Below are 72,089 nucleotides of genomic sequence, written 5' to 3'. Positions count from 1 at the left end.
AATTATTTTTATATTTTAACGTAAGAATATTAAGTTTACTTTTTATTTTTAAAAGGTGATATAAGTTGCAGGTTTAATCTAAATCTCCTAGTCGTAAAAAGATTGTCAAGATTCTCTTTTGAGGACGAAATTTATATTTGTTTATATATTAATCTAACCCAAATAAGAAAGCATAATATATTATTAGGTTCTATTCATTGTTCAAAAACACTTTTCGTATATTTTTGTCCTTTTGAAAATAACTATCTCATTCCGTCCAGTATATATAATAGGTGATGGGAGTATTGTTTATCAATTCCAAAAGATTAAAGGAGTTAATTGAGATTTACAACAACAACAACAACAACAACAACAATCACCCAGTAAAATCTCATAAGTAGGGTCTGGGTAGAGTAAAGTCTACGTGGACTTTACCCCTATCTTGAAGAGGTAAAGAGGTTGTTTCCAAAAGACCCTCGGCTCAAGAAGACGAAAATAAACAATAGATCAGTGACAACAACAAAAAACAGAAAAATAATATCAACATCGTAAGAGACAGAAAATAGATGAAAAAGCAATAACAATTACCAGTAATAATGCCATAAAACTATGGGGAAATAAAAATAGTGTCGAAACTACATAAATCAACTATCGGCCTAGCCCCGCCTCCGGTACAAAGAAGAAAAACGCTCGACTCCCTCCTAACCAATAACCCTAATGCTCGACCTTCACACCTTCCTATTAAGAACCATGTCCGCGGAAATTTGAAGTTGCGTCATATCCTGTCTGATCACCTCGCCCCAATACTTCTTAGGACGTCCTCTACCTCTTCTCATACCTGCCAATGCCAACCGCTTACACCTTCTAGTTAATCGAGATTTACTAGAAAAAATATAAAAACTTATGTAATTATCACATAGCTGATCTTTCTTGAGATGATCCTAAAAATTAGAGTTTGTTATTTCAGGCTGCAATACCAATGGGCAAAACTTACATCTATACTTAAAATATGTATCTTTACATATATTGTCACTTGGATTTACTCTTTAGTTTTCTTAGTTGGTATACATAAATTATACACGGTTATGCACAATTTGAGTTTTATATGAAGTTATATATATATATATATATATATATATATATATACATATACATAATAGTTTTAATTTTTTTAAAAACTAGTCTTTAGGGGACGCGCGTTGCGCGTGTACTTCGTCTTAATGAGTATAAATTTTATAAAGAATTACATAAATTTTATATTAAAAATTATGTTCGATTTTAGTAAATGAAAAATTAAAGAAAAAGATATAAGTTTTTAGAAATAATGATTACTGATCTTATTAATTTAGTTACTAAATAAAGTAAGAAACTCTGCCCTAAAGAAGTCTGATATTTTCCAATAAATATGTGATATTTTTCCTATTTTCAATTTGTACATGAATGTATTTTTATTTTAGGACTCCTCTCTCTCTTTATATATATTATACTAGTCTTAGGATACGTGCGTTGCGCATGTATTTATATATATATATATTTTAATGTAAGGCATTCAATTAACAAAAGTTCTAATTACCAACAGGTCTACGTAAGTATTGTTATCTTTTAATGACTATTCCATTCAATTGGTTTATATATGTAAAGGTAACTTGCATAAAAGTGGAGATATTTATGTCAGTGATCGATTTTATGTATTTATTCTCTACGTTTGTGTTTAATTGAAGTAATAAAATCTGAATAGATTTTAGAGTTTTAAAGATTAAGAATTTGTACATAGTTCAAATAAGGAAGGGTTTGGTAAACAAAATATAGTAGATTTTAAATACCTAAAAATTAAGAAAATAATTAAATGACTATTTTTTTTTTTGGTAATTAAAATTTCATTTCTCAACAAATATGTACATACTATACTCGAGCTTAATCTGGACATACATTCCAGATTTTAGCTCCACTTCTGCCTTCATTAACTACAATTACAAGAACATATTAATCTAACTACTACCTATAGACTGAACCTTACATACTAGGATAGTAGTTGAGTTCCCGTAATCTTTTTTGTATCATGTGTTTACTTTCTCCTCTCCCATGCATATCCTGCGTAATTGCTCTGCGTAGTTGAGTTCCCGTAATCTTTTTTGTATCATGTGTTTACTTTCTCCTCTCCCATGCATATCCTGCGTAATTGCTCTGCTTAGAGTGACTTCTGATCTTTGAACTTTTTTGAAAATCCTACCATTTCTCTCTTGCCATATGTAATACAGTGTTCCTACCAGCACAAGTTATAGCTTAGCTGTTGTGCTCCTCCCTCTGTAGTACTTCCCTGCCCATTCAAGCTCGTTTCCCCACATCATTTGTTGTCTCTGAATCCCTTGACATTGCAGCATTGCTGTCCATATTATTGATGCATAGGTACATTTAAAAAACAGATGATCCACTGTTTCCTCCTCACTGTTACATAAAGAACATGTTACATCTTCCACATAGCCCAAACCTCTCATCTTGTCTTTTGTCATTAATCTTCTGTGTGCAGCTAGGTAGACTATGAAGTTCCATTTTGGTACTCCGACACTGCTGTGCACCAGTTTCCTCCATGGCACTCTATCAAATTCACCCCTCAGTTACCCATACATATTCTTGATATAAAAGTTGTTCATCTCCTCTACATCACTACAAGAAAATATGGAATTTATAACAATGTTTTAGCAACAACTGAAATATTGTTGGTAAAAATGGATAAATGGCAACAATTCCACAAATTTGTTGCTATAGAATAAAAAATTTTGCAACAAATTTTTATTGTTGGCAACCGTATTAATTTTGTTGTCATATTCTATGGTTCAGATAATAAAATTTAAATTTTAAAAATATTCTAGCAACAATTATGGTATTGTTGCCGAATTTAATAAATGGCAACAACTGATTTTAGTTGTTGCAAAAAATAGAACTTTTAAGATAATATATAAACTTAAAATATAAACAGAATTTGCAACAACAAAATCTTTTTGTTGGCAATACATAATATTTTATCAAGAAGGTTCGTGGGTTGTGGGTTGTGGCCTAAAACTTTCCAGTTTTCCGCCAAAATTAAACGCGGCAAACTTTTTCCCTTTTAATAACTTTTCTCAAATTTTTAGCGCACTCTCTAGTAACCAATCTGGCTAGGGTTTTTTTTATCTGCTATTCTTGAACGAGCTCCTTCTCTGCTTCATCCTCCTTGCTGCGTCGTATTACTGCTGATCGGAAAAGAATCGGTAAGAACCCTATTCAAATTGCTTTATCGATTGGTGGTTCACCGAATAATGAAAATACCGTTTTCAAAAAGAAACTTTTCATAAAGTTTTTCTTTTAGCATTGTCCAATTTCTTGTTCTTGATATGAATGGATCTTTTCTGTTGTTACTTGTAGCATTATGGATCTTTTCTGTTGCCTTTCATATGAATTATGGATCTTTTCTGTTACCTTTCATATGAATGTGAAACAATATTTTCTCGAAGTTAATAGATTATATTGAAGGTCAATAGATTTACACTTCAAGTTTTAATACTAATTTTGTGAGAAGTTTATCAATTACTTGATGTTATTTCTGGTGTTGGTCTGGTTCATAAGTTTTCTTTATGTCCCCTGTCTAATTTTTGGTTCTTGAATATTTTATTCATGTCTATTGCTATTCATCTATGCTGATTATGTCATGGTTGCTGGATATCACAATTGTTCAATAATTTGGCAGGTGATTACTAATCTTCAATAGATATATGTATTCCACGAATGGTTCTACCCTTTCTTTTCTACCCAAAATACTCTGAAAGTTAATTTCAAAAATTTCATCAAAACAATAAGGTGGAATATTGAAGCCACTATATATGTATCCATTTAAAGTGTCCTTCATTTAGTACTAACATCTTGTGAAGTTTTAATAAAAAATTGTAGATTTCTTTATTTGGACTTTAGAATATTTAATATATTATTTCTCATTCTATCCTTAGACGAGGGTCTATCGGAAACAACCTCTCTACCTATTGAAGGTAGGGGTAAGGTTTGCGTATACACTACCCTTCCAAACCCCACTTGTGGAAATACACTAGGTTTATTGTTGTTGTTGTTGTTGTTGTGTATTGCTATTATTGAATCCGACGTAAAGTAAATTCTGGATTACTCATCAAAAGCGTGGAGTATTTCTAGTTACACTGGTTGTAGTATGAGTAATTTGCAATTATAGATGCTTTCAACTTCGAAAAAATGTATTGTTTTACTAAGTATTTATATTATTCTATTTTTTGAGAAAAGAATTTTTTTAGAAAATAAGTATTTCATTCCCTTACACTCTGTTAATTCCTGAGAAAGTGTGAAAGAGAAAAACTGTCCAACCATAGCTGAATCGAATCACGTTGGTGCTCCTATGCGATTTTTTAAGAAGGGCATATACTCTGTCTAGACATTAATACTTCCGTGATTCCCACAATAAACAAGAGTCTCAAAGTAAAAATTTTGTTTGCCTAATATGCATAGCTCAAAGTGGAACTTTTGTTTGCCTAATTTTGTCCACTAATTCTAATTATTTGGCTTTTCAGTTCAACTCAAAGCCTTATGTTTCTAAGTAATTTTCTAATCAATTTTTTTCCGATACAACAGATAATAAAAAATAGAGAGAAAGACAATCATATAGTTTTACTTTTATATTTTATTATAGGCAAGTACATGATGGATAAGAGCTGGATATTCATTAAGAATAGGGCGTTACCTCAATACTTGAATGGTGTAGAACAATTTCTAAACTTCGCATTTTCTAATTCTAATGTTGGTGTAAGAATCCAATGTTCGTGTATTAGGTGTAACAATATTTTTTGGAAAACGCGAGAAGAAGTAAAGACAGATTTACTTAGACGGGGAATAGATTCAACATATGATAGGTGGATTTATCATGGTGAGTCGGATTCATCTTCAGATGATGGAACAAATGTTGGTACAGATTCAGATATAGGAAATGATGATGCTTCCACTTTTGAAATGTTGCATGACTTGTATCGTGGTATTCCCTCTCATAGTCATGAGTTTGATAAGAACAGTGAGTCTAGTTCTGAAGAGTCTAATACAGAAGATAAAATTTTCTATAGATTATTAAAAGATGCAGAGCAAAAATTATATCCTGATTGTGAAAAATTCTCCAAACTCTCGTTTGTAATGCGTTTTTTTCAAATGAAGTGTCTACATGGCTGGAGTAATACCTCATTTGACTCTTTATTGAAACTATTGAGTGATGTTTTACCCAAAGGAAATATGCTTCCGAATTCTATCTATGAAGTTCAAAAGATAATTAAAGGTTTGGGTTTAGATTATGTGAAGATAGATGCATGTGTTAATAATTGCATTTTATATAGAAAGGAATATGCGGATCTTGAGCAATGCCCTAAATGTGGTGAGAAAAGATGGATGGTAAGAAAAGGAGAACATACTGATGAAGAGGTTGCTTCAGAAAATTCGAATAAGAGAAATAAAGGAATTTCTAGAAAGATTCTTAGATATTTTCCTATCATACCAAGATTACAACGATTGTTTATGATAAAACGTACCGCTGAAGATATGAGATGGCATAAAAATAAGAAAGTCGATGATGGAATTTTACGACATCCAGCTGACTCCTTGGCGTGGAAAAATTTTGATGAAAAATATCCAAGTTTTGCTTCAGATCCACGTAATGTAAGGCTTGGGCTTGCTTCAGATGGCTTTAATCCTTTTGGTTCAATGAGTAATGCTTATAGTATGTGGCCGGTAGTGTTGATCCCATATAATCTCCCCCCATGGCTATGCATGAAACAATCAAATCTTTTGTTGTCTTTGCTTATTCCTGACCAAAAGGACCTGGTATGGATATTGATGTGTATCTTCAACCTTTGGTAGATGATTTGAAAACCTTGTGGGAGAGTGGAATTGAGACTTATGATGCTTTTATGAAACAAATTTTTTTCTTACGTGCGTCTTTATTGTGGACAATTAATGACTTTCCAGCTTATGGTATTTTATCCGGTTGGAGCACTAAAGGTAAATTAGCTTGTCTGATTTGTTATATACATACTTGTTCTATTTACTTGAAATAAGGTCGCAAGCAATGCTATATGGGTCATCGTAGGTTCTTGGAAATAAATCATCCCTATCGTCGAAATAAAAGTTCTTTTGATAACACAAAGGAAGAAAGACTTGCACCACAAGCTTTGAGTGGAGATGATGTGCTTGCACAACTTAATACATCCTCACAAATGTTAGTTGACGGCATCACAAGAAAAAGAAAACGAGATACAATAAGATATGACAATTGGAAGAAAAAAAGTATATTCTTTGAACCCATATTGGAGGACTTTATTGTTAAGACATAATTTGGATGTGATGCATATAGAAAAAAATATCAGTGAAAGTGTGATAGGAACGTTATTAGATATTGAAGGAAAAACAAAGGACACATTAAAATCTCGGTTGGACTTACAAGAGATGAAAATAAAAAAAACCCTTCATCCAATAAAAAGTGGTAATAAGTACATACTTCCTCCAGCAAGCTATACAATGTCTAAAACTGAGAAGATTCAATTTTGTCAGCTCATTAAAGAAGTCAAGTTTCCCGATGCTTATGCTTCTAACATTAGTCGTTGTGTCAATGTTAAGGAAGCAAGAATTTTCGGACTTAAAAGTCATGACCACCATGTTTTTTTTCAACGCATTTTTCCACTTATCATCAAAGGGATTTTGCCAAAGGATGCATGTGATCTATTAGTTGAACTGTCATTATTCTTTAGCGATTTGTGCGATAAAAAGAGTTGTATGTGGAGAAGTTATATCAACTAGATAAAAGTATACGGGTGACAATTTGTAAATTAGAACGTGTGTTTTTGCCAACGTTCTTTGATGTTATGGTTCATTTGGCAATTCATTTGGCAATGGAGGCTAAGTTGGGTGGTCCCGTTCAATTTCGATGGATGTATTACATTGAAAGGTTGGATTCGTATTCCTCTAAACTATTCCTTTAGTTTCTCTTCTAGTTAAAATTTGTTGCAGAACTGATCTATTTTTACGTCATAGATTTTTGCGCACCTTGAAAGGTTATGTACGAAATAAAGCTCGCGCGGAAGGATCAATTGCCGAGGGATATCTTGTTGAGGAGTGCATGATATTCTGTTCCAAATATTTGACTGATATGGAGACAAAGCAAAATCGTCCGGATAGAAATTTTGATTCTTCTAATATCGAACCAAATGGTTTATCTGTATTTAATTGTCGTGGTAAGCCTTTAGTAGGGGGTGATTGGATAAACTTGAGCACTCATGAAATCAATCAAGCTCATTTTTATATCCTCCAAAATTGTGATGAAGTCAGACCTTGGATTGAGTAAGATACCTTTCAGTTAGTTTACATCCTTTTATTTTTATGGAAATCTCAACAACTATGTTTTAATATTATTTATTTTGATTTTATTAAATGCTCACATTCCATAGGCAACACTTAGAAATATTAAGGAACGAGAATACTAGAAATGTTTTCAAGAGGCACAAGGAGGAATTTCCTTTGTGGTTTGAGAAAAAGGTAAATTATATCATTTAATGCTTGTTTATTTTTATTTAGGATAATTTGTAAATTATATTTTTTAAATAGTATTAATGTTTGTGAGTTTGTAATTGAAATATTATAGGTGGTACAGTTAAAAGAAAATGGTGATGGCCGAATTACCAGTGGATTACTAGCTTTGGCAAGACGTCCAGATCCTCGTGCTTATTGCCATAATGGATATATCATGAATGGGTTTAGGTTTCGAACAATGAAATCTGAGCTAGGTTTGAAAACTCAAAATAGTGGTGTAGTTGTGAAAAGTGATGAACATACAGGAAATGTTGATTATTATGGAAAGATAAGAAAGATTTTAGAGATACAATATTTGGATAATAATTCAGTCATATTATTCCAATGTGACTGGTTTGAAGTTCCTACTCAAGGTCGTAGTCAAAGTAGAGGTTATAAAAGGGATGAATATGGATTCATATGTGTAAATGTGACACGAGTCCATTATACAAATGATCCATTCATTTTAGGCTCACAAGCACAATCTGTGTATTATGTTAAACACGATCAAAATGAGAATTGGCATGCTGTGGTAAGAGTAAGACCACAGAATTTGTTTGATTTACCCGAACAAGAAGATGAAACGGAGTCGTATCAACTGATTGACTTGATTGAAAGAGGAGAAGTAGATCTTCAAATAGAGCCCGACAATGATGTTATTAAAATACAAAGAGAAGACATTGATGGAGTGAGTGTAGATGCCCCTTCTCTAAGTAATGAGGAAGAAGTAGACTTAGAAGCTTTTGATGAATCTAATCATGAAAATGGATATGACTTCAATGCAGATGAAGAATATCTTTCTGATGAGTTTGATGAAATTGAGGATGATGACTGGTTGTAATTTTCAACTAGTCTTTAAGATAATTTTGCCTATTTCAATCGCTTTCTTCACAGAAATATTTCCATCACCTTGCCGAAATGGTTAATTTTTTTTCTATTTCTGTCATTTCTTTATAATTTTTGCTTTCAATTGATTTGTTTCTCTCGGTTTCTGAAAATATATTGTCTCTTTCTTAGTATTTTACTTCTGTCACTTGTACATTCGACTAGTCCAATAATACAATTTTTTTAAATATGTTGCAGCATATCATGATGACGGATGTGCATGTTTCTAACAATGATGAAACTGTTGATGTAATCTCAAACCCGCCACCGGGTAAGTTAATTTATTTGTTAAAATTCTGCCCTATAAAAGCTCTAGCTTGTATATGTTATGTTTACTATACATCTAAATATTTCCTTATATAGCTGAAGGCAAAAAGAGAAAAGGAAGAGGGAAGACAACAGGACTTTCAATCCAAAAGAAACGCAAAGATAGTGACAATGGAAAGCTAAAGGTGATTATTCCACCAGATCGAACTGTAGCAGTAGGTCCTGGAGCTAATGATTTCATTACTGAGCTCTCTGTTAAAGTTATGCATAATGCTAGGCATGATGTCAAGAATTGGAAGGAAGTTCCTGATATAGCAAAAGATAGGATTGTTGCTCATATGCTGGTAATTCACTCTGTTCCCTTAGAATTTTCTTGTTGGTTTAGTAAACATAAGAAAACTCTCAGTGTAAGTATACAAATATAGAGAAGATGACTTTGAAACAGTCCTCGATTCATTGGCAGACAATCACAACTCTATTTTAAGTAAGCTCACTTAAGTTTATTTTGAATTCAGGACACCTTCCAACTTCCAGACACACAACACAATCGAGATACTATCCTTAAAACAGCTAATAATTTATATAGATATCGTCGTAGTAGGCTCCATGATCATTTCAAAAAATATGTTACAAGTTGTTCAAGACTTATGGATGACATCACGGTAAGAAAACTCTGTCTAACTCTTGTAAAAGTAAATTCCTTGATTGATATTGTTCGCTGTCATATTTGAATTCTTCTCAATTCAGAAAGAAAAGTTGCTTGATCTTGGACCTTTGAAAGGTGATGTGCTTGTTCTTAGGCTTTATAGTTTTCTGTTGCAATTCTTTTGGTTCTCAGTCATATCATATCAAAATGAAAAGTTGTTTGATCTTGGGCTTTTAAAAGATTCTAGACTAAAGTTATATACAGAGAATATCTTATAATTTGGAGAAACAAAGTAAAAGAAAATAAAGAAGCCAGATCTAATGTGATTTTGTGGCGATATGCAAAATCTATAGTACATAGTTAGCGCTCTTCTACTATATTCTGGTCTCACGATGAAGCTTCTCAGTTTTCTGATTCTAGCAAAGTAGTGTACATCAAGAAGGTCTAATACCACCACTGTTAACTAGTCTACTAGCTTATGGGTAGTCAAAACATGCAGACAAGCTTAACTAATGACGAAGTATATTACTAGAAACTGAACATATGTCTGAAGATAGCATTCCCACTCCCACCCATGGCCATGAAGTCAAGGAGCATCTATGGATACTAATAGTTTCTCTACTGGTGAGCACAATTGTATAATATCTGTCAAGAAAGGTTGCTATAAAGGATAGCATCCTCAGTCAAAATTTGTTTATTTAAGAGTAAATACCGGATTACAGTGTGGGCTTGAAGAACATTTTCCTCTCTTCTAAATCGGTTATATGCTTGTAAAAATGAATCAACTACTACTACTATGTGGTTAACCTAACAAGATTCTCTTAAATAACCATCAGCCAGACAATGGATTCACTCATTCTTGTTCATTTCTCTGTCTTATTCTCTCTTTTGATCCATACTTGTGTACTTTATAGTTTTTATTTATAAAAGATATAATTATAATTTATATTCTTTTGTAGGATGAGCATGAGTAAACCAATATAGATGGCGATATGGTTCATGGATGTACAAGCTACTAGAAGAAAATTTACTTATGGAGTTGTTATTTGATTAGAAATTATGACTCTGGAGATGTTCTTGTTCTTTTTTCAAGTAAAAACATATGTTTTAGTGGTAGGTTTTGAAAGTATGTAAACACATTGTGCTTCAGGTGTATTGACTTTTCCAAATATATATCATATATTAATTTTTATATATACATTTGTGATGTTTTAAAAGATTTAAAATGTGAATTGTTTATGTAGCAACTACATATTTGTTGTTGTTAGTTGTACAACAAAAAATGTAATATTGTTGGCAAAAAGTGATTTTATGGCCACAACAATACTTGTTGCTAAAAGCCTTTATAACAGATTATTAACTACCCTCCCGCCAATTTTTTTGCCACAAGTAATATTGTTGCGAAAAAATAATATTTTATCGCAACAATAATTGTTGTTGCTAAATATTTTCATAAGCCACAATTGTGTGACCAAAAAATAATTTATTGCAACAACTTTCTTTGTTGCGTTACGGCAACTTTTCGCAACAATATCTTTTGTTGTTGCAAAAACTTTTTCCATCAGCATTTATTGCAACGACATGCAACAACTTTTCTGTTTTTGCCAAAAGTACTTTTTGCAACAATATTCAATATATGGCAACAAAAAATTTTGTGGCAAATTTCATACTTTCTTGTAGTGCATCCTCCTCTGTATAGCCAGCTTCCTCAAAGTATTGTTTGGCTTTAAGTATCTTCTGCACTATCCAAGAGGCTTATTTTGGTACAGTGTCCCACAATGTATTCTGCTTCTTATAATACACATGTATCCACTGCACCCACAATCTATCCTTCTTCTTGCACAGGTTCCAAAGGAGTTTACATATGGCTGCCTTATTCCATTCCTCTATAGCTAGCAGATTAAGTGTCACGATCCGGATTTTCCACCCTCGGGGGTCGTGATGGCGCCTACTAATGAGAGCTAGGCAAGCCAACCCTTAACTACCTTTTTCATTAATAATTTGTTTTTCAATTACTAGCAATAACATGAAAAACAGCGGAATTAAATAAATAAGCAGAAGTCAACAAATTTTATAACTCAAGACTACGTCTATTATAACTTTCAAAACCTCAATATCCAAAACCTGGTGTCACAGTGTCACAGACTCTCTAAGAGTGACTACAAACAAGGCTTGAAGAAAATACAATAAACTGTTTCTGAACGAAAGAAAATGAAACAGGGAATAGAGATAGAGGGATACGCCAGGGCTCGCGAACGCCTGCAGGTCTACCTTGGGTCTCCGGGTGGACAGAAGGAAGCCCTCCAACTACTGTCCGTAAGCTGCTTCGGGATCTGCACACAGTGCAGAGTGTAGTATCAGTACAACCGACCTCATGTACTGGTAAGTGTCTATCCTAACCTCGGCGAAGCAGTGACGAGGCTAGAACTAGACTACCAAATAAACTTGTGCAATTTAAATATATACAGCGGAAAGTAAAATGCATAAATAACTAGTAAATATGGGAAGAGGGAAAACATGTTGTGGGGGAAATAACGGTTCCGAATAGAAAGCATCAATTGAGGAAAGTAATAACATAACTAGAATATCATCAAGAATCAGAAATCAACAATTTGCACGGCATCACCCTTCGTGTTTTTACTCTCGTACTCACCAAATCAATCATATAATAACAATGTGCACGGCATCACCCTTCGTGCTTTACACTCTTTCCTCACAATAGCAAACAATGCACGACATCACCCTTCGTATTTTTACTCTCATTCCTTACCATATACAATGATATCCGGTACGGAATGGTACATCGTACGGCAGGGTATCACCCTTTGTGCTTTACACTCTTTCCTCACCATAGCAAACAATGCACGGCATCACCCTTCGTGATTTAACACTCTTCCTCACCCAAACAACAATCACAAACAAAGGGCAAGGGAGTAAACAAATAAAAATAGAAATCCCCGCAAGGGAACACAATTAAACAGTTAAATCCCTGCAAGGGAACAATATCAATAATCTCAGCATCCCGGCAAGGGAGATAATCAACAAAGCAACAAACATCCCGGCAAGGGAGTAATTTAATAACTCTTTCTCTTTCTTTCACTTTTACTTCTTAACTCACTTTACCACTTGAGCTAACGCTCCAAAGGATTTAATCATTTCATATACTTTCACACTTGATAATATAACTCGATCCAATGCTCCTCGAAGTTCAAAGGTCACAATTTCTTTCACAAGCTTTTCACAACATATAGAAATCATCACTAAGGCATGAAAAACACAACAAAATCAGGATATTCACAATGTAAAGACTCACGGTCATGCTAGACACCAACGTATAGATACTCGTCACCACGCCTATACGTCGTACTCAACATTTATCACATAGCAAATAGGACTCAACTCCTAATCCCTCAAGCTAAGGTTAGACCAAACACTTACCTCAAACTTTCACGGCCAAGTCAATCCTCAATTACCTTTTTTACTCTCGAATTCGGCTCCAAATCGATTGTATCTATACATGAATGACTTCATAACATCAACAAATGCTAAACAATTCGAACCCATTGCCTAATTATAGCTTTTCCATCATTCTTTCCAAAAACCAAAAATCGACCCCGGACCCGCTTGGTCAAAACACGAGGTTCGGACCAAAATCAAATCACCCATTCATCCACGAGCCCGAATATATAATTATTTCCAGAATTTGACCCCAAAACGAGGTCTAAATCACAATTAATTAAAAAGCCCTAACTCTACCCAATTCCCTAATTTCTACCCTTAATTACATGTTTTAGGCCTAGAAATTCAATAGATGTTGATTAAAATGGAAGAAAATAAGTTAAAGATTACTAACCCAAGAGTTTATGGTGAAAGGATGCTTCAAAAGTCGCCCCAGAACTTTGGAGAAGAAAGAGTTTGTGAAATTTTGGTGAAATCCCGTAATGGGTTCAGTTTTGGGACTTTAAAATAACTGGGCAAAATCCTTCTTCGCGTTCGCGATAAGCTCAACGTGTTCGCGATGAGTCAGGTCTGAAGACCTTCGCGTTCGGAACACTGGGCTCGCGTTCGCGATGCTTTAACACCTCAAGCCCTCACGTTCGCGGCCCGGTGGTCGCGTTCGCATCGAACAAACTGGTGGCCCCTCCCCTGAACCCTACGCGTTCGCGAGTGGAAGGACGCGTTCGCGAAGGGTCTCCCCCCTGAGCTTCGCGTTCGCGTCTCAATCTCCACGTTCGCGAAGAAGAAACTGGGCACCTGGGATCTTTGCCTTACGCATTCGCGAGTGAGACCACGTGAACGCGAAGAACAAAATCCCTGGGCACAACAGCAGAAAATCTGCAACACTTCTAAAGCCAAAAACCATTTCGAAACACTCCCGAGCCCTCGGGGCTCCTAACCAAACACAGGCACTAACTCAACAACATCATACGAACTTATCTGTGCGATCAAATCGCCTAAATAACCTCAAAATCAATGAATCAAACCTCAAAATCAAGAATTTTTCCTCAAACTTCATCAAGTTTCCAATTTAGAAATTTAAGTCCGAAATACGTCAAACGACGTCCGATTTCAACCAAATTTTACAGGAATAACTTAAAACATATATAAGACCTGTACCGGGTGCCGGAACTAAAATACGGGTCCGAATACCATTGCTTTCTAATCAGATTTCATTTCCAATTTCCTTAAACATTTTTCAGAAAACAATTTTTACTTAAAAATTCATTTCTCGGGCTTGGGACCTCGAAATTCGATTTCGGACATACGCCCACATCCCATATTTTCCTACGGACCCTCCAGGACCGTCAAATCACGTGTCCGAGTCCGTTTGCCCAAAATGTTGACCAAAGTCAAACTTATCATTTTAACATCAAAACTTAGCATTTTTCACAAAATTTCATATTTAAGCATTCCGGCTACGCGCCCGGACTACACACCAAATCGAGGTAACTCTAAATGAGGTTTTCAAGGCCTCAGAAGCACAGAATGGATAAGAAAATAGGTGATGACCCTTTGGGTCGTCACATTCTCCATCTCTAAAACAATCGTTCGTCCTCGAACGGACAGAAGTAGGAAGTACCTGAGTCAGGGAATAAATGAGGATAACGGCTCTACATATCGGACTCGAACTCCCAGGTCGATGCCTCAGGAGGCTGACCTCTCCACTGAACATGAACAGAAGGGAAACTCTTGTATCTCAACTGACGAACCTACTTGTCTAGAATAGCTACCAGCTCATCCTCATAGGACAGGTCCTTGTCCAACTGGAACGTGCTGAAATCTAACACGTGGGATGGATCGCCGTGATACTTCCGAAGCATGGACACATGGAACACTGGATGCACGGCTGACAAGCTCGGCGGCAATGCAAGTCTATAAACCACCTCTTCCACTCTATCAAGAATCTCAAACGGGCCAATGAACCTAGGGCTACGCTTGCCCTTCTTCCCAAATCTCATCACGCCCTTCATAGGCGAGACTCGGATCAATACCCGCTCACCAACCATAAAAGCCACATCTCGAACCTTACGATCTGCATAGCTCTTTTGCCTGGCCTGAGCTGTACGAAGCCTATCCTGAATGATCCTGACCTTGTCCAAGGCCTCCTGAACCAGATCCGTACCCAACAACCGAGCCTCTCCCGGCTCAAACCATCCAACCGGAGATCGACACCGCCTACCATATAAAGCCTCATAAGGATCCATCTAGATACTCGACTGGTAGCTGTTGTTGTAGGCAAACTCTGCTAAAGGCAAGAACTGATCCCATGAACCTCCAAAGTCAATAACACAAGCTCGGAGCATATCTTCCAATATCTGAATAGTCCGCTCGGACTGCCCGTCCGTCTGAGGATGAAATGTTGTACTCAACTCAACCTGGGTGACTAACTCTCGCTGAACTGCTCTCCAGAAATGCGAAGTGAACTGTGTACCTCGGTCCAAAATGATAGATACCGGCACACCATGAAGGCAAATAATCTCCCAGATATAGATCTCAGCTAACCTCTCAGATGAATAGGAGACTGCCATAGGAATGAAATGCGTTGACTTGGTCAGCCTATCAACAATGACCCAAACTGCGCCGAACTTCTTCTGAGTCAGCGGAAGTCCAGTAACAAAGTCCATAGTTATCCGCTCTCACTTCCACTCGGGAAGCTCAATCCTCTGAAACAATCCACCAGGCCTCTGATGCTCATACTTAAACTACTGACAATTCAAACACTGAGCCACATGTGCAACAATATCATTCTTCATTCTACGCCACCAATAATGCTGCCGCAAATCCTGATACATCTTCGCGATGCCTGGATGGATAGAGTACCGAGAACTATGGGCCTCCTCTAAAATCAACTCCCAAAGCCCATCCACATTAGGCTCACAAACTCGACCCTGCAATCTCAAAACTCCATCAGCATCTAAGCTAACCTGCTTGTCACCTCCACACTGCACCGTGTCTCTAAGGACACACAAATGAGGATCATCAAACCGTTGATCATGGATATGCTCCAATAACGAAGAACGAGCGATCGTGCAAGCTAATACTCGACTAGGCTCAGAAATATCCAACCTCACAAATCGATTGGCCAAAGCCTAAACATCCAAAGCAAGCGGTCTCCCACCGACTGGAATATAAGCAAGACTGCCCATACTGACTGACTTTCTACTCAAAGCATCATCCACCACATTGGCCTTTCCCGGGTGAGATAAGATAGTGATATCATAATCCTTCAACAACTCCAACCACCTCCTCTGCCTCAAATTCAACTCCTTTTTCTTGAACAAATACTGAAGACTCTTGTGATCAGTGAACACCTCACATGCCATACCATACAGATAATGCCTCCAAATCTTCAGTGCGTGAACAATGTCTACCAACTCTAAATCATGCACCGGATAGTTCTTCTCATGAATCTTCAACTGCCGTGAAGCATAGGCAATGACCTTGCCATCCTGCATCAACACTGCACTAAGCCCAATGCGAGATGCATCACAATAAACGGTATAAGGCCCTAAACCTGTGGGCAAAACTAATACCGGTACCATAGTCAGAGCTGTCTTGAGCCTCTGAAAGCTCGCCTCACACTCGTCCGACCATCTGAACTGGGCACTCTTCTGGGTCAACCTAGTCATCGGGGCTGCGATAGATGAGAACCCCTCCACGAACCGACGATAGTAGCCTACCAATCCCAAGAAACTCCGAATCTCTGTAGCTGATGCTGGTCTAGGTCAGTTCTTAACTACCTCAATCTTCTTCGGGTCAACCTGAATACCCTCTACTAATACGACATGACCCAGGAATGCAACTGAACTCAACCAGAACTCACACTTCGAGAACTTTGCATATAGCTGACTATCCTTCAGAGTCTGAATAACCACTCTGAGATGCTACTCGTGCTCTTCCTGGCTGCGGGAATATATCAGAATATCATCAATGAAGACTATCACGAACGAGTCCAAATAAGGCCTGAACACTCGGTTCATCAAATCTATAAAAGCTGCTGGGGCATTTGTCAACCCGGATGACATAACCAAGAACTCATAATACTCGTACCAAGTGCGGAATGTTGTCTTAGGGACATCGGATGCCCTAATCCTCAACTGATGGTAGCCAGATCTCAAGTCAATCTTTGCAAATACCTTGGCACCCTGAAGCTGATCGAACAAATCATCAATCATCGGCAGTGGATACTTATTCTTGATTGTAACATTGTTCAATGCTGGTAATCTATGCACATTCTCATCGAACCATCCTTTTTCTTAACGAACAACACCGGCGCACCCCAAGGCGAAACACTGGGTCTAATAAAACCCTTCTCAAGCAAGTTCTGCAACTGCTCCTTCAACTCTTTTAACTCAGGCGGGGCCATACGGTATGGCGGGATAGAGATGGGCTGGGTGCCCGGGGCCAAATCAATGCAAAAGTAAATATCCCTGTCGGGTGGCATACCCAGCAGGTCTGAAGGGAAAACATCAGGAAACTCACGAACAACGGGCACAGAATCAATAGAAGGGACCTCAGCACTAGAATCACGAACATATGCCAAATAGGCCAAACACCCCTTCTCGACCATACGTCGAGCCTTCACATACGAAATAACACTACGGGTAGAATGATCAGGAGTCCCCCTCTACTCTAAATGGGGAAAATACGGTAAGGCTAAGGTCACATTCTTGGCATGACAATCCAAGATAGCGTGGTAAGGTGATAACCAGTCCATCCCTAATATAACATCAAAATCGACCATGTTTAGAAGCAACAAATCCACGCGAGTCTCAAGACCCCCAATCACCACAATACAAGAACGATGGACTCGATTGACCACAATAGAATCACCCACCAGTGTAGACACATAAACAGGAATACTCAATGAATCACTAGGCATGACCAGGTACGTTGCAAAATAAGATGACACATACGAATACGTAGACCCTGGATCAAATAGCACTGAAGCATCTCTATCACAAACCAAAATGGTACCTGTAATGACTGCATCTAAAGCCTCAGCCTTGGGCCTAGCTGGAAGGGCGTAACTGTCACGCCCCAAAACCCGAAGAGCGCGACCGGCGCTCAACCGAGTAAATTCGACTGAGCAAGCCTATTAGATTTTATTCTACCCAAACTAGTTCGTGAATAAATAGGAGATGAACTCCATTAATCATACTTTTGTAAAAAAAATCATTAACAACTTCCACTTTGTTTTCATTAGCCATTTCAACCATAATATCCAAAATATGACAATTTTTATAAATATGAAGGAAAATATATTTGCCGAATACCAATATTTCTAATACCAAACACCACCCACAACCTGTCTACGGAGCCTCTAATTACAACTGAAGAGTAATATAGAAATGCTAGTAACAAGGCTCCGGCTATACCTCAAATACATCGTACAAGATAAATAGATGAAACAGGACCCCGAAATAAAGTGGGGCTCACCAAATCAGCTGAAAGGAAGATGCGTCACTAGCTGCGACCAACACTGCCTGCTATGGGACCACCTACATCTATTTAAAGATATAGCGCCCCCGGCAAAAGGGACGTTAGTGCCATTGAATAGCACTAGTATGTATAACTAAACACCATCTAGTTAGAAAGAACTTTCATACAAGTATAAAGAGGAAATCATAAAGATAACAAAGTTTCAAATAAGCACCATGTCAACACAGCAAGTCACAATCAACAATACCCAAATAACCAATTGAAACATAACGAATTTTCAAGTAAGAAAATAGTATATGTATATATATATATATATATATATATGTGTGTGTGTGTGGTTGGGAGATCACTAGCACCGATTTTACCACCGTTTTTATTAGCACGGAGTCTGATCACGCCCGATCGGCTAGGCCATCTCCCCACGGAACAATGTGGTTTGACATTATGATACGAAAGAAAGTTGTCATAAGAATAGTACTGCCATGTGCGCAACATGGAGTCTGATCTCCACCCGATCAGCTAGGCCGCCTCCCCACATATACCGTGTGGGTTGGCTTTTTCTTTTTCAATTCACATGTATTAGTTTCATCCCACTTTGGGGGAAATAGTCACAATTTTACCAATATTTCAATTTCATTCCAAATCACACTCCACTCCTACACCGGCACGTGTAAATTCGGGTGTGGGCCTTATGACCCACCCTTCCTCGGTCTTGCTAATGATACTCCCAAAAATATTTTTGGCTCAATTTAATATTGCACACAGTTGTGATATGAATACAAGTAAACGAACATAGCATAAATGCAACCATGCTTACCTCAATATCCTTCACATTTTATAGATTCCAATTAGTATTTCCAGTCACCAACAACAACAATATTTCCTTGGCTCATTTGGCCATTCACAAGATTCTTTATTCCTGGCACGGTGGCCGTATTTCATATTTCACATGTTTCACATCGATATCAATTTTAACAACAAGCCATTCGATCCAAGATGCCAAGTGCACATGAGAGGAATCATGAATCATGGGCATATACAATATTTTAGAAATCATACACCTCAAGTTTATTAACAATGGAACTTTAAACATAACGGATTCTTCCAAAAAGGAGGAGATACACCAAACCACAATAAAACACACATCAAAGACATAAACAAGCAACTACACCAATTGTTCTTAAATTATTCTTTTCCAATCATGACAATATACAATTTCAACATCTAAGTATGTAACAACTCGGATCACATTGGATGTACTTATAAGGCAAAACATTATCTCGAACAACCGCATATGGCATAAATTGTGTACAAAGCCTTTAAGACACTTTATTATTGAAGTCATTTATGGAAAGCAGAGTCAAGACTCATTTCATAATCTGTTTCATACTTTCTCATGCCATAGGCATCACCAGGTACAATTATAATTCACATTCTCGGCACATTGGCCATACTCTATTTCCCAATGTCATTTATTTCAAACACCTTTATACATAGAGGATTTCACATAGTTTGGCATAATATATGCAGCTCCAATCTCAATTTAAGGTCTTAGCATTTCAATACATGATTTCATATTTCTTGCACCCTTTTTAAGTCATCAAGAATAACACATTGATCATATTAGAATGCATCTTTCACAAATATAGGGTCACAACACCAATTCATGTGAATTATCAATCAAAGCAAGAATCCAAAGTTGAGTCTTACCACATTTACACAAACATCAATAGAGCTCAATTTCTAAAAGACGGGGTTTTAGCCATACATACCTCAAGAGCTTTTCCTTAAGTTACTACAATGTTCCGGAAATTCTAGCAATGCCTATCTACTTCGAGACATAACAAAATTGAACACAAATTAGGAGGATATTCATAATTCTAGCTCATTTGAGCATTTTATCAAACACCATATGAGCGTTAAATCTTTATGGTCCTTTTATAGAGGATTTCATCAATCCACAACCCATACTTTACTATTTTTAGCTCAACCATTTCCTACACCTTTTGACAACACATGCAAACAAGATAAAAACTCCAATACCCACAAACTTTCTTGATAAATACCCACCCTTAGCTAAAATTCGAAATTAAGGGTTAGGGTGTAGGATCCTACCTCTTTGATGAAGGACTTAAAGGATTTCTTGTTGGATTTCAAAGATTGAACAAGATTTTTGATGAACAAGGCACTTGAGCTTCTTCCTCTCTCTAGAATTGCTCTTCCCTCTCTCTAAAAGCTCCAGAAAATCCCAAAATAACAAACCCCAAAACGAGTTAAATGAAATGGGGTTTGGGTCTTAAAAACCCATTTTTGCACTATCGCGCCGCATGGGGCGCCACGAGGTATGGGGCGGCTGTGCAAAATGTGGCTGGAGCTGAAATTTCGGACCATTCTGGAATTCCTACAGGCGCGGCGCACCGAGCGCTGCATGGGGCACCGCGGTAGTGTAAAATTATGCGCTGTTTTGGTAATTTGGTCATAACTTTGTGTAGGAATGCCCGAATGATGAACGGTTTGAAGCGTTGGAAACTAGACTCAATGACCTTTCATATGATAGGTTGTTAATCACATAAAACCTTATAAATATTTTGATATGTTTGTCCAAATTAGGGACTTGTGCGAACTCATTTGGAATCTTAGCCTATTACGAAATTTTCCAATTTGACTTAGACTTGGGCCCTTCCTTGGACCCCAAATTACTTAACATAAGACTTATACACATATTTACCAAATCCAATTGATGTACACCAAGTTAATAACACATAAAATATTATAATAAGCCTACATGGCACCACAAAATCCTAGGTTGCTTAGCAAAATTTTCTGGGGCCTTATAGTAACATCGGGGTTGGGCCCCACCACCCTGAACTACCTCTCTGGGATGGCCTGCTACTGGCTGGCCTCTACCTCTGGCGGCCTGAGCTCTACCTCTAGGACCTCTACCTCCACCTCTAGCACCTGTACCCCCACCTCTAACTGGCTGGGCGGGCTGTGGAACACCTGGTGTCTGTACCATAGTACGAGAACCCTGATGCTGAGAGCTACCCGGTGCTCGAGGGCAAAACCTGGCAATGTGACCCGGATCACCACAAGTGTAACAAGCCCTCGGCTGCTGAGACTGTTGGCCCTGTCGACCTGAATGACCACCTCAGAAACTCTGAAGCGGTGATGCACTAATGGGAACTGGTGGTGCACTATAAGGCTGCTGATCAGAATAATACGTCTGAGAACCACGGCCACCTAAAGTACCATGTGAGACCTGGAGAGCTGATTGAAAGGGCCTAGGAGGATGGCCTCTACCATATGAATCTCTACCTTCAGACGAGGTACCACTGAATGTGCCCGAATGACGGGGCCTCTTATCCAACCCATGACCACCTCTCTGTGACAGAACCATCTCAACTCTGCGGGCCACATTGGCCGCCTCCTGAAAGGTGATCTCACTCCTGGCCTCCTTGGCCATCTGAAGACGAATCGGCTGAATAAGACCATCAATAAACCTCCTCACTCTCTCTCTCTCTCGGTAGGAAGTATGACAAGAGCATGGCGAGCTAGATCGATGAACCTGGTCTCATACTGGGTGACCATCATGGAACCCTGCTGGAGGCACTCAAACTGCCTTCGATAGGCCTCTCTCTAAGTAACGGGGAGAAACTTCTCCAGAAACAACACTGTAAACTGCTCCCATGTCAAAGATGGCAATCCGGCTGGCCTGGCTAAGCAATAATCTCTCCACCAAGTCTTGGCGGATCCAGATAGACGAAAGGTAGCAAAATCAACTCCATTAGTCTCAACGATCCCTATGTTCTAAAGAACCTCGTGACAACTATCCAGATAATCCTAGGGATCCTCAATAGATGCTCTACTGAATGTAGAAGTGAAGAGCTTGGTGAACCTATCCAACCTCCACAAAGCATCGGCGGACATAGTCGCTCCATCGCCGGTCTGAGCTACTACACCTGGCTGAACTGCTCCAGCTGGCGGAACCGCTGTAATTTGAATCTGGGGAGCCACCTGCTCCGGAGTGCGAGTAACAAGTGTCTGAGCCCTCCTCCAGCCTGAGAAGTGACTGGTGCTAAAGCAAACCTGCTCGGGTGACACTCTCCATGAGGCCTACCAATCAGACCAGAGCGTCATAAAGAACTAGGGTGGCAATGAACCCTTCCGGGACCTGAGCTGGGCCCACCAGAACTGCTGGGGCTAGGACCTCCTCCTCAAAATCAACCTGAGGCTCCGCCACTGGTGCTGCTGCTCGGGGCTGAGCTCTGCCTCTACCTCAGCCTCTAGCACGGCCTCGGCCTCGCCCTTTGCCCCTAGTGAAAGCTACTGCTGGGGGCTCGGGCTGCTGAGCGGTAGATGAGGAAGCGTGTGTTCACGCCATCTGCGAAAGGATAGAGTAGAAATCCAATTAGCATTGAGAAAAAAATCTGCATGACAAGAAAGAATAAATGTGAAATCTTTCCTAACTCTGTAGCCTCTGGGGATAAATACAGACGTCTCCGTACCGACCCTCAGACTTTACTAAGCTTGTCTGTGAACTGAGAGACCTATGTAACCTAGAGCTCTGATGAGAGCTAGGCAAGCCAACACTTAACTACCGTTTTCATTAACAAATTATTATTTTTTAAAATTACCAGCGATAACATGAAAAATAGCGGAATTAAATAAATAAGCGGAAATCAACAATTTTTATAACTTAAGACTACGTCTATTACAACTTTCAAAACCTCAATACCCAAAACCTGGTGTCACAGTGTCACAGACTGTCTAAGAGTCACTACAAACAAGGCCTGAAGAAAATACAATAAACTGTTTCTGAATGAAAGAAAATGAAACAGGGAATAGAGATAGAGGGAGACGCCAGGGCCCACGAACGCCTGCAGGTCTACCTTAGATCTCCGGGTGGAATAAAGGAAGCCCTCCAACTACTGTCTGTAAGCTGCTCCGGGATCTGCACACAGTGTAAAGTGTAGTATCAGCACAACCGACCCCATGTGCTGGTAATTGTCTAGCCTAACCTCGGCAAAGTAGTGATGAGGCTAGGACCAGACTACCAAATAAACCTGTGCAATTTAAATATATACAGCGAAAAGGAAAATGCAGAAATAACCAGTAAATGTGGGAAGGGGAAAAACATGTTGTGGGGGGAAATAACGGTTCCGAATAGAAAGCATCAAGTAAGGAAAGTAACAACATAACTAGAATATCATCAAGAATCAGAAATCAACAATTTGCACGGCATCACCCTTCGTGCTTTTACTCTCGTCCTCACCAAATCAATCATATAATAACAATGTGCACGGCATCACCCTTCGTGCTTTATACTCTTTCCTTACAATAGCAAACAATGCACGGCATCACCCTTCGTTCTTTTACTCTCTTTCCTCACCATATAATCAATGATAATCAGTACGGAATGGTACATCATACGGCACGACATCACCCTTTGTGCTTTACACTCTTTCCTCACCATAGCAAACAATGCACGGCATCACCCTTCGTGCTTTAACACTCTTCCTCACCCAGACAACAATCACAAACAAAGAGGCAAGGGAGTAAACAAATAATAATAGAAATCCCCGCAAGGGAACACAATTAAACAGTTAAATCCCGGCAAGGGAACAATATTAATAATCTCATCATCCCGGCAAGGGAGATAATCAACCAAGCAACAAACATCCCGGCAAGGGAGCAATTTAATAACTATTTCTCTTTCTTTCACTTTTACATCTTAACTCACTTTACCACTTGAGCCAACGCTTCAAAGGGTTCAATCATTTCATATACTTTCACACTTGGTAATATAACTCGAGTCAATGCTCCTCGAAGTTCAAAGGTCACAATTTCTTTCACAAGCTTTTCACAACATATAGAAATCATCACTAAGGCATGAAAAACACAACAAAATCAGGATATTCACAATGTAAAGACTCACGGTCATGCTAGACACCAACGTATAGATACTCGTCACCATGCCTATACGTCGTACTCAATAATTATCACATAGTAAATAAGACACAACTCTTAATCCCTCAAGCTAAGGTTAGACCAAACATTTACCTCAAACTTCCACAGCCAAGTCAATCCTCAATTACCGTTTTTCCTCTCGAATTCGGCTCTAAATCGATTGTATCTATACATGAATGACTTCATAACATCAATAAATGCTAAACAATTCGAATCCATTGCCTAATTATAGCTTTTCCATCATTCTTTCCAAAAACCCAAAAATCGACCCCGGACCCGCTTGGTCAAAACACGAGGTTCGGACCAAAATCAAATCACTCATTCATCCACGAGCCCGAATATATAATTATTTTTAGAATTTGACCCCAAAACGAGGTCTAAATCACAATTAATTAAAAAGCCCTAACTCTACCCAATTCCCTAATTTCTACCCTTAATTACATGTTTTAGGCCTAGAAATTCAATATATGTTGATGAAAATTGAAGGAAATAAGTTAAAGATTACTAACCCAAGAGTTTATGGTGAAAGGATGCTTCAAAAGTCGCCCTAGAACTTTGGAGAAGAAAGAGTTTGTGAAATTTTGGTGAAATCCCGTAATGGGTTCTGTTTTGGGACTTTAAAATAACTGAGAAAAATCCTTCTTCATGTTCGCGATAAGCTCAATGCGTTCGCGATGAGTCAGGTCTGAAGACCTTCGCTTTCGCGACACTGGGCTCGCGTTCGCGATGCTTTAGCACCTCGAGCCCTCGCGTTCGCGGGCTAGTGTCCACGTTCGCGTAGAACAAACTGGTGGCCCCTCCCCTGAACCCTACGCGTTCGCGAGTGGAAGGACGCATTCGCGAAGGGTCTCCCCCCTGAGCTTTGCGTTCGCGTCTCAACCTCCGCGTTCGCGAAGAAGAAACTGGGCACCTGGGATCTTTGCCTTACGCGTTCGCGAGTGAGACCACTTGAACGCGAAGAACAAAATCCCTGGGCACAATAGCAGAAAATCTGCAACACTTCTAAAGCCAAAAACCATTCCGAAAGACTCCCGAGTCCTCGGGGCTCCTAACCAAATACAGGCACTAACTCAACAACATCATACGAACTTATCCGTGTGATCAAATCGCCTAAATAACCTCAAAATCAATTAATCAAACCTCAAAATCAAGAATTTTTCCTCAAACTTCATCAAGTTTCCAATTTAGAAATTTAAGTCTGAAATACGTCAAATGACGTCCGATTTCAACCAAATTTTACAGGAAGAACTTAAAACATATATAAGACCTGTACCGGGCGCCGGAACCAAAATACGGGCCTGATACCATCGCTTTCTAATCAGATTTCTTTTCCAATTTCCTTAAACATTTTCAGAAAATAATGTTTACTTAAAAATTTATTTCTCGGGTTTGGGACCTCGGAATTCGATTCCGGACATACGCCCACGTCCCATATTTTCCTACGGATCTTCCGGGACCGTCAAATCACAGGTCCGGATCTGTTTACCCAAAATGTTGACCAAAGTCAAACTTATTCATTTTAACATCAAAACTTAGGATTTTTTACAAAATTTCATATTTAAGCTTCCCGGCTACGTGCTCGGACTGCGCACGCAAATTGAGGCGACTCTAAAATAGATTTTCAAGGCCTCGGAAGCACAGAATAGATAAGAAAACAGGTGATGACCCTTTGGGTCGTCACATTAAATCCACCGACTGCTTTAGGTTTGCACAAGTTGTCCCACGACAATAATGCTTTCCTTGATACTTCTACCCCCCCCCCGCCAGTCCAAAGGAATGTTCTGCATACTCTTTCAATAAGTTGAATAAGTTTCTTTGGTAACACAAACACCTGAGACCAGTATACTTGAATAAAGAATAGCACACTCTTGATTAGTTGAATTCTCCCTGCATAAGAAAGGAATTTTGTTGTCCAGGATTGGATTCTCCCTAGCATCTTCTCAAGTAGAGGCTGGCACTGTATTAATGATAACCTCTTAGAGCTTAGAGGTACCCCCAAGTACCTAACTGGTAGATTTCCCTTGACAAACCCCAAGTCTTGTAATATCCTCTGTTGTTGTTCATCATGCACTCCACCAAATAATATGGAACTTTTATCAGCATTTGCCTCTAGGCCTGATGCCTTTGAGAATTGTTGAGATTAAATAACTATTTTGTCTAGTGTAGACTCTATTTTCAAAGGATAAAAAAGGCGAACGACATTTCGCTAAGGGCCTTTGTGCTTTTAATATACTAGTCTTAAGGTACGCGCTTTGCGCGTGTACCTATATTAATGAGTATATAATATTAAAAAAATATACTAATATTTTTAATAATATTTTGAACTATAAAATAAAAATATAACTTCCTGAAAATGATAAATATTGATTGAAAGAAGACTTTCTACTTAGTAAGTAACCATTTCTAATTGCTTTTAATAGATTTTAAAGTCCTACAAAATAGGACTTTCTACCTCAAGGAAAGAACACTTTTTCATATTTTTAGAATACACGCTTCGTGCATCTATCCATAGTATATATTTGGCATGCAACTGCTATTTGTTATTGTGAAAGTATTTATTGAATTTGATGTTGAGTTAAAAAATATCATTATTGTAAAATTTAGGTTATTTATATCGAAACATAGTACTATTTATTAGAATATATATTTATATTTTGGTACATTAATTTTATAGAAGGTGCATATGATTAAAGGATAATGGATATTCTATTGTATCTTCAAAGATCAATCATATTTTTTGTTGAGAAACAATCATAATTTTTCATGTAAAGTGTTTTTCTATTTCTTCTTTTTACTAAGATAACTAAATTACATAAATTTATGAGTTTAATTTCTATGATCGATTATAAATCTAGAATTGAGAATAAGAAAGATTGGAGAATTGCTGATCAACTTTATTGACTTTAGGTATAATTTTTATTTTGTCTTTCTCTAAATTTTGTATTTTATTTTTACTAAATTAGAATTAATTGGTTATATTTCTCTGCCAAAGAGTAATTCAAACATATAACAAGTAATAACTACTTTTTACTTATACTCTGTGGAATATTTTATTTTTGGTATTATTTTTTTTTATAAATTATTATGTTACATAATTCAAAAAATAAAAAAATTGCATTAATATTTAACAAAGAATTTAATGCAAAAACTTTAGTTGATATAATACTTCTAAATATTAGGAGAAAACTTAAATTCTGAAGAAAAAAAAAGTCTTGTTTACTGATAAGACATCCAATGTCAAAAAAATTAATAGTTTTGTTAACTTGTTTGAATTAGAAATTAATAAGGTTAACAATCAACTTTTGGTCTTAATTTAATAATAAACTCTGAATATTAAAATAGAAATTGAAAGTGCATTTCTTTAATCGTGCCTATTCAATTTCAAATTACAAATATTGACTACAATATTTGTAAGTAGAGATATGTTGACTTTGAATTTCTAAATACAAAAACTTTTACTTGTTTCAAATAAGGAAAAAATATTAACCAAATTTTAGTTAAAATTAAAGTCTTAAGTATTTAGGAGATAATTAAATGGCTATTCCTAAATATTAGGGAATTCAATGATGATTCCTAAATATTAGGAAATTAATATAAATGATTGTTTTGTCTACTATGAACTCTATTTTTAAAGGACAGAAAAAGCAAATTATATTTTGTTAAGGGCCTTTGTGCTTTTAATATATAAGATAAGATAAGATTTAGGCATGAAACATTTATGTTACCTAGTAGGGAGCATATAGTACTTTTAAAAAAAAGTAAGTAACAGAAAAGTAATTTGTGTAAAACTATTGCCGTACTAAATGGACAAAAAATCTACTATATGTCTATCTGACAAAGCTTTCAAATTGAGTTTAAATAGTGCTAGTTTTAGTAGCGGTATAAATCATATCAAATTATGATTTGGATTATTTGAATTATGTGCAAATAATTTTAAAATTAAACTTTCTATATGAAAATTATAAATAACTATTAGATATTAATTAAGAAGCGGGACATGAAACCATTTCTCAAATCTCATAGTGGATAACTTGTTTTCTTTTTTTATACTGTAATAACCCAACCCCTTGATGGCCGCACTTGTATTTTGTTTTACGGTCAATATTAAAGAATACTCAACATATAACATTGTGATATGTCTTGTTTGAGCATGTTAAATAATATTATTTTGGAAAAATTCTTACTACCACTTTATTTTTTATCTCAAATTCAAATAAGTCTTATCCTTCTACATTTTTAGACATAATTTTTCTCTTTTTTTGTTCTTTGCTTATAGTTATTGCATTTATTACTTGATATTGTTATACTGTAATGTGAACATTTATTAGCTTATAAATTAACTTAATGTCTTACTTATTACCCTATTAATAATCATTAATAAATGTAAATTTTTATTTTTAAAATTTAATGTATTTATACTATCATCCTCTTACTCAGAACTCTTTCATCATTCAAATCTATCAATAATATTTTTTTACCATTATTTAATAATTTAATTTATATATTTTTTAACAAACTTACAATATAAGTATCATTGTACTATCTCTATTTTCCTCTTTATACATTCTCTTCCCTACTAAGAAATTTTAATTAGCTTTTACACAAATATTTGACTCAAACTCAAAATAATATCACGTCTTATTTTAAAATAATAATTTGAATTAGTCTAAAAATTAATACATAAGTTCCTTTATAATGTTTCAAATCTATTGAATTTTCTTTTAATTGACAAGAGGGTTTGCTCTGATGGTAAACAACCTCCACTTCCAACCAAGAGGTTGTGAGTTCGAGTCTCCCAAGAGCAAGATGGGAAGTTCTTGGAGGGAAGAATGCCGGGAGTCTATTTGGAAACAGCCTCTCTACCCCAGGGTAGGGGTAAGGTTTGCGTACACACTACCATCCCCAGACCCCACTAAATGGGATTATACTGGGTGGTTGTTGTTGTTGTTGTGAATTTTCTTATAATTATTTTTGTATTACGTGCAATTAAATTTGCTTTCTCTTTTAGTTTCAAGATTCTAATTTAGCTTTTAATTTTTATTAATAAAATTACCTACATGAGATATTTATTTAATATGTTTAAATATTTAATTTGGTATCAAATTTTTATTTTTCTTTATCTAGCAAGACTTCAATTTTGTGATTATCCATATTTTAAGTGTTCTTATCATAAGTTTAAGAACTTTCTATGTCAAGGTTAAATAGTTTTTATTTTTATTTTTAATATAATTTTTTTAAATTTTAATTATTTTTCTTATTTCTGCTATAATGTTATCTAATATGTAATATTATCACATTTTCATGTAATTTTTTTCATTAACTTTACACTATATTTAATATTCTTATCCACTGCTATTTTTTAATATAATATAGATAGATATGTAATTTTTTATATTAAATTAAATATTTAATTTATTTCTAAACTATTGTTTGAAATTTTTAACTTAGTTAAATTTATTAATAATATTTTTGAGTTTGTATACTTGCATTGTTTTATTTTTTAAAGTAATTCTTAGTATAAATATCCTCACATGATCTCTAATTTATTTATATTATTTATTATTTAATTTTTTTTATCTATAGACTTTAGTTATGTGGCCTTATCCACATGCATTCTATTTCTTATTATACTTCAGTAAAATTTTCTTATTTCAAATTTAAATAAGTTTTATCCTTTTCTTTTGTATGATGAAATTTTTGATTTTTTTCTCTATTTATTTCTCAATTTTTATATTATATTATTCAATACTTAATATTATTATATTATTATGTGGCTCAATTTCTTATCATATTTCTTTATAAACAAAATCTTATCTCAAATGTTTACAACAATGGTCCCACTATCATTTATTTCTACATAATATTTCTATAAATAAAAAAATATGAAATGGAAGAAAAGGGATCATGTGGTTAGTAATTCTAAAATAGAAATTCTTATTTTTAGAAAGTTTTGGAATCTATTTACAATGAAAATAGAAGTCAATATTAGTTGATTTATACCTTTAAGTTAAATTTGATCAAATTTGTTTTGCCTTAATTCTTATTAGATTTTGTAAATATTTTTAGATTTTGTCCGAGTGGTTAAGATTTGTTCTTCTTAAGTTAAATTTATTTAATTATATAAGAAATATTTATTTACGTATAAAATATCCATTTGCCCGATTCGTCAATATTAATATGATTTTACTGATTATTTAAATTTTTTTATATTGTATATAATTTGTATATTTTATGTAAGATTTTATTTTGTTGCTTGAACTTTTTTTAATTTTTAAAGTCAATAAATCTTTAATATCTTAAGTAAATTTTAGTTATATTTTACATCTTAACTTACTCTAAAATATAAATAGTCCTATGTTATCTCAATTTACGTCTTTCTATATTTTTTATTTTTTTCTACTATAGTTTTTAAATTAACTTTTTACCTTCATATTTCTAGCTAATATAGAAGAAAATCTATAAGTAGATCATTTTATGATCTAAATATAGTAGATATGGATATAAATATAAATATAGATAATAGATTAAATTTGTCTAATATCTATCTAGATTATGTATAAGATTCATTCAACTACTTCCATTAATTATGTTTCCATTTATACTATGTAATTATAGATATTGCCTTAAAACTGCAAAGTGGCTTCATTTTAGCTTGTCACTTGCTTAATGGAAAAAATTTAGTTGATATAAAACTTTTAAATATTAGGAGAAAACTTAAATTCTGAAGAAAAAAAAAGTCTTGTTTACTGATAAGACATCCAATGTCAAACAAATTAATAGTTTTGTTAACTTGTTTGAATTAGAAATTAATAAGGTTAACAATCAACTTTTGGTCTTAATTTAATAATAAACTCTGAATATTAAAATAGAAATTGAAAGTGCATTTCTTTAATCGTGCCTATTCAATTTCAAATTACAAATATTGACTACCATATTTGTAAGTAGAGATATGTTGACTTTGAATTTCTAAATACAAAAACTTTTACTTGTTTCAAATAAGGAAAAAATATTAACCAAATTTTAGTTAAAATTAAAGTCTTAAATATTTAGGAGATAATTAAATGGCTATTCCTAAATATTAGGGAATTCAATGATGATTCCTAAATATTAGGAAATTAATATAAATGATTGTTTTGTCTACTGTGAACTCTATTTTTAAAGGGCAAAAAAGGCGAATTACATTTCGCTAAGGGTCTTTATGCTTTTAATATATAAGATAAGATAAGATTTAGGCATGAAACATTTATGTTACCTAGTAGGGAGCATATAGTACTTTTTAAAAAAAAGTAAGTAACAGAAAAGTAATTTGTGTAAAACTATTGCCGTACTAAATGGACAAAAAATCTACTATATGTCTATCTGACAAAGCTTTCAAATTGAGTTTAAATAGTATTTGTTTTACTATTTTCATTCATGTTGGATAGGTATGTGACAAGTTAGATCTAATAAGTACCTATTAAGATTTTGACACATTTATTAATAATTAATTAATAAAATTATGAGGATGATTTGACTAAATTGTTCTTTATCTTTACTCATACTTTTTAGATCGTTATTAGAATGTGTGTAAATTTAGAAAAATTACTTAATCTATTTCTGATTTTCTGAAGCAAGACACTTATTGACCGGAGAGCCGTTGTAATGTCCATAGGTAAGAGGGAATATAACACTATATAGCCGTTTTTAAAATAATAGTCGAAATAAATAAATATATATACATATACATTTCTGTATATTATATATAAAAAATATATATATATAATTTATATATTTTTACGGTTATCGAATATAAATAATTTCGACCGTGGATTAAAAGTAATCTTTGCCCCAGGTAAAATGAGATTAGAATTAACTTCTGTAGAGAAGAAATTACATTAACCACCCAAAATAGGAACCTTTGGGGAAAAAGTAGGCAAGTAGCAATACCAAGTTAACGAATTAAGATATTGAAAGAATTATTTGAGTGACATGAAAAAAAAAAGTTTTACACCGACAATACATATAATTTACATTTCTTCTTAAAAACACTAATTGCTCTAAATTTCACTGTGGACTCCTTATTACGTTTTTATTATTTTCAAGTTAGAAGGAGGCTTTAGTGCAACAGTAAAGTCGCCTCAATCTGACCTATAGGTCACTAGTTTGAGTCGTGGAATCAGTCATTGATCCTTGCGTCAAGGTAGGTTACCTCATTATATCTCTTGAGGTGCAATCATTGTCCAAATCCTGTATAAATATGGGATGTTTTATATGTTATATGTTAAATCTTTTAGCTTCATCATATGTATATATTATAGTAAAAATAGTACGGTATAGCCAGTTTTCGGACTGGTCATTCAAAAATAGTCAGCGTTTACCAAGTCAATGAAAAATAGCCACTATTTTGCTGCAACATAGACCGGTCCAGCATAATATACTGGAGTTCGGTGCACCTGTGTATGAACTACAGCATATTATGCTGGACCGATATACTTTGCTGGCTCCAGTATAATATACTGGAGACTGGAGCACCGGTGCTCCAAACTCCAGTATATTATGATGGACCGGTATACTTGCTGAGACTGGAGGACCGATATACTTGCTGAGACTGGAGGACCGGTATACTTGCTGGAACTCCAGTATATTATGCTGGAGTTCTAGTGTACTTATGTTGGAACTCCATCATATTATGCTGGAGTTCCAGCATACTTATTCTGGAACTCTAGTATAATATGCTGGAGTTCAAGTATACTTATGCTGGAACTCCAGCATAATATACTGGCATATTTTTCGGGTTTTGAACAGTATTTTCGCTCAGATTTATCTTTACATGAAAAGTGACTTAATTTCGATTACTTTTGAAACTGGGCTATTTTTGATCGACCAGTTGTAAATCTGGCTATTTTTTAATTTCTCCCTATACTATATGTTGAATTCCTTGATGTCTTCATGCGTTTCCTTTTTTATATTTTAACTCTTTTTCGTGAAAATTTTGGTTCCACAGTCTCTTATATATATGTGGGTTCGACTCTGATTATCCTTCTCCTCTAGGCTTTGCCAATCTCATATGTAATGAAAAAAATTTAAAGGAAAATATGTTCAACTTACAAAAGGAAAAGGGAGAGAGATGTTGTGATTAAGTAGGCGTTTGGACATAAGAATTGTAAAATTCGAAAAAAATGGTGAAAATTTTTTTCAAGTGAAAATGGCATTTGAAATTTAGAGTTGTGTTTAGACATATATTTCAGTTTGGGTTATTTTGAAGTTTTGTGAGTGAAAATTTTGAAAAACAACTTAAAGTTTTTCAAATTTTCGAAAATTTCCAAAATACATTTTCAAGTGAAAATTAAAAATTGTATGAACAAACGATGATTTCGAAAAAAAGTGAATTCTTTTGGAAAAATCTTCCATCAAATTTTATGTCCAAACGGGCACTAAATATCTCAATCTATATTTTTTGGTGTTTTGTTGGGTGGGGGGTGGGGGGTGTTTGATTGGGTGATTGAGGAATGTGAACAAATTTAAGTGAACAAAAGGCCCACCCACATGCAAAGGATTAATAAGTCAATACTTTCATACCTTCAGTTGCTATCACCTTTTTCTTTTTAATTTCTTTTCTAAAGTCACATTCGACTTTTTTGTAAAAGAAAGAAAGACCAAAAGTATTTTCCTATCAAAACCTCACACATATCACAATCACTTATAAATTGTTTGTATCCTGTGTTCTTTGCTTATAGAAATCAATCCGCGGAGCTAGAACACGATCTACAAACCCAATAGATTTTATTCATACCATATATTTGTCGTAGAAATTCATCGAATATATATAATTTATTAATTTAGAACTCATTAACTTAACCAGATTAGATTCTCGAACCCATAAACTTCAAATCCTGCCTCCTCCTCCGTATGGATAGACCAGCTCTTTGGATTGTAATAAAAAAAGGGAATACCATGTAATTCAAGACATGGATGTAAAATTGGAGGAAAGATTGATTTATCCTTTGACTTAGTTTTTTTAGTTCCCTCTTAAAATCAGCATATGTTTTTCTTCTAAATTTAATTTATTGGAAAACGAAGATGGGTAATCAATACCAACTACTATGCAAGTGGAATCGGCTATATGAGGATTCATCATAACTTCAATTAGAGAACGCCATGATTTGCAAACGCGTTTGAGACAAGACGTGAATGGATTGTTAATTAGCATCTTTATGGATGGATTTTTGTGATTTATTGTCGTGATATACTTGAAGTAAATCTGTGCTCTAATTCTACCCAACTTCAAATTCCCTTCCATCCCGAAAACAGAACCAAACATGACCGTAAAAAGGAATAGCTAACTCGAATGAATTAAAAAAATTATAAAGAACGAATAGCTAACTCGAATTAATGAAAAAATTAAACTGAGTTGTAATCCTATAGGGCATTAGGAGAGATTAAAGTCTCTACATATGCTAGTGTAACATATTTAGAGTAATAGTAGCCTTCATGCAGACCAACTTTAACTTGTTCAAGCCCATCAACTTCAACTTCTACAAATTTTCGTCTTTTTGAATCATAAACGTTGAATATAAACTCATCATCTATATCCTGCAAAATCAATACATCTAAATCCTTACTAAAAGCCAAAGGGTTGGTCCAACATATATCATCCCAGAAATCTACAGGATTTGTAATTGCTACTCCCATATTTTACTCCATTTGCTACTCATTCCATTCTTTTCCATACAGTACCAAACTTTACAATCTTGCATCTCATTAATACAGGTCGAACAGATAGCCAAAATGTTTTCTCCCACAGTTAATACATCTGCCCCATCTGGATATAATATTTCTTCAATTTTTTCATTTTTCAAATCCAAACATTGAATAATCTCGTGGTCATGCTCAACTGTGATCAAATAAACAAATACATCATCTACAACTATTTCTCCCCTAAAGCCATCGCACCGAGGTAACTTGCCAATCAGTTTCCACGAGTCAGTTTTAGTCGAAAATATTTGAACATAATAGCCATCTGATCTTGTTCTTACAACTCTTAACTATTTCGTAATCCTGGAAAGAAGAAACATGGCCTAAACTATAGTAACTCTTACCCCAATTCGCATCAGGGATTGGACTAGGGATTATTCTTGATTCTCTGATGGTCGGGTTCCACAAAACAATTATGTCAGAAGAGAAGCATAGAAGAGATAAACCATTGCAAGAATTCACAAATACAGAATCACACGTAAATAATTCATCCCATAAAATTTTGATATCTTGAAATGGAAGCTCAAGAGGAGAGACAACAGAATCATGTCGAAGTGGAGCATCTATGGAGTAGCAGTCTAGGTAACACGACCTGTACCAGCAAGCCAATAAGATTCTGTGACAATTTATATCACTTTGGCATCCGTCACGGTGTTGTTTGATGAATTGACGATCTTCAATTAGAGAACGCCATGATTTGCAAACAAGTTTGAACTTTCCAAGTGATTTGACAAGAAGCTTTAGCAGTATATCGACGACGATATCATCGGGAAAGTTATGAGGCATTCTAACAGCTAAAAGATTTTGGGTTTGAGCTACTGTTTGTTTTGGTCTAAAGAATTAGTGTCCTAGATATAGGGTTTAACATAAGTGAAGCAAGCAAACAATTAACGCTGCTTTTTTTCCTTTTTTAGGTAGAAGAAGGATTCTTAACATCTAAACTTTTTAATTCGTTTACCCAACTGTCATATCGCTTATTTTTGCCTTTTCCTAGTGGGAATAGGATTTCAATTTTACCTTTTTCTTATTCGATTGAGCCAATATTTCTTCTGTCATACCTGAAACATTTGCTGATTTTCTTTCGCAACCTTGTCAATTTGCTTGAATAGTTTCCACCAATTCCAACATATAAACCAAGTTCCTTACTTCCTCATGCAAGTTATCTACTGCTTTCGAGTATAATTCTAAAATACTAACAAATGAAGCGTTAAGAAAAAATTGCACTGGTATCTTAAATAAGGTTAAGAGAAGCACGGTTCAGTATTCAATAGAAGAACGAAATAATCATGAATATATCAATCACACATGACATATAATGTATTCAAACTTCATGTGAGTAAGTGAAGGGTTTTACGATGCTTATGCTCCAACTTCCTACCATGGCAGGTGATGATCTACTCTTCTACACTGATTGCTTACAAAATTGGGCAAAACAAGAGCTCTAACGCCATAAGGTCAAGGACATCGATGAAGCCATCGTAGGGCCTGCGTCTTTGACTGAATATAAGGCGAAGGGGCATAAGGGAAGAGATAACAACGGTAAAGCCATCAAAGGTGATACCTAGAGAAAGATTACTTATTTAAAAACAGGATTTGGTTTTAAAGTAAGTGTATCTCAACAAGAATTTATTACACTGCAATAATCTTTTAGATGGCTTCTATCTATTTTACAACAGCGGAATTACCGGGAGCACTTTAAATTATCGCGAGGTTCTACAATTGTGATTCAGAAACAAAGACTAGCACAACAATGTGAGACATGGAATCTACCTACCTAGTAGAATTGGATGGTGCTTTGGACAAAGCTCGACTGGACCGCACTTTAGATAAATGAAGCTGAGGCTGCATTTCTTCTCAACTACCTTAGCAACAAGATTCTTCTCCAGCCAAGGGTCCCGAGTCTTCACGTTTTATTATCAACAATCTCCGGAAGGCTCTTCAGTGCCTGTGGTGGAAAAAGAGATTTATACCAACGGAACAGAGAAAGAAAAAAAAGATTATGATATGATGATTAAACCATGATTTTTACTGCTGACCTGATACAAGTACCAGGAAACAAAGGCATCCGTAGCAGCATATTGTAGTTTTTCCTTAGATAACTCATTAGCCTCCCAATTTCCCAACCTGATCTTACGTGGCTTGGGGAGCTGCAAGAACAAGAAAATCTCTGTTGAATCTCATACTTAATTGCAAGAAAAAAAAAAAGAATTCAAATTGAAGAAAAGAAAACTAGAAAGATCTACAGGGAGTAGCAGCATATAATAATTACTCCTAATATAGCAAGACAATGTCTTCCCAGCAAGACTTGCACTCAAAATATGCACATATGTCCAGCTGATGATGTAGCATTTCTATTTGGTTTCTTTTCTAAACAGTTGCAAGGTTGAAGTTCACCACACGTACTTTAACAAGTCAACTAAGTAAAACTCAGTCGATCGATACAAACAGGCTCAGCAGCCCTACAAACTGGAATAAAGCAAGAAACCAATCCCCATTTCCCCCTCTGCCCTCCCAACCCCCAGTTCAAGGATCTTAAATGGCGGCAAGGAAAAACACAAAATAAAGTAACATAGTAATAGATATCGTTGAAACAGAAACCAAAAGAAAACCTGCTTGGCAAGAAGCTTCTCAGTTAGTGATGCTAGACTCCACTTCTTGGGCTCTTCATCAAGCTTTTTGTTGGCGAGTTCAGAAAGATCTTCCAAAGTCTTTACAGATACATTGTGATCTACGGAAACTTTGTAAGCATCATTTGCAATCCACACACCCACCTATTGATTAATTGGAACACTAAAAAGTTAAAAACACATATCCTATTATTGTTTGATAAATGTTCCTGAAAAATGAACAAGTGTCAACCTTCACAACTGTTGGATCCTCAAGAAGAGATTGCAGAGTTTGAGGGATTCCGGAGTGAATAATATGCAGAACGTAACAACTACTCTTGTCGCCACATATCTGCATAACAGCAGCCTTCCCAGGTGCCACGCCTGAAGAAAGCACCTATTATTATGTAATGAGCGATACTAGGGTGCAATTTCACAAATAAAGACAATGAAATGAAGTACAAAATCCAATTAATTTAGTATGTGACAACCGAAACAAAAGGTCATGAGGAGTTATATGTGCCTTCTTATACTAAAGAGTATGCTTAAGTAAAAAAAAGTATGAGACACAAGAAGTGAAGCCAAATAGGGAATAAGTGATGCACAGATCACCTGTAAAGGCGGTATTTACAACAACAACAACGACCCAGTTAAATCCCACTAGTGGGGTCTGGGGAAGGGCGGTATTTAGTATCCAATAATTAATCTTTTTGAGCATAAAAAAAAGAATAATATCTCAATCAAATATTTTGGCAGAAATAAATAGAGAGAAAATAAGTCTTCCTAATCACCATGAGCTACATAGGATTCTTGGTCGATATCCAACTTAAGATGCAGGTGCAATCACTAAGGTCCAAGGAATTGTCTGTTTTCTAAAAGCATCTTTGTCATCAGCATTTTCTGGATGTACTTTTCATGGTAAACCTGGAAACCAAGAATCTTAGCTATCAAATTCTCCACTCTCATTCCTCTAAGCAGATGACAATTGATAAAGTGACATGCATATTGAGGATTCATATATCCAGCTCCCACTAGCTTTGATTGAAGCATAGTAGTTACCGTTCTCGTTGTAGAAAACAACAGATCAAGTAAATTTCCTTAAAATCACGTGATGAACTATCAAAATTCATCAGGTGTCATAACAAACTATATAATCTTTTGAACCAGCAGGGATGGTACTTCAAAAAAAAATTCACAAGTTATAACTTACACACGACAGTAAAAAAATAACACATTCCATTTAACGCCAACTCAAATGAAGCTTAGTATAAATGAATTCAAAAGCTAGTACACTGAAAGACTGATAGAACTCAAGAATTCCCATTGAAGTTTGCAAAGCTCAGACTGAAGTCAAACTATTAACATTGATCTGACCTTTTCTAAAACTGGGCCTCCATTCAATGTCAAATCCAAGAGCAACATGCCCTTCTTTCCTCTTCTTTTCCTCAACAAAATTTAAAAGCTCTACTGCAGAATTCTCCACTTCTTTAGTAGTTCTGCTATATATAACACGTCCTTTAAATGATATTTCCGGGTATTGCATCACTATCTTAGCTGCTACATCACAAACAAAAAATAAAAAAGGAAACTTGGACATTAAACCCTTATTCAAAAATTAGCAACCATCTTAATATACAACACTAACAAACATTATTAATTTTCCCTAAATTTTCACAGAATTTCACCATGAGATCAAAATAAGATAGGTAAACTTTGGAGCAATAACCGTATGCCAAACTGTTTACAATGTGCTACAATGAACTAACATTAGTTCGCTATAAATCATCTCATTAAGGGTTAAATAGATTTTTTTAAAGCTAAATTGCCGCCAAATATAGAAATGTCATTCTTTATTAGACATGCAAAAATGAAGGTGTGCCACATAAATTGGGATAAAGCAGTATAACTTTATTTCCACTCCTTACGACTAATATTACGTGAGTTTAAGTTATATTCACCGTCATATTAAGAAATTATTTAACACTATTAGGTCACTCAAACGATATTTGCAAATCCAACATCTTACAATGACAGTGTATATCATATTACATTCTACTATAATTATACTAACTCAAACTACAACATGATTTTTTTTTAATTTTCAACCAAAAATAATTACTCCTCAAAAACATTTAACTACAATGAAAGGAAAAAAAAAAGAAGAGAAAAGCCGTTACCTTGAGTAGAAGAACGAAAGGAATAACTACACTGAGACCGAGTTCTAGTGCAAGGAGACAAAGACGACATCGAATTAGTAGCTTCATTTTGGAAGTCAAAAACAAAAAGCGATTCCGGCAATCTCCGGCGACTTTTCCGGCGATTTTCGTCGCCATCGCCGGCGGAAGATGAGTCTTCGGAATTCTGAAGCCTTTTAGTAGCTGATTGAAATGCGACATCAATTTCATGGAGTTCTTCTTCTGTAAAAGGTCGATCCCAATCGTTTGATTCGCTAGAAATTGGGGGGGTTTCCATTTTCCTTTTGCTAAAAAGAGTACATAAGAATTTTCTTTTCAGCTAAAATAGCGGGCATGTTCAAGCTTTTTGATTTCTATTTTTATTAATTACATTATCCTCCCTTATTGTTTTGTTATGATTTGATTTACACCCAATATAACTATATAAATACACTTTACACCCTATACTCTAGTGTTAAGAATTTCTATATTTTTTCTTGTGCATTAGAATGAAATAGATCAAAATTGAGAAAAATTGGATGCTAAAGATTCATATAATCGAGCTTAATTAGCTTGGGATTTGCTGTAGTTACTATTGTGCACTTACTCTACTCGTAATGTAATCGGAAATTTCCAGCTCATAAGTTGGAAAGTAATTTCGAAATTATAAAGACACCGAAAAAGTATATAAAGAATACATTTGACTAAAGTTTTGTAATTGATAGCAGAAAAAAGTACAAACAACATTACAAGTAGTATAACTCAGTACTATAAAAATAAAAAAGGTTCACTATATGCATAATCAATAAATTGTACCATAACTATTTGAGGAAAATTTTGACACATTAGACATTATAACCTTTCTCTCTAGAAGAGAAAAAAAACTATTCTAACTCTTACAACAACAGCAATAACAACAATAATTATACTACACGCTTCAATTTGGAGTAATTTGAGGCCGACTATATAAATCTTCACTGATCATCTGCTCCATTCAAGTTCATAATCTCAGACCAATATTATAGTACAAAATATATATTTATTATTATATGTCAAATTATATATGACATACCTCTTACATTTGAGACAATAAACAATTATTGAATCACTAACATATTAAATTTTAAAAAAAAAATCACTTAATGTGGGGTACTAGCTGCAACAACTTTAAGAATATCTAAGGGAATATGAATAAATTTAACTAAAGCATTACGTGCATTAGCAACCTCTGCAATATGATTATCAACATAATCTTCAACATCAACAGAATTAGCAGTTCTCATTGCCTTAAGACGAGGATAACAAACTTCAAAATCTGTTATGGCAGTTGTATAGTATTTAATCGCGTCGTTAAACGCGCCATTAACAGTAGAATCAACAGCGTCATTAATTAACTCTATCGCGGGTATGAAATGGTCGTTGCAATCGCTTAAAGCTTGTTGTGTATCGGACGATAATTGTGCGCTATTATTCAAAAGTTTCAATCTCACTGTAATTGACACATTTGTAGCTTCTTGTTCAATTTTTTTGAGTGCCAAAAATGCTATTGTTTTTAAATCGGCTTTTTGAAGAGATTCGAGGTCTGATTTAGATCTATCTGTTTGAATCCACGAAATACATTCGTTATCGTTATTACATGCTTTGATAAGATTTGGTGGAGGAATTTGTAAAGGTAGAATTTGAAGTCTTCCTTTGACAATAGGTAATTGAAAGGTAAGGCTTAGGCAAAGGAAAAAGGCTAAAGGAATTAATTTGACAAGAAAAGAATTTGACCTCCTTGAAATCGAGAAGGAGATCAAAGCCATCTTAGTTATCTTTTTCTTTCTTTCTTTTTTTCTTGTTTTTTCCTCTCTTTTTTTTCCTTCCTTTTTTTCAAATTTACTTGAGTATTATCATTATCTTCTTGTTTTCTCTCTTTTATAAGAAAAATATTATTGATAGTTGAAAAAGATTGGTAGAGATAAATGATCTCTCTACCACCAATTATGAAGTGGTTTGAACTTTTTTGAGGGTCTAATTTATTCCCTTTTCTTGTTATAAAAATGAACTAATTAAAATTGAAGGATTGTGTTGTATCCATGTTTAAAAGTGAGGGGAAAGGGTTTTTTCTTTTTTTTGAATTTATTTTTGTTTTTGTTAATTATATGTGTTAAGTTTTTGTTACAAATTACACGTGTCGTTCATTGATTGGCTTATTTGCCACGTCATTGGCAAGTGTAACTCACATATATGATCTTTTGCACTCGAGTATTTACTTGATCTACGTAATACACACTTGAAGTGTCTAATTGATAAAGGGGTCAGTTGAGGTGTTTGTTTGATCGTTGTGGACAACTTAAAGGGGCCATTTATGTATTTCGCCTTCATTTTATTAAGTTTACTTCCTTTAGGAAAAAAATGTAAAGAAAAGCTTAATTTTTCTTAGAATTGTGTTGGTTATAGCCTATTCAATTGGATCACGCTGTATATAGCGGCATTCTTCACAACAATTAGCAAAATCACTAAAAGTAAACGAAATCTGAACATAGTACAATCAGACCTCTTTATATTATATAACAATAATTCACTATAGAAATCGAACTTTTCTTGTAACCGATTTTTATGTTATGTTATGATATATGTCCTATATAACATCACTTATATATAGCAGCCAAAAAATATTGTATCAAACAAGAGTACTATAGAGAGGCTGGACGGTAGATTATATTCTTAAATCTATTCGTTTCCTATTCAAGATATAGCAAATTCCTCTCAATGTTATCGATCAATTTACCTATAAACTAATCGAAGTATTCAATGTATGATCTAGGGTCTGTTTGGAAAGCCACAGGTAATTGGAATTGGTGTAATTATTACAACCTAGTAATTACATAGTTGTGTAATTACGACGACCTGTTTGTTTGTTATAGTGTAATTACAGTGTAATTACAAGTTTACTATTTGGTTGCACAAGTGTAATTACACAGTTAAATTAAATTTTAAATGAAGTAATTACCAAAATTTAAAACTTAATATAATAAATATATGCATATAAATTTTTATAAGTATAAATGATATTATATTTGGTGTCTAAGATATATATTTTTTCGTAAATATACATTAATTAGTAATCATATATTTATAACTAATGTTGTTAAAATAATTTATATATATTTTCCAATTAATAATATTTAGTTTAGATACTTACAAAAACTAAAAACATACGTTTTGTAAGAACATCATGGAATTCATGTTTTATAAAAAAAAATGAACAACAAGCAATGTGAGCCAATACTACTAAAACAAGTAAATTGGAACCATCAATATAGCACAATTTTAAAATCCAAAAAAAAAAAAAAAATTAACATATGTCAAATTCCAACATAATAATAGTAAGTTCCACTACAACTTAAGATTAGGAAACATAACAAGTTTATAACCACATTCAACAATGAAATTTCACGTTAATTGCGTCACTCATTATATGCCAAGTTTGTTAATGACTTATTATTTCTAATATTAGGAGGTGTAGTTTCAAAAAATAGAATAATAAAATATAAATAATTATACGGAATCACAAGAAATAAAGGTAGAGAAATAAATGATAAATAATGTACAAAGAAAAATATATTTTAAAATTTCAAAAAACAATAAAAAGTAAAAATAAAATTAAAAAGTAAAATAATAGAAATAAAAAGTTATAAAGAAAATAAAATAAAATAAAAACAAAAGGGCAAGAAACTAAAAAGTAAACCTTGTAATTACACGGTGTAATTACCACCAATTCTCACCTCCCTCTTGAGAATTGGAGAGTGTAATTACACCCTTTAATTACACCCAATTCCATGATGACTAAGTAATTACTTGGTCAAACAAATATGACAAACTGTGTAATTACACCCAATTACACTCAAATCCAATTCCTAGGTGGCTTTCCAAACATGCTCCTAGTGTTTATTAGGGAGCGAAGGCTTGGGCACCTCAACGACAGTGATGCATGAATAATTCCATCCACCACGACTTGGACAAATAAGAAATAATCATTTAGCATTTTGTCTCTTTTTTGGGTTCAAAAATTTATCTCCCCTAATTTTCACCCACTTCATTGACCGCTATGTTATAATTGAGAGTCTCAAATAAACTGGATTCTGAGAACTGAATACAAAATGCAATAAGAAGAATTATAGATAGTTGACTAGTTTCTATGTCTATAGTATTGTAACTAAATGTAACACCATTCTACACTTTAACCCTCAAAATGTCATAAACACCTTATAGACTATGTTGATAACAATCAAAATTTCACGAAAGATACCAAGTGATCATACTATTGAGCTAGCTACAGAATAAAAGGGCAGCCCGCTGCATTAAGCTCTCGCTATGTGCGGGGTCCGGGGAAGGGCCGGACCACAAGGGTCTATCGTATGCAGCCTTACCCTGCATTTCTGCAAGTGGTTGTTTCCACGTCTCGAACCCGTGCCCTTCTGATCACACGACAGCAACTTTACCAGTTATGGAATAGTAACTTAAAGCTGAACAAGTTCCCTGCAAGGAAAAAATGAATATTCTGCTGATCGCGGAGAAGTTAATTTATTTCCCAAGTTCACACCAGTACCAAGTAGCAGCCAAATAAGCAGCAGCAAACTCCTAGTCCAAACGGCTAAGGGGTTAAGATAAATATCTTGAACTTCGAACTAGCATCAACACGTCTGATCCAGCAACAAAACCATAAGAACTACTCATTCTTATGGTATTTCCGCGACCAAAGATAGCAGAAACACCGTTACTCACTCTCGGTAAGTCATCAAAAGGAGGATATACCTTTCGAACGAGCTAACAGCATTTGTGTACTATAAGATATCAAGGTAGAAGAAGCTTCTTAGAACTGGATATATCATGCGTGTCTCCACTAATAAATATTTCCGCAGCAGCAAAGACAACTGTATGGCTCTGTTCTTCAAAGCCTGAGACCAAAAAAAACAGTCACGTATAATTCAAGCAAAAGAAGCAAACATTAAATAATAGCTTAAATGAAGAAAATGGATAATATAACATGATATAATAAAAGAATCTTTTCTTCGCCTTTTCCAAAAGGGTGCTTCTGAATGCTAATAGCGTCAAGCAATTTAATAGAAGAGTTGAAGAATGAATGAGTTATAATGGAGATAATGATGTGTGCTAAAATAACAACCTACTTTCCTCTTTTCGAATATTGTCTAGGTTGCATGGTAAGAAGGCGTATGTTGAGAAGAAATTATTAGTAATGTTTAGGCAGATGCCGATCCAGGAAATCTTAATGGCTTTAGTCTTACAGGTTTTTAACACTGAATTCATTGTATATTTGCGATTCTGGGTTCATAAGTTCACATTTATTGTAATTTTCGTAGCTTTCACAATACGCTTATGCTGCGTGTCAAAAAATACTGTTTGAACCCATAAAAACTATGCTACATCCCACAGGGCGTATAGGCAAAAGATAGAGCTAAGAATGTCCACCTAACTCCTGAGCATCTTTGACATCGGGCGTAAAGAAATCCTATAGGATGAAAGAACTACTTCACTATGAGCATAACATCATACAACCTAATCGACGTAAAGGGTAATCGTTCCTAGAGTCCTGAGCATCAAGCCCAAAGTACAATCAGACCATGCAAAGGCCTATGAAAAAACATAATATCTTTGGTTAAAAAGAGAAAGGTGAAAAGAACGAATCCATTTAAATTCTCGTATGAGTTGAGTCCTTAGAGATAATGAGTAGATGAAAATTAAAAGATCTCCAAATTGCCCTGCTCCGCCACTTTTATAGGCCTCATTGCAGCAACAAGTCTCAATCCTGAACAGAAAATTACATTGATATTTGTGCTTAAATTTTTTTCAATTGCTTTAGCTTAACTGAAATAGCTTTACTAGTTCATTCTAAATACAAGTTAGCCATTAAGAAAATAAATTATCTTTCAGTAAGTATTACGAGAAGTGATTATCCAATAAGCTTAATATGTTACAGCTTCTAAAGCAGTCGATGCAAGAGCTATTAAGAAGCCATTTTCTGACCAACAAGGAACCTAGTATGAAACAAGTTTATGCAAAACATAGAGTATACGAACCTCAACGTAATCCAAAAATCTCCTCCGGAGGATCATATATATGCCGATCAGGAAAAATCTCCTCAAAGTCTTGCTTAACTCTGTTCCTTAATAGGGGATGTGGCAAAAGTCCCTTCAATAAAATCCTGAAAGGCAGCTCCTCGGGTGGATACGGAGACTTTTTCATGTCCTCGAAAATGTTCATAGCATCTGCAGGAGATCCGTCTCTCAAGAAGCCCCGAATAACTTCAGTGAATGTCTGACAATCGGGAAATAGATCTTCCTTTCTCATGCTCTCCCATAACTTCATTGCATCATCCATCTTTCTCCGTCTAGCCAATGCTATGATCAGGTCCTTGTAAAGATAAACATCGGGTTGGTACCAGTCCTGTTTCTGAATCACCCAAAACACCTATACATACAAACAATTAGTTGTGTGTGTTAATGCCATTCCATATTGCAACCGAAGCATAAAAAGGAAATGCATAGCTTCTCTCTCTCTCTCTCTCTCTCTTTCCCCATAATGTAAGTAATTCTATTCATAAAAAGATTTCTCATATCGAAGCAGTAAACCAAAAAGTAAAGAATCTACAAAAGAATACGAGTCTCTACAATCGATAACACCTCTTCTTTACAAGCTAGAAACTCAAGGGTGCAGCAAAAAGAAACTATTTATGAGAAGCTATTCCTCAAACAAGGGTCAAATAAAAAGTGTCTCTTTCACTGTACCGGACATCATCATTGTAGCTCAAACAAATTCAATACCTCCCACCACAAGCGAGTTTCCACCTGACAATGTAGGAGGAGGCAGCCCACATCTTTATACGAATATTAGATCGTAAAGCACCGAGTAGCATCTGTAATCCTCTGTTTTTTTCCCAAATTCTCAGTTGTCAAGATCACTTTACATATGTCCATTGTATCACAGAGCATTAGAAGAATTAAGTCAATATCACAGTTCATCTAGCATAGTTTCTTAAGTCTACATCTACATAAACTTCAATTTCAAATTAACGTAAAAGGACAACTTCACAATCAAACTTATCATAAAGCCACTGAAAACTATTTATCCAAATCTATCATTTATGATCTAATATAAGCAACTTCTCCTATGTATCATCACCATAAGCATCAACTATATACTCGATAATTGTAAAGTACCAAAAGCACTTTACTGCAGCATCTTCCTTACAAGTTACAAGTGAAACTGTACAAATTTATCGCTTCCAAGTAAACTTGGGAAATTAGATGAATGGTAACATTACCATTAGTCATGAGGATCCGGAATATCACACATTAATTTACCAAAACAAAGACTCAATAACGAAAAGAAAGATAGATTCTTTGGGAGCCTTCCTTTCTTCAAACAAACGAAAAAGAGATAGAATCGGGCCGAAATGCCTTTCTAGATATTCCTCAGTGTCCCAACTATCACTAGAGGTGGATGGAGCCTATATTCAATGTTCAACTGAACCCAATATTTATAAACCAATACAACAAATATTAAGTTCTAAATCTATAACTCAAAAGTACAATGCGTCCAATATAAAGAACCTTAAAGGTTGAACCTTTCAAGTTTATTCACACAACGTGAGAGCATTCTAACCCTTCCACAATACCTAGACACTATAAAGGGACACACAAGAAACATTGCAGCTTTGCATTATTATGATTAAAACAATAACTTCCTACTCTTTTTTAAAAGACACCGTGGTGTCCGGGCCAGCTTATGCACAGACTAATTCCCCGAAAACCTGTTACCTCTCCAACAGATACCAGGTAACTCTGTAACTTCCTATTATACTAAATACAGCAATAAAACCTCTGAAACAGAACATGAAAAATAGTAAAAGTCACAATCTTTTGCAGTAAAAAACTAACCTTAACAGCAAGAGAAACCTCTTCTTGTCTTTCAAGTTCATTAAGGACAGCAATCAAGTCCATTTTTAACAGCCTAAGTACATGTGTTTTAACAAACTTATCAAGCTTTTCTTCATCATCTTTGAATCTTTTTAACCCAAGTATCACAAATATTGCTTCTTTTCCTATTAACTTTTTACCCCTCCAAAGTGGTCCTCTTGGTCTTCCATCATGGTAAAATCTCACAACCCCTAAGAAACTTCTAGAAAACTGTGGGACCCATGTTGAGGAACAAGAAGAAGAGGCTAAGTTTGAAGAGATTTTTGGTAATGGAGAAACAACTGAAAGGTGTTTAAGGAGAAATAAAGATGGGATTTTTAGTCTTGAAATTGCTCTAGTTGACATTTTTTGAGAATTGGGTATTGAAGGGGAGAGTGTGTAGGTGAGGGTGGGGATGGGTGGGGGTGGTGGTGGTGATGGTGGTGCTCCGGCGGAAGGGTTTAAGGGGTTGGTACTAGGGTTGAGAATTTCCGATTATTAACTTGAAATTGGGAAGAACAGTACGAGTGAAAAATGATCAATTTGCGAAAAAATGACCAAATTGCAAAAATGACCAATTTAAGATGCTGTGACTATTTTGCAAAAAGGCAAAATATACTATTTGGCTTTTAAAGTGGTCGAGAATTACATTGAACTTTCCAAAGCAAACATACATCACTAATAAAATTTGCATCACTTATCTTCCCTTTTAGTTAATATCCTTCAACGCTGCAGCCTGACTTACAATAATGGCTACTATCGATTCCCCAAGTACACGCAACTACTCGTGGTCGTCAAGTAATAAAGTAATTCGAAAGTTCGATGTCGAACTCATAAAAACTTAAATTAATCGCTAATTAAGCTAACTAAAATCAATTAATTGTCCAAAATAATCAAAAATATTATTTTTCTACTAAAGTAATAAAGTAATTAGCTAAATTGTTTAGGAGCAAACGATTGTGGTTTGATTTTAATCAAACGAGATGAAGATTCCAGGTTTGTGGTTGGTTTATCAGTCTTATTGAGTGCGTAATTACACATGTTAATCCAAATTATCTATCATTGCTAGTTGACCAGATCATTTGTATAAATAACATGTTCCCACCTTACTATCCATCTATCCACAATATATCAACCCTATATTCCTATGATCTTGAATCTATCATGAACGAAGAAAATACGTTATTCAAATAAGCAAAGCTATTAGGTATATTCCTATCCTAACAGCGAAATCATTCCCCGAGCCACGAGTTCAGAAACAAGTGTAAGCACGTGATTTTTGCCCAATATGAGAATTATTCCCAAAAAATCCAAAAATAAAATGATTTTTCTTTGGTGTGCAATTTTGTGATATTTTGAATAATTATTTGTATTTGTCTGTGCGTGTTTATTTGATAAATTAATAAAAAATACAAAAATATGTAGCATTTTGCATGTAGGATTTAATTCTATAGTTGTTAGTAATTAAATTTGTTTTACAAAAATTAAAAAATTACAAAAATAGGCATCGTTTGCATTTTTAGCATTTAATGTCCAAATATACAATTTTATGCTTAATTATTACTTAATTGTGCGTTAATTATTATTGGGAGTTAATTTGCGCTTTTATAACTTAATTTAATTCTTAATAATAGTTTAAGTATTTTTATAATTTAGTTTTAGAGAAATAAAAGAAGAAAAAAGAGCGAAAATATAAAGAAAGTCGGAATTGGGCCTCTTCTTCGATTTCAAGCCATAGGCCCAAAAAATGGCCCAATCTTCCCTACGACCCAGTCCATTTCGAACTGGGTCGACCCAGTCCATAACCCAAAAGACCCAAACCCTTTTGTCTTACATTTTACAAAACAAAACAAAACAAAATGAAGAAAACCCTAAAAAATTGCTAAACCATCCGCCCCCCCTCCTATCTTATCTTCTTCTTCTTCCTCAAGCTTTCTCAAGCACACATCCATGGCAGCCCTTCCTCACGCCTCCACCACCTCAACACACACACACACACACGACATTCTCCATCGTCCCATCGACCCCAACACGAGCAGCCATGGCTGCTTTCCCCCCATTTCCCGTTGTCGAAGCCAAACGACCATTGGAGTAGCTTCACGTCCGCCATTGTTGCTGCGTTTTCTTCCAGTCGTTGCAGCTGCTACTGCTGTTCCTTCGTCATCCATGGAGGTCTTTCTGCTTCCATCTTCTCAACCTCAAGTCCAAACGACCAAGCTGCTCCGTTCTCCAAAACGCAGCAATGAGAGCTGCTCGAAACCAGCCCAAAAACGAGCTCCACTGTCGCTCCGCCGTGCTGCTGCGTCGCTGCGTCTTCAGCTTCACCATTGCTGTTGCTGCTCACGTTTCTGCTTCAGCTGCTTCTCGCCGGGTCTGCCTTCGTCCTCTTCGTCGAGCTCAAGCTTGAGCTCGACATCCATGGACGCCGCTGTTTCTTCTTCATCGAAGCCCAACTCCATCGCGCTACTGCTGCTCCGTTCCAGCTGCTTCTTGCTGCGTTTTTCTTCATCTTTCACCTCAAATGATGCTTGTTTCTTTGTCGTCTTCAAGTCCGTTTATGCCCAAGTTCGTTGGTTTCGTTTAGAGTTCGTTCGATGTTCGTCGTTGGTCATTCACGGTTAGTTATTCTAAGTTCTATTACGTCCATAATTTGTTTGATATTTTCAGATTTTGAATTAGCATAAGTTTGCTTTATTTTTCTTATTTTGTTTTAGATAAAAATTGTTAGTTTAATTATATTGTTGTTAGATTTAAGTTGAAGATTCAATTTAATTATTTTCAGTTTGTTTTATTAATTTTAAGAGGATGTAGTTTTAATGTAGAAAGGTGTTAGTTTAAATCGTTTAAATCCGTTGTTTGTTGTTAATATAGATTTAATTCGTATTCATTTTTGGAATGGTTTTAATTTAGTGATTTAATGTGAAGTTATGTTTTGGTTTTAATTTTTGGATCATGCATCTTTGTTATAAGTTTCGTTGGATTTAATTTAAGAAAGATTAGTTGATTATTTGAAGATTAGTGATTTGAATATGATTATTTGTTTTGTTTAAGTTTAATTCGAAGTTTGAACAAAGTTTGTTTGTTATTGTTATTGAATATTTTCATTCATGTTCATACTTTGTTTGGTTGTTCTTGAATCCGAAATTTGTATAGCTTGATTTCTTGTTTACCATTTGTGATTATTTCTTGAATTTGTCTCATAAAGTTTAATATAGGAATTGTTGGTTTAATGTTGTTAGAGTTGATTTTAAGTTCAATATTATTGAATTTAGGAATCTAAATATACTTGTTTGATTGTTGTTGTTGTTTAAATCCGAAAAATAAGTTTGTTGTTGCCAAAAATATTGTTCAATCAAATTTTAGTTGTTCTTGGTTGTTCAATTTGTGTTCATGTGATTTGTTGTTGAAATGTTGTTAAAATCATGTTCATGTGATATTGTTGTTATGATGTTCATCCGTGTTCATATTGTTGTTTGAACATTGTTAGAAATTGATCATATTGTCTATATTTTGGTTAAGTTTGATTAATTGATGTGTTATAGCTGATGGGTAGTTTGGTAAATTTGTAATACGTTCAGGGGCAGTTTGGTAATTTCAGTAAGGTCGGAAGGGGTAGTTTAGGAATTGTACATTTTGTAATTGTTTATTTGAAGCATGGGGGACAAAATGAAATGGGGTGGGTTGTGATATGATTATTTAATATAAAGGGGGGACAAAATTTAATTTAAAGGGGAATCTTGCATTATTTTAAATGAAGCATGGGGGACAAAATGAAATGGGGTGGTGTGATATATTTATTTAGTGTAATGGGGATGAGTGGGTTTGGTAGAGAAAATGGGTTGTTTTTAATTAATGGAAAGATTTTATGGGATGGGTTATAAGAAGTCTTGAAATCAAAAAACATAAGGGAGGAGAGAGGAGAAATACACAGACAGAAAAAAAACGGGAGAGAGAAACAAATCTGAAAATAAGAGAGAGAAAAGGGCTGAACATTTAAGAGATAGAAAATTCCGAAAAATATTTAAGCTTTCAAATATAAAAAAAAAACTAAAAAAAAATATTCTGTTTTCTTTTGTTGTTTGAAATCAGAATTAATTGTTGTTTCATAAAAGCTGGAAGCTTTTGTTTTTTTTGGATTACTACTCCACCGGTCTGTTACTGGGTTGTTACTGTTGCTGGGCTATTGTTGCTGTGTTGTACTGATTTTACTGCTGTTGCTGATTCTCATATTCATTTTTTTTTGCTTCCAATATCAGGTACACAACTGAAAAGCTGTTTATTGTAATCCGAAATATGAAGCGTGAATACATATGAAGAATGAAAATTTGAAGTTTTAATTTCGTTTTTATTTCTTTGTTCCTTTTGTTGATTGTATTTAAGCTATTTCATGAATTACTAAATAATAACTGGAATAAGAAAATAATATCATAAGTTAGTCTGTAATAAATCAGTTCGGCAAAATAGGTTAATTCACTAGTTATGAAGGCTTCAAGATTATAGGTTGATCATGAACAAGTAGCTAAATTTAGCTAAGACACGAATTTAAATTAAACATCGTAAATTAGGCATTAAGGCATGACTTGAGCTTAAGCAAGATTAAGAGAACGTTTAAGTCTAATAAACTTTCTAATAAGCTTTAGTAATTATGGTTAAATCTAGTTTCAAATGATTGTGAATAATTAATCTCAATAATTTTTTTTTAAAAAAAATAACAATGCTGAGTTTTAATCTAGCTATATTTGTTTATTTTGAATATTAGTTGTTGAATTTTTATTTTATTTATAATTTCGAAATTAAGAGTGAAATTCCTTTTTCATCAATATTTGTATTAATCAAGCAATTAGCATGTCATGTCTTCTTAAAATAATAAAAGCTAGTAATAAATTAGGATTTTCTTTCTTTATTTTAGACTCATTGTTATAGAAAAATGTAGTCGTTTTAAGATTTGTCCAAATAAATGAGATGAGCCTCGCTTAATGAAATGTATAGATTGCGGGGCCCTCAATAAATGTACATTTAATCGCTTAGAATTAGGGAGGAGCCGTTTTAGCAAATTTCACGGCCCTACCCAAAATAATGATACGCTAGACTCTTTAGGCGCGATTTAATTAATTTTACCTTCTTAAACTCGGATGCGCATTTCATGCAACCCAAATCTAAATCCTAAAACATTGAATAAAAATGTGTTCCGGATTGCGGGTGCATTTCATGTGACGTAATCCAAAGACATGTTTTAAACGATGTTCACAATTTTTTTAAAAAATAATAATAATAATAATAATAATAATAATAATAATAATAATAATAATAAAGTGGTAAAGAGTTAAAATTGGCACATCGGTTCATAATTGTATTAAAATCAGATAAATAAGCCAAATATGACAATTGAGCGACCGTGCTAGAACCACGGAACTCGGGAATGCCTAACACCTTCTCCCGGGTTAACAGAATTCCTTATCCGGATTTCTTGTTCGCGAACTGTAATATGAAGTCATTCTTTTCCTCGATTCGGGATTAAACTGGTGACTTGGGACACCCTAAATCTCCCAAGTGGCGACTCTGAAATAAATAAACAAATCCCGTTTCGACTGTCCTTTAATTGGAAAAAACTCCTCGTACCCTCGCGGGGGCGGAAAAAGGAGGTGTGACAACAAGCTCTCTCTAATTCTACTCTAATCAAAACACGGCTTTCCCAAGCATAGCATAGATAGTAAATAGAACTCAATTGCCAGCCAAACAATTAAGCAATTATACACAGAATTAGAGAAACAACCAACAATGATAACTCGAGTTAACAGTGATATAGTTAACAAACTTCAATATTCATGACAACCACAACCCTAGAAACGAAGTTTAGCTCCACATAGACATGGTAGCAAAACAATAAATCATCCAAAGAAAAGTAAAGATTACCAAGTTTGATGGAAGAAAGATGGAATCTGATAAATTTTGGCCTTCACAACGGCTCCGTGCTCTCCCTTGCTCCAAAGTATGTTTGATCCCTCAAAAATAGGTTTAGAACCCCTTTTATACATATTGGGCTCGTGTAGGGTTGAAATCCCCAAGTCCCAGCCAAATTAGGACAAAATCCGCCCTTTGGCGTCTCGCTTGGCGCCTGGCGCCAACCTGGACAGCAAACTTTTTGGTCTTCTGTCAATGGCGTTTTGGTTGGTTCTTAGCGCCAACCTGGACAGTGAATATTTTAGCATGTTGTCAACAGTGTTTTGGTTGGTGCCTAGGCACCAACTTATACTTCCTCCAAATTCTTTCCTTTTTGACGTCAATTTGCATGCAAACTTTCCAAATCACTTCCAATTGACTCCTACGCATATATATATATATATATATATATATATATATATATATATATATATATATATATATATATATATATATATATATAACATTATTAAGCTCGAGTCACAAATATTCCACACAAAAATTAACAAGATTGAGGTATAATGCAAGCCAAATTACATGCAAAAACATGAATTTTTAGCCAATTACGCACAATGAAATTGTACAAAGCGGGTGAGTGAATACTCATCATAACTCTGGATGCTGAAAAGATTTATTTTTTCATAGTACCAGACTTTTATTACTGGTTATTATTATTTCCATCTATTTTATGGCTATTATTTTTTTGTTTTCTGTTGTTGTTACTGATCATTTGTCGTTTTTCGTCTTTTTGAGCCGAGAGTCTTTGGGAAACAAGCTTTCTACCATCTCGGGGTCGGAGTAAAGTTTGCGTGCACACTACACTCCCCAAACCCTACTTGTAAAATTTTACTGAATTGTTATTGTTATTGTTATAGTCTCCTATGATCACTTACAATTAAGGGTAGCTTAAGGAAAAGGTAGTAAAGTCTTTATTTTTGGCTCCAGATTTGAGGCCCAAAAAATTTTGAATAATAAATTTTACGATCTTTTTGCTTACTACCGAAATTTATAGGAAAAATATGAAATCTTCATCTGAGAAAAAGAAAGAAAAGATATCTTCTTTTAGAATTATGAATTAAATTACTCAAATCTTCACGTAGAAAATAATATCTCATACAATAATATTCAAGGTAATATATTGCAAATACATAACTATTGTCTTATTAACCTAGGATTAACTTTTAATAATATAATAATATTATTATATAAAATTAAAGGCTCCATGTCTTTTAATTAAGACAACTATCCTATAAATAAAAAATGAAAAGAAGAAAGATAACATTAATTTTTTATATATATTTATTTAATTTGATAACTTAAGGCCTCTTATTAATTAAAAAGTTTGATAAAGTTTTGCCCGAAAACTCCATCTTCGGTTATCCTAGGGTATGATGGGTATAGCAGAGGAAACATGCTCCGCTAGTGTGATGATCTAAAAGGTCATTATTTGATTTAAAAGTCAATTCTGTGTTCCGAGGCCTTAAAAACCTCCTTTTATCTCACCTCGATTTGCTTACATGGTCCGGGCGTATATCCGGAACACTTTTATGTGAAAATTTGATAAAAATGCTAATTTTACCTTTAAAATTGAATTTAAGTTGACTTCGATCAATATTTTGGATAAACGAACCCGGATCCGTGATTTGACGGTCTCGGAGGGTCCGCAGAAAAATATCGGACTTGGGCGTATGCCCGGAAATGAATTCTGAGGTCCCAAGCCCGAGAAATGAATTTTTGAAGAAAATTGTTTAACTGAAATTATAAGAGTTTCTGAAAATTTAAAGATGTTTGAATTTGATGGTATCGGGCCCGTATTTTGGTTCCGGATCCCGGTACAACTCTTATATGGTATTTAAGTTGAGCCTGTAAAATTTGGTAAGAAACGGAATTCATATGACGTGAATCGGACTCTCGGTTGTGAAAATTTGAACTTAAGAGTTATTGAGATTTTTCTTTGATTGTGATGCTAAACTCGTAGTTCGAAGACGTTATTTTGGCGATTTGATCGCACGAGTAAGTCCGTATAATTTTTTAGGATTGTGTGCACGTTTGGTTTGGAGCCCCTCGGGCTTGGATGAGTTTCGGATAGACCACAAGATGTTTTTCACTTAGAAAAGTTGCAAGTTTTTGTTGTATTTGGTGTCTGATGCATCATGCTTCGCGATCACGTAGTCACTCTCGCGACCGCGAAAGGGAAACTGGGCTGGGGAGGATTTTACCTTACGCGAACACTAGATCAGGATCGCGAACGCGGAGCATTGGGGGGACTGCTCTACGCGAACGCGACCGGTCAACCACAAACACGTAGCTTTAGGAGGGGCTAGTAGGGAACCTAGGGAAAACTACGCGAACACGACCCCTTTATCGCGAACGCGAAGGCAAGGCTGGACTAAGCCTTCGCGAACGCGTAGCTTCTCCCCCGATCGCGTAAGTCCTCAGATGGTAGCTCTTCGCGAATGCGACAGATCTCACACGAACGCGATGAAGACTGTCGCCCAGCACTTAAAACAGTAGCAGAACGGGAAATTAGCCCACAACTTCATATTTTCAAAACTAGAGAGCATTAAGTCGATTTTCAAGAGGCAAGTTCTTCCCCAAAGTATTATAGATGATTCTAAACCTTTTTCTTTCAATGTCCCTTTGCATTTCATCAATTTTCATCCAAAAATCTAGGGTTTTTATGGTAGAAATTGGGAATTTGGAGTAGAGTTAGGGATTTTTGAATAATTGGAATTTAGACCTCGTTTTGGGGTCGGATTTTGAAACTAATTGCATATTTGTGCTCGTGGCTGAATGGGTGATCGGGTTTTGGTCCGAACCTCAAATTTTGACCAAGCGGGCCCGAGGTCTATTTTTGACTTTTTGGGGAAAATGATAGAAAACCTATTGTCACACCTCCTTTTCTCTACCCGAAAAGGTAGGGGAGTTTTTTCAATTAAAGTGACAGTCAAACGGGATTATTTTATTTAAAATTCAGAATTGTCACTTGGGATAATTTATGGTATCCCAAGTCACCAGTTCAAATCCCTAATCGAGGAAAGATTGACTCTGTTTACAGTCCACGAAATACAAAAATCCGGGTAAGGAATTCTGTTAACCCGGGAGAAGGTGTTAGGCATTTCCGGATTCCGTGGTTTTAGCACGGTCGCTCAACTATTATTATTGGCCTATTTATTTGATTTTAAAACATCTTTGAAACCTATGTACATTTTATTCCTTCTAAACCGCTATTAATAATCCAGTTGTTATACAGCTAATTGTTTAATTACACATTGCAAATTATGTCACGGGAGTCGTACCCACGATCCACAATATGTTTATTTTATTAACAAGATTAAATTGTGGCTGGGTCACATAAATGTACCCCGAATTTTAGAAGTTAAGCGTCACAACTACGTCACGGGAACCGTACTCATAGCTATGACAATTAGTAAATTAACGCACCTAAAGCAAACTACGAAAGTTCAAGGCATTTTCTATACTAATTTTGTATTTATGTGAGGGCCATATGTTATGGATTTTATCTGTGTATGGCGCACCTCAAATTATTTTAAAAGAAAAGATTTGTATATTTTTTTTTTCTTAAAGGCAAACTAAAGGGCTCCTACTTTAATCTAATTAAAAAACTAAGTATCACAACCATATTACGGGAATCGTACCCGTAGCTGTAATGTTTTAATTACGCCTAAAGCAAACTACGGGGTTTTATGAATTATGTAGTTCCTAATGAGGTGACCGTGTGTGAAAATCCCATGATTATGGAGAACAGGAGCCGTTTAAAACGTGAATTATGAATACCCTCAAATTGTCACTGTGCCATTTTTTTATGTGCTGCTACTAGGTGAGATTTGCAAAAGATGAAATAATAATACAAGAAAAAGAATGAAATCAAACCATTCTGACCAACCCTACAGGAACGCCGTTTTTAACATTATAAAGATTAAAAAAAACTTAGGCCTAAATGCTTCAAGACAGACTTAGATATTGGACAAAATAAGCTTTCCAAAAAATTGCTTGGCTAAATTTGGACTCAAACAGAAGCATGATAATTCAAAGGGAAATTCATGAACTTACTTCTAATTAGGAAACCTGAACAAAATCCATGAGGAGAACTAGCAACAGACATGGGCTACTGACTCAAATTGAATGGAAAAATCCAAGAACATGTTAAGAATATGATACAGACTAGCGGGTCTTATTAACGATTAAAACAATCTGCGCAAATACAGTAACTTCATCTTACTTCAAACAAAATTCTAGGAGACTATCAAATACCCATTTTAGAGTTTTTAAATTAAAAAAAAAATGAAGAAAGAAAATTAAACTAACATGTACTAGTTTCTTAGAATACTAACCAAGCACTTAACACAAATTGAGCATAGTAGTTATGGAAAATGTTCGTTACAATCAAACAACAGCAGAAAATTAAGAAGAAAGTCCGTATAACCAATATGATTCAAACAAAAGTTAAACAAATCCCACTTGCTCCATATCGGCTCATCTAAGATTTAACTCACATATATAAGATTAAAATAAAGATTATAAGAGGAGAGATAAACCTGTTGGGACAGAATCTTTCTCAATAATGAATAAATTCAAGGAATACAACAACTTTCGATTCCTCAAAAATTTAGTCGAGGAACAACAACAATTCCAAAAAAATGATTCTGGACTTCGACGACACCCAACGAACAAAGTCAAACAACCTCCGACCCAGAAAGAAAGGGCGGAATATATAATTTTTTCTGATTTTTTTTTTTTTTGAAAAGTAATCGAGAATGAAACAGATTCAAAGAACAATGACAATTTTTTTTATATTTGTTTCTCTTGTTCTAGAAAACTAAACTAAAAATTAGAAACGAAGAAGAAGAAGAATATTTCTTTAAACCCTAGCCTTTCTGCAAAAATCTTTCAAAAATCTCCAGCCCTTAAGAAAATCCTATTCCCTCTTTTTATATCTCTTACCTCCAGATTCCTCATCTCTCTTTAAAAAACGGATAAGGCTCTTCTCAAAAACGAGCACACGATGAATGTGGGGCTCGGATTTACCGAGATCGATCCGACGCCTCTCACTCATCCAACACCCGTCTTCTAGAGCCTTCTAATTGCATGAAATAGCTTGAAATCGGGCGAGTGAGGGGTGGGGGATCTTTGGGTGTCAGAAACTGTTACACCTATGTGGCAAGAGGAGAGAAGGGGGGAGCGCGTGAGGTGAGTTAGGCGAAAATCGCACGAGTTTCGAGTGAGCTAGGGCCTGGTTTGAGCGAGGAAGGTGAGTGAACAGTGTAGCGCCGCTTCTGAGTCTTGGTTTTAGGGTTTGTTTTTTTTGGGAAAAATTTATAAGGGATTTATAGATTAAGGAGGAAATGGGGCGGGTCACGGGAACGGGTCAGGGGTTTTTTGGGCTGGATCCGGGCGGGTAATTGCTATTTGGGTTGGGGAAGGGAATTGGGTTAAAGGATTTTTACCTATCTATACCATATATCAAATCTTATTACCCTCAATGTTAAATTTATAAGGGATTTATAGATTAAGGAGGAAATGGGGCGGGTCGCGGGAACGGGTCAGGGGTTTTTTGGGCTGGATCCGGGCGGGTAATTGCTATTTGGGTTGGGGAAGGGATTTGGGTTAAGAGATTTTTACCTATCTATACCATATATCCTTAAACATTTAGGGTAATAAGGTTTGATATATGGTATAGATAGGTAAAAATCCCTTGGGTTAATTCACAACCCAATTGAACAACTCTTTTTCCCAAATTCGTTTTATTTTCTTTTTCCTCTTTTTTTTTCTTTAATTAATAAAATCCTAAAATTAACTCCTAAATTAATCTAAGTTGTAAAATTGAACTAATTGCGCAGTCACAATAATTATAAAATTACTTTAGTCCTAAATTGAAAGGAAAAATCAATAGACTAAAATTAAAATGTGTAAAATGAGCTATTTTTGTGATTTTCATTTTTTAATAAAAGAAATAATTACTAATTAATTTTCAAAAAATGTAAAATCAAATCTAGATGCAATGAATGATATTTTTGATATTTTTTGATTTTTAATGAAAATTAAATATGCACAAAAATATAAATAACTAATAAAATTCTACAAAAAATCCTATAAAATTGCAACAATTGGAAAAAATTATTTTCTTGTATTTTATGGGAGTATTTCATATATGGAAAAAATCACGTACTCACACCTATAATCTAGCATTGGAGTTGAATTCTTTAGCACTTATTGATGTTGTTAAATTAATTTGGGATAGATACAAGTAAATTGGAGGCAAAATCTAAAGGGAAAGCGGTGCTTGAGGCTTGAGTTTGGCCGTGGAAGTTGAGATAAGTGTTTGGCCTATCCTTAGCTTTAGGGAATATGTGTTTTGTCTTATTTGATATGTGTTAGTGTCGAGTACGACGTATAGGTGAGGTGACGAGTATCTATATGTTGGTGTCAAGCATGCCCGTGAGTCTTATATTTGGATTTGTTGTGATTTTATTATGTATTGATCATGCTTAATTTGATGGTTAGCAACTATTGTACAAGATTTATGATGAATTCTTGGTAATTCACAATTGTCAAGTATTGGCTCAGGTTGAAGTTTATTTTATGAATTAACTGTTGAAACTGGATTGGTTATAGTTGATTCCTTTGCCGGGATGTTATCGTTTATGATATTGTTTCCCTTGCCGGAATGTCATTGTTTGTGATGTTGTTTCCCTTGCCGGAATGTTGTTGTTATATTATTGTTCCCTGTCGGGATTCTTTTGTGATTGGTGTTGATTTGTATATTGGGATCGGGTTGCACGCCACAACAATATTATATGAGATCGGGTTGCATGTTGTAACAAGGAGTAATAAGGGAGGATAGGTGGGTCGGCTTGCACGCCGCAACAGTATTATATGATTTGGATCGGGTTGCATGCCGCAACAGTATTATATGATTGGGATCGGACTGCACGCCGCAACAATAAAGAATAAAAGTGAATATTGATTCGTTGCTGTTTTCCTTAATTCTTATTGATATGAAGTTTATGATGTTCTTTATGCTTCTCTACTGAAATTCTGTTAGTACTTGATCTTCCCCGCAACATGTTCCCCTTTCCCATCCTTAACTGCTAGTTTCCGTTATTATTATTTGTCGTATATGCTTTAACTGCACAAGTTTATTTGGTAGTCTTGTCCTAGCCTCGTCACTACTTCGCCGAGGTTAGGCTCGACACTTACCAGCACATGGAGTCGGTTGTACTGATACTACACTATGCACTGTGTGCAGATCTCGGTACTGGAGCTTTTGGACCATAGCGAGGTTGTTGCCTTCAGTCCAGCGGAGAACCGAGGTAGTCCTGCAGACATCCGCACCCTTCTATCCTTTCCATTCTGTTTTTATTTATTTCAGAGACAAACTTGTATTTTTCTATTCAGACCATTGTTTGTAGTATTCGTAGATGGTCCGTGATATTGTGACACCAGTTTTGGGTAGAGTTGTATTTTGAATTTTCGTACTAGTATTTAGTTAAATTATCAAATTTCGTCTTCCGCATTTCTTTTATTATTATTATTATTCCACTGTTGATCACATGTTAATTTGAAATTGTTAAAGGGTTAAAGAAAAAGGGTAATAAAATCTATAACACTCGATTTGCCTAGCTTTCACGAGTAGGCGTCATTACGACTCCCGATGATGAAAAATCTAACAGCCAGTGGAGTTGGTGTGCGATGACCAAGGGCAGATGTTCATTGATCTTATGGGTTGTTGAACTAACAACATAGCTAAGTTTTAGATTTCTAGTGTTATAATAAAAATATTTTGTAAAAAAATATAAAACTAAAAACCAATTTATAGTAAAGAATTACAAAACTAAGCGATTCCAAATATTTTGATTTTACGATAATTTGTATTCTCCAAACAATTCACGCAAATTTTAATTGCACAAATATGATAAAAACTAATCTGTGATGTTACTGTTATTGTAAAAGAATGTTCATTTACTTTAATGCGATAAAATAATTTAGCATGTTCACTATGGTAGTTGCTAAAGCTCAATAATTATTAAAACGAATTAACTCAAAAGTTCACTGGAAGAAAGGACTGATATTTTCTCCCTCTTTTGTGTCCAAGGGTAAAGTTAGTGTTAAGAGATAGTTTAACCAAATTTAATAGATTTAACTTATAATTTATATTTGTCTTAAGAAATTTGAAAATATATAATTAATAACTTAAAAGAATTAAAATTCTGAATTCATAATCTCCAAATCCTAGCTCTGCCTTTATGCCCATCTATTTGTTAATATTGGTGGAATACGCTGTGGTCAATTTTATTTTCTGAGTAGCTTTAAGAAATTTCACAAATAAATCTCTCAAGTCGAATAGGAGAAGCTCCAATCTAAGCGAAGGTTGGGTCTGTTCTGGGAGCATTTGCCTCCTCTTGACCCTGAGGCCATACCAATATGATGTAAGAGATCCGAAACTACATTTGCGCTATGGAAAAGAGGAAGCAACGATATATTCAGGGGCGACCCTTCCATAAAGCAAGTAAGGAAAAAACATAAACAACCAAAATTTAAGAAATAATTTCATAATCCTAGCAGCAATAGGTATTTTACATATATGGCAACTACATAAATACATCCCCCGGTAGAAAGCTATCAATTTGAACCGATAATCACGTTTAATAGAAATCTAAAACATTAATTTTTCATGGCAGTTGGTATTAAATGCCAAAAAAAACTTTCTTTCTATATAGCACATCCATCTAAAACAAAATCAGCTATTTTTATGTGAAAGTCTCGTTGTTTCCCAGCCTAAGCAATTCATCCAAAATTATAGGACAATAATAATGAATTTCGAGAAAAATAAATTCTCCAATCATTTACACAGCATAATTTCAAAATACTTTTAATATAATTTTAAACCCAGAGTATAATTTCAGTGTGATTCACTCTCCATAGGACCATATATAATTCCCAACAAGTACCACAAGTATAATTTCTGTATATTTAAGTATAATTTATTATATTCACAATAAAAAAATTATATAATTTATGATATCCACAGTATATTTTTGATTTTAATATAATTTTTTATATCCATTAGTATAATTTCGGTATGATTCGAATTACCCTCATCAGACTATAGATAGCTTCCAATGAGTACCATAATATGATTTTAGTATATTTAAGTATAATTCATTATATCAACAATATAATTTCAGTATAATTTATTTTATTCACAATATAATTTTTATAAAATTTATGATATCCACAGTATAAATTTTAATATAATTTTTATACCTACTGTACAATGTCAATATGATTCACTCTACATAAACTCCCCAAAAATTTCGAGTGTATAATTTCAGTATAATTTATTATATCCACAACATAATTTTAATATAATTAATTATATCCACATTAATGATTTTCAAATACATGAAACCAGATCTGATTACAAATTGAAACTAAATCTGATTTAAACAACGAACTAAGTAGAATTTTGATTTTAAACAAGACGTTATACACATAATTCCTCTAAAAAGTTATAACGAATAATTAAATATATAGTATTAGTTTCATAATGATTAAGTGGATAAAATTAGTGTAACGGTTAAAGAAAAGAGAGAAATATAATGAAAAATAAGAGAATATAATTGAATCCCTAATTTAAAATAGGGGGGAGAGAGAGAGTGAAAAGACAAATATCCCTTAATTGATGCGTTCTAATTGTGCTCATTCATTATGTTCATAAGCTTTATCTGCCATTAATGTAAATTTTTTTGCCATTTATGGAATAAATAAAGACTAGTATTATTTTCTTAAATATTTTTTAAAAAGTGCTTACCTGTGTATTTTTCCCATTCCTGCTTTACGCCACATATTTATGGGGCCCATTTTGTCACGATCCTAAATCCGGACCCGATCGTGATGGCGCTTCTCGTGAAAACAAGGCCACCCGACACATTTCCACTTCAGATTTAAAGTAATAGCATTAAGTCTTAAGCATCATAATAATAATCCCAAAATGATAAGCAGTGAATATTACGGTTTGCGAAAATAAAACTCAACACAACCCGATATCGGAGTGTCACCAGTCATGAGCATCTACCATTTTAATACAAGTCTGAAGAGTCTACAAAGCTACTACACAATCACTAATAAGGGAAAAGAAATGAGATAAAGGGGAGAAACATAGAACTGCGGACGCCAAGCAGCTATCTCGTGAACTCCAAAGTCTGCCGGGAGCTCTCAACTCTCGCTAGCAGGATAAGCAACGCCTGAATCTGCACACGGGGTGCAGAGAGTAAAGTGAGTACTCCAACTCAGTGAGTAATAATCATAAATAAAGACTGAGAAATATGAAATCATGTAAGGCACATTACAGGCTATAATGAAGCAGTAAAAACTAGTAAAACAGTGAATCGGTAAAGATATGTAAAAAATTATTTTAATTCAGTTTAAACTTCATGAAATACCTTTTCAACAATTAAGCAGGTAAATGATAGGCAAATAAGAAAGATAAACACATAAAGGTTCGCCTCTCGGGCACAATGTCAACAAATTCGCCCCTCGGGCAGTATCTCAGAACAACACCAGCCCCTCGGGCTATATCTCATATCATAATGGGTACACACGCTCACTAGGGGTATGCAAACTCCTGGAGGGGCCCCTTACGGCTCAAGTGCAATATCAAACCATCTCATGGCATCATCACTAGGCTCTCGGCCTCATATCAACAAGCCACCTCGTGGCGTACAAAAATCAGGCCCTCGGCCTCATAATCATAATCAGTGTTTCCTCACAACATAGACACTCGGCCTTACTCAGTCAGAATCTCACAACTATTCGGGCAATAGTAAAACTTTGTGCTCAGCCCAAAATATCATTTAAGATATTATTTAAGTGTTAAAACACAGTAAACATGGCTGAGTTATGAAAAACAATAAAATATAGCATGACTGAGTTCAAGTACAAAGCCAAAACAGTGAAAAAATATCAATAAAAATTCTCTAAGGGTTCAAATAGTTGGCACGAGGCCTAAATATGGCATTCAGCCAAAAACATGATGAAAGCAAATAGTTTTCAGTCAAATACACGGTAAAATATTCATTCGGGACGGACTAAGTCGCAATCCCCAACAGTGCACGACCCCACGCTCGTCATCTAGTGTGTGTGTCACTCCGCACCTGCACCACCGCAGGTGCGGTTCTCCAACCGCTTCTGCGGTCACAGCCTTCCCAGTCACATTCCGCTTCTGCGGCCTTCTCCCTCGCATCTGCCGCATCGCACCTGCGGTCCCCAATCCGCAGGTGCGGAAACAACAGAAGCAAAAAATCTGCAGCTTTACCAAAAATTTCAAACTCTCCGTCAACCATCCGAAATCACCCCAAGGCCCCTGGGATCTCAACCAAAAGCACAAACATATCCCATAACCTTATTCAAACTTATACCAATCTTCAAAACATCTCAAACAATCGAATCAACCAAAACACATCGGATTCAAGCCTAAGTTCCCAAAATCTTCCGAATTCCGCTTTTGATCAAAAACCCGACCAAACCACATCCGAATAACCTGAAAGTTTGCACACACATCCCAAATGACACAACGAAACTACTGCAACTCTCGGAATTCCATTCCAACCCCTATATCAAAATCGCACCTATCAACCGGAAAACGCAAAAAATCCAACTTTGCCAATTCAAGGCTAAATCTACTCCGGTCCTCCAAAACTCATTCTGATCACTCTCCTAAGTCCCAAATCACCTCCCGAAGCTATTCGAACCATCAGAATGCACATCTGAGCCCTCTAACACACACGTCAACATGCGGTTGATTTTTTCCAACCTAAACTCACTCCAAAGAGACTAAGTATCTCAAACCTTACCAAAATCATTCCGGATTCGATCCGACTAATCCGATACCACATAACATGGATAAACACAACATAAAGAAGCAGAAATGGGGAAACAGAGCAGTAAATCATGAGATGACTGGCCGGGTCGTCACATCCTCCCCATCTTAAACAAACGTTCGTCCTCAAATGGGTCAAGAAACAGACCTGAAGTATCAAATAGGTGAGGATATCTGCTCCGCATCTCCCGCTCAGTCTCCCAGGTAGCCTCCTCCACGGTCCGACCTCTCCACTGTACTTTCACTGAAGCTATATCCTTCGACCTTAACTTTCGAACCCGACGACCCAAAATAGCTACTGGTTCCACATCATAGGTCAAATCATCATCTAACTGAACCGTGCTGAAATTCAGAACATGTGACAAGATCCCCAATATACTTCCGATGCATAGAAACATGAAATACCGGATGCACACTCGACAAGCTAGGTGGCAAAACAAGCTCATAAGCCACCTTCCCAATCCTCCGAAGCACCTCAAAAGGCCCAATGAACCGAGAACTCAATTTACCTTTCTTCCCAAATCTCATAACACCCTTCATGGGCGAAACCTTCAACAGAACCTTCTTGCCAACCATGTAGGACATATCCCAAACCTTCCTGTCAGCATAACTCTTTTGTCTCGACTATGTTATATGAAGCCTCTCCTGAATTACCTTCACCTTTCTAAAGTATCCTGCACCAAGTCTGTCCCCAATAGCCTAGCCTCACCCGACTCGAACCAACCAACTAGAGATCTATACCGCCTCCCATACAAAGCCTCATATGGAGCCATCTGAATACTCGACTGGTAGCTGTTGTTATAAGCAAACTCTGCAAGCGGTAGAAACGCATCCCATGACCCTCCAAAATCAATGACACAAGCACGCAACATGTCCTCCAATATCTGAATAGTGCGCTCGGACTGCTCATCCATCTGAGGGTGAAAAGTTGTGCTCAACTCAACCTGAGTACCCAAATCTCTCTGCACGGCCCTCCAAAACTGCGAAGTAAACTGAGTACCTCTATCTGAAATGGTGGAAACCGGAACACCATGTAAACAAACAATATCTCGAATATAGATCCCTGCCAGACGCTCCGAAGAATAGGTAGTTCACACAATGAAGTGTGCGGACTTGGTCAACTGATCTACAATCACCCAAATAGCATCAAACTTCTTCAAAGTTCCTGGAAGTCCAACTACAAAATCCATAGTGATCCTCTCCCACTCCACTTTGGAATATCCATCTGCTGAAGCAAGCCACCCGGTCTCTGATGCTCATATTTCACCTGCTGACAATTGAGACACCTAGCTACAAATCCCACAATGTCTTTCTTCATTCTCCGCCACCAATAGTGCTGTCTTAGGTCCTGATACATCTTCGTGGCACCCGGAAAAATGGAATACCGTGAGCTATGGGCCTCCTCCAGAATCAACTCCTGAATCCCATCCACATTGGGCACACATATCCGGCCCTGCATCCTTAACACCCCTTCATCACCAATGGTCACATCTCTGACATCATCATGCTGAACTCTGTCCTTAAGGACAAATAATTATGGATCATTATACTGGTGCTCTCTGATGCGATCATATAAGGAAGACCGAGAAACCACACAAGCCAATACCCGACTGGGCTCTGAAACATCTAACCTCACGAACCGATTGGCCAAGGCCTGAACATCAACTATAAGAGGTCTCTCCCCAACTGGAATATATGCCAAGCTTCCCATACTCACCGCCTTCTAGCTCAAAGCATCAGCCACCACATTGGCCTTCCCCGGATGGTACAATATAGTAATATCATAATTCTTTAGCAACTCCAACCATCTTTGCTGCCTCAAATTGAGATCTTTCTGCTTGAACAAGTGCTGGAGGCTACGAAGATTAGTAAACACCTCACAAGACACACCATACAAATAATGCCTCCAAATCTTCAACGCATGAACTATGGCAGCCAACTCCAAATCATGAACGAGGTAGTTCTTCTCATGGGTCTTCAACTGACGAGAAGCATAAGCAATAACTCCACTATTCTGCATCAATACATAACTAATACCAACTCTCGAAGCATCACAATACAAGGTATATGAACCTGAAGCTGATGGCAAAACTAACACTAGAGCTGTGGTCAATGCTATCTTGAGCTTCTGAAAGCTCTCCTCACACTCATCCGACCATACAAATGAAGCAATATTCTGAGTCAACTTGGTCAAAGGCGATGCGACAGGCGAGAATCCCTAAACAAACTGGCGATAATAGCCTGCCAAACTAAACAAGCTGCGAATCTCTGTGGCTGAGGATGGTTTGGTCCAACTCTGAACCGCCTCTATCTTCCTTCAGATCAACCTGAATCCCCTTGCTAGACACCACGTGCCCCAGGAAAGCCACTGAACTGAGCCAGAACTCACATTTGGAGAACTTTGCATAAAGCTTCTCCTCCCTCAATCTCTGCAACACAACTCTCAAATGCTCCGCGTGCTCCTCCTGACTACACCAGAATATCATCATTGAAGATAATCACGAACGAATCAAGATAAGGCTGAAACACGCTGTTCATCAGATGCATGAACGCTACTGGGGCATTGGTCAGCCCGAAAGACATAACAAGGAACTCATAATGACCGTATTTGGTCTTGAAGGATGTCTTAATAATATCCGAGTCCCTGATCTTCAACTAGTGATAACCTGAACGGAGATCAATCTTGGAGAACACTCTCGCTCCCTAAAGCTGGTCGAATAAATCATCAATGCAAGGCAAATGATACTTGTTCTTAACTGTTACTTTGTTTAATTTCCTATAATCAATGCACATCCTCATTGTGCCATCCTTCTTCTTCACAAATAGAACTGGCACACCCCAAGGCAACATGCTAGGCCGAATAAATCCCTTATCAAGGAGTTCCTGAAGCTGCTCCTTTAACTCCTTCAACTCCGCTAGTGCCATACGATATGGCGGAATAGAAATGGGTTGAGTGACCGACACCAGATCAATACCAAAATCAATATCCCTATTCGGTTGCATGCCCGGTAGGTCTGCAGGAAATACATAGGGAAAATCCCTCACAATTGGAGCAAAATCAATACTAGGAGTCTCAGTACCAACATCCCTCACAAAGGTTAGATACGAAAGGTAACCCTTCCCAACCATACGCTGGGCCTTCAAGAATGAGATGAATCTAATGGGAACATAATTAGTCAAACCTCGTCACTCAATCTGTGGCACACCCGGTATAGCCAATGTGATTGTCTTGGCATGACAGTCCAGAATAGCGCGACACGGAGATAGCCAATCCATGCCCAAAATGACATCAAAATCCTCCATACACAATAATAAAAGATCCATTCAGGTCTCCAAGCCCCCAATAGTCACCACACATGATCGGTACACACGATCCACAACAACAGTATCGCCCACCGGAGTAGATACATGAATAGGTGAAACAAGAAACTCACAAGGCGTACCTAAATAACGAGCAAAGTATGATGACACATAAGAAAAGGTGGAACCGGGATCAAATAATACAGAGGCATCTCTGTGGCAGACCGAAACAATTCCTGTAATGACAGTATCGGAAGCAATAACATAGGATTTAGCTGGAAGTGCATAAAAACGGGCCTGACCGCCACCTGATTGACCTTCCTCTCTAAGAAGGCCTCTAGCTGACTGACCTCCACCCCTAGCTGGCTGGGCGGGTGGTGGTAAAGTAACTGGCGCTGAAGTCGATAACTGACCCCTCTGCTGAGATGAACCCGCAAGATGACGAAGAGACTGCCTCCATATATGACCCATCTCTTCACACTCATAAAAACTCCCGGGTGCTAGAGAAGGGGACTGAAGGGAACCCCTCGCACCAGAGTGACTAGCAGATGTACCTAGCATAGAAGAGCCTTGAACTGATGGAGCACGAGACAAACTCTAAGCTGGAAGGGCACTAAGTGATGATTGTCCCTGATGAGAACTGTGATAACTATGATCCGATGGTGCCCCACGATAACCTGGGTGGGCTGGCTGAGCATGCCTGAATGGGCGGCCTCTGCCATGCTGAAACTGACCTCTCGAAAGAGCACCACTATAACTACTAGATCCTCGAGGCCTCTTGGCCTCCCTCTCCTCTCGCTCCTGACGATGAACAGACTCAATCTCATGGGCAGTATCCACAACATCCTCGAAAGTAGCACCAGTCACCCTCTCCCTAGTCATGAGAATACGAAGCTGATAAGTGAGGCCATCAACAAGCCTCCTAATCCTCTTTCTATCTATCGGAACCAACCAAATAGCATGAAGAGCTAACTTAGAGAACCTCAACTCATACTGCGACACAGTCATCTCTCCCTAACGCAACTACTCGAATTGCCTGCGCAACTCCTCTGCGAGACTGTGGCACATATTTCTCCAAAAAGAGAATGGAGAACTGCTGCCAGGTAAGGGGTACTGCACTAACAAGCCTACGCCTCTAAAAATCCGCCCACCAAGTGAAGGCTACTCCAGAAAACTGATAAGTAGTGAAAGCGACCCCGTTGGTCTCCAGAATACCCATTGTACAAAGCATCCTCTAGCACTTGACCAAGAAACCCTAGGGATCCTCGCCCTCTGCACCGCTGAAAGTCAGAGGCTAAAGCCTACCAAACCTTTCCAACCTACGCTGCTCGTCCTTTGGCATGGCAGGAACTACATAGTCCTGAGCAGCTGCAACCGGTTGGGCTGGATATGCCCCCGGTGTCTGAAGTCCCTGCATGACCTGCTCAGGTGAGCGAGCGGCAGGAGTCTGAGTGCCTCCCCCGGCCTGAGAAGTAGCTGTAACTATAGTATTGATACTGCTTGAGCTAGGCCAGTGCAAACTAATAGAATCTGAGCCAAGGCCTCCTGAAGACCCGAAATCACAATGCGCACAGCTGGTGCCTGAGATGGTGCTGCTGGAGCGTCGATAACTAGGACCTAATCTTGAACTAGGACGGTGGTAGATCTGCAGGTGCTACCCTAGCTATTGTGCGGGCCATACCTTTTCCCCTAACGTGACCACGACTGCGTCCTTGGCCTCTAGTGTCCATAGCTGGTGGTATTGGTGGTCGTCCATCCTGTCTAATAGCGCGTGTCCTCACCATCTGTGAGAGAATAGAATAACAGAAGTTTAGTACTCGGATCAACAAATTCGCACGATAAGAATTTTAAGAATATGAAGTTTTTCCTAAAGGTTCTACAACCTCTCGAGGATAAATACAGACATCCCTGTACCGATCCGTGAGACTCTACTAAACCTGCTCATGACTCGTGAGACCTATGTAACCTAGGCTCTAATACCAACTTGTCACGACCCTAAACTTGGACCCGGTCATGATGATGCCTCTCATGAAGAAAAGGCCAGCGGACACATTCCCACTTCAGATTTTAAGCAATTTAAATTAATAGCATTAAGTCTTAAGCATCATAATAATAATCCCAAAATGAGAAGTAGTGAACATTATGGTTTGCGATAAAACCCAACACAGCCCGCTACCCGGGTGTCACCAGTCATGAGCATCTACCATTTTAATACAAGTCTGAAGAGTCTACAAAGCTACTACAGAATCACTAATAAGGGAAAAGAAATGAGATAAAGGAGAGAAACACGAGACTGCGGATACCAAGCAGCTACTTCGTGAACTCCGAAGTCTGCCGGGAGCTCTCAACACCAGCCCCTCGGGCTATATCTCATATCATAATGGGTACCCGCGCTCACTAGGGGTGTGCAGACTCCTGGAGGGGCCCCTTATGGCCCAAGCGTAATATCAAGCCATCTTATGGCATCATCACTAGGCTCTCGGCCTCATATCAACAAGCCACCTCGTGGCGTACAAATCTCAGGCCCTCGGCCTCATAATCATAATCAGTGTTTTCTCACAACATAGGGACTCGGCCTTACTCAGTTAGAATCTCACAGCCACTCAAGCAACAGTAAAACTTTGTGCTCAGCCTAAATATCATTTTAAATATCATTTAAGCTTTAAAGCAGAGTAAACATGGTTGAGTTATGAAAAATAGTAAAATATAGTATGACAGAGTTCAAGTACAAAGCCAAAATAGTGAGGAAATATCAATAAAAATCCCCTAAGGGTTCAAATAGTTGGCACGATGCCCAAATATCGCATTCAGCCCAAACCATGATGAAAACAAATAGTTTTCAGTCAAATAAGCGGTAAAATAGTCATTCGGGACGGACTAAGTTGCAATCCCCAACAGTGCACGACTCCATGCTCGTCATCTAGCGTGTGCGTCACCTCAATATAGCACAACGATGTGTAATCCGGGTTTTCATGCCCCCAGGACATCATTTACAATCATTACTCACCTCAATCCGGCCCGAAGTCTAGCCCGCGATGCCTTTGCCTCTCGATCGGCCTCCACTCGCATCGAGTCTATCCAAAATCAAAATTACGATGTTAAAATATTCTAAGGGAACGAAGCCCAAGTGAAAATAATCAATTTACAACATAAATCCCGAAATTACCAAAACCCAACCCCCTGGCCCAC

General features: G+C 36.0%; 4 protein-coding genes across 5 annotated transcripts in view; 1 reads left to right on the top strand and 3 right to left on the bottom strand.

Moving 5' to 3' along the window:
- The window catches only part of LOC142161969 (uncharacterized), a 12,658-nt gene extending 4,242 nt beyond the window's left edge, over positions 1-8,416 (top strand). Inside the window, exons 2-6 of the mRNA XM_075218262.1 lie at positions 4,664-5,731; positions 5,830-6,012; positions 6,778-6,955; positions 7,455-7,542; positions 7,649-8,416. Coding sequence (XP_075074363.1) covers positions 4,664-5,731; positions 5,830-6,012; positions 6,778-6,955; positions 7,455-7,542; positions 7,649-8,416 — 2,285 coding nt within the window. The remainder of the gene's footprint in view (positions 1-4,663; positions 5,732-5,829; positions 6,013-6,777; positions 6,956-7,454; positions 7,543-7,648) is intronic.
- A 26,265-nt stretch (positions 8,417-34,681) lies between these two features.
- LOC107764223 (putative F-box protein At3g16210) lies at positions 34,682-35,803 on the bottom strand. The gene is made up of 3 exons (XM_075218261.1): positions 35,299-35,803; positions 35,074-35,156; positions 34,682-34,855 (listed from the first exon to the last, which is right to left on the bottom strand). The coding sequence occupies exons 1-3, from the start codon at positions 35,801-35,803 to the stop codon at positions 34,682-34,684; spliced, it is 762 nt and encodes a 253-aa protein (XP_075074362.1).
- Positions 35,804-36,595: 792 nt separating this feature from the next.
- Positions 36,596-40,126, bottom strand: LOC107764221 (3'-5' exonuclease). 2 transcript variants are annotated; one of them, XM_016582772.2, is made up of 6 exons: positions 39,801-40,126; positions 38,998-39,180; positions 37,877-38,007; positions 37,627-37,788; positions 37,054-37,164; positions 36,596-36,962 (listed from the first exon to the last, which is right to left on the bottom strand). In XM_016582772.2, the coding sequence occupies exons 1-6, from the start codon at positions 40,093-40,095 to the stop codon at positions 36,921-36,923; spliced, it is 924 nt and encodes a 307-aa protein (XP_016438258.1). In that variant the 5' UTR covers positions 40,096-40,126; the 3' UTR covers positions 36,596-36,920. The 2 variants fall into 2 exon arrangements, with proteins under 2 accessions (XP_016438258.1, XP_016438259.1); XM_016582773.2 differs by having other exon boundaries at positions 38,998-39,177; positions 39,801-40,123.
- Positions 40,127-43,964: 3,838 nt separating this feature from the next.
- On the bottom strand, positions 43,965-48,432 carry LOC107764222 (protein THYLAKOID ASSEMBLY 8-like, chloroplastic). The gene is made up of 3 exons (XM_016582774.2): positions 47,741-48,432; positions 45,881-46,271; positions 43,965-44,740 (listed from the first exon to the last, which is right to left on the bottom strand). Exons 1-2 carry the CDS (start codon positions 48,122-48,124, stop codon positions 45,882-45,884), a joined length of 774 nt encoding a protein of 257 aa, XP_016438260.1. The 5' UTR covers positions 48,125-48,432; the 3' UTR covers positions 43,965-44,740; position 45,881.
- Between the last annotated feature and the right edge of the window lie 23,657 nt (positions 48,433-72,089).

The sequence above is a fragment of the Nicotiana tabacum genome, chromosome 7 (assembly GCF_000715075.1).
Source record: "Nicotiana tabacum cultivar K326 chromosome 7, ASM71507v2, whole genome shotgun sequence".
Classification (NCBI taxonomy): Eukaryota; Viridiplantae; Streptophyta; class Magnoliopsida; order Solanales; family Solanaceae; genus Nicotiana; species Nicotiana tabacum.
Note: the sequence above shows the minus strand (reverse complement) of the source record. Positions and strands in the feature narration are given on the sequence as shown.

Coding starts and splice junctions, on each gene's coding strand:
- LOC107764223 (XM_075218261.1), bottom strand. CDS start 35,803: ATGCCTCATAACTTTCCCGATGATATCGTCGTCGATATACTGCTAAAG. Junction 35,157..35,298: donor TTACGAAATAGTTAAGAGTT/GTAAGAACAAGA, acceptor ATTTGATCACAG/TTGAGCATGACCACGAGATT. Junction 34,856..35,073: donor TATATCCAGATGGGGCAGAT/GTATTAACTGTG, acceptor TTGATTTTGCAG/GATATAGATGATGAGTTTAT.
- LOC107764221 (XM_016582772.2), bottom strand. CDS start 40,095: ATGGAAACCCCCCCAATTTCTAGCGAATCAAACGATTGGGATCGACCT. Junction 37,789..37,876: donor AGGATCCAACAGTTGTGAAG/GTTGACACTTGT, acceptor ATTAATCAATAG/GTGGGTGTGTGGATTGCAAA. Junction 37,165..37,626: donor AGAAGCTTCTTGCCAAGCAG/GTTTTCTTTTGG, acceptor TTGTTCTTGCAG/CTCCCCAAGCCACGTAAGAT.
- LOC107764222 (XM_016582774.2), bottom strand. CDS start 48,124: ATGTCAACTAGAGCAATTTCAAGACTAAAAATCCCATCTTTATTTCTC. Junction 46,272..47,740: donor AGGTTTCTCTTGCTGTTAAG/GTTAGTTTTTTA, acceptor TTGTATGTATAG/GTGTTTTGGGTGATTCAGAA.